This window comes from Ceratotherium simum, chromosome 37, assembly GCF_057802395.1.
Source record: "Ceratotherium simum simum isolate JZ-2026a chromosome 37, ASM5780239v1, whole genome shotgun sequence".
In the NCBI taxonomy this organism is placed as follows: domain Eukaryota; kingdom Metazoa; phylum Chordata; class Mammalia; order Perissodactyla; family Rhinocerotidae; genus Ceratotherium; species Ceratotherium simum.
This window is the reverse complement of record NC_141936.1, coordinates 10,094,873-10,166,085: the sequence shown is the minus strand read 5'-3', so window position 1 is coordinate 10,166,085 and position 71,213 is coordinate 10,094,873. Positions and strand designations below refer to the sequence as shown.

The following is a 71,213-nucleotide window of genomic DNA, read 5'->3' as shown; positions in this document are numbered from 1 at the left end:
TTTTCCCAGAGTCCTAATCACAGACTGGCTTTGTGCAAGACTGCAGGCAGCTATCAAGGACAAATGAGGCTGAGCCTTGGACCTCAAATTGTTTCCAAAGTAACAGCAAGACAAGGAAACACACAAGAAACAACTTTTGAGAAGAACAAGATAAGAAATGCTTGGTGGCAGAATAAGGGTGACCATCATCTGTGAAAGTCAGATTAGGAGAAGTTACAAGGCTTCAAGAAATTTCTAGAAGGGAATAAGAATTACAGACCAGAAAGACATTGCTCTGAGAGATTTTATAAGATTTTGGCCCTTGGTAACTTGCCCACATTTCTTATTTTTGTTACACCATGTCCGTTTCCCTATATTCTTCAGCAGAGGAAGGAAAAAAATGCCTTCAAAAGGGAAAAAGAAGAATTAGTAGGGAGATTGAATCACAGTAACAAAACCATACATAATTCTGATCAAAAATCAAAAAGCCAGGGCCGGCCTCATGGCCTAGTGGTTAGGTTCAGCACACTCCGCTTCAGCAGCCCAGGTTCGGTTCCTGGGTGTGGACCTACAGCACTCGTCAACGGCCATGCTGTGGCAGCAACCCACATACAAAATAGAGCAAGACTGGCACAGATGTTAGCTCAGGGCGAATCTTCCTCAAGCAAAATAGGAAGAGGACTCTTCCTCAAGCAAAAAGAGGAAGATTGGCAACAGATGTTAGTTCAGGGCAAATCTTCCTCAGCAAAAAAAAAATCAAAAAGCCACCATGAGACAGCTCCTACATATAAAGAGCTCAGAGGTCATTACTTCCATCCTCACAAGAAAAAAGCTGAGCAAACTGAAAATCAACAACTTTTCTTAAATCTATCGGAGATTTGAGGTCACAGGGCAAACTACCACCCTGAAATCTGGAGAGACAGGGGAACACAGAGAAATCACAACTCACCGGGAACAGAAGCCACCACTGGAGCCAGCAACTGATAGGAACACCAGAGTTTGGTGGATTGCTGGAGGCTGAGTGAAGACTAGCTTGACAGTTAAAAACTCCTGGGGTCTCAGTCTTAGGGATGCCTCACACTTTCCTGGAGTTTACCTCCTGGGGCCCCACCAGGTCCTCACCTTGAAGATGGAGAAAAAAATCCCGGAGCTTTAGGGAAGAGAAGGGGAAAAGTAACCAATTAAAAATACATTTGGGGGAATGTAACCATTTTGAAAGTCCAGAGCATTCTGTTCTCCTTAACAAAGGCCTGCCGTCCAGGGAAGCTGCTTTACCAGAGCCTTATCTGCCTTGGAGGAAGGGCAACTAGACAACTCCAACTCCTCCAGCCTTCTGGTCTCACATAGGCGAGAAGAAAGGCCAAGAAAGTTTCTGAAAGTCGGGCCCAGGGTCTCAGGCCCACTGAGATTTAATCATAAGATACAGAACACTTCCCCTCCCCAACACCTTACTGTATTAGTTTCCTAGGGTTATGTAATAGAGTACCACAAACTGGGTGGCTTAAACAACAGACATTTATTCTCTCACAGTTCTGGAGGAAAGAAGTCCAAAATCAAGGTGTTGGCAAGGCCATGCTCTCTCTGAAGGCACTAGGAAAGAATCATTCTGTTGGGGAAGAGGGAGAATCCCCCTCTGCCCTTTCCCTTAAGGTTCTTCTGGCTGGCCAAATAATTAACAAGACAGGTTAGCAGGAGAAAATAATACCAAGTTTAATAACATGTATACATGGGAGAAACCAAGGACACTGCGTTTCTCAACACAATAGCAGAAATTCTAATCTTAAATACCATCTTCAGCTAAAGACAATGGAGGATGTTGGGGGTGGGGGAAGTGTCAGTTACAGGAGATTATCACTAAAGCACAGTAAACAAGAGTAAGGTTATTATGCAGATTTAAGGCCCCACCTTCTACATTGATAAGTTGCTAGAAATGAGGTCATCCCCCCTCTTCCCAATACAGAGAGGGAGATACCTTTACAAATGGAGATTTCCCTTATAAATGTAAATGATTGTCTGGCAACTCCTCGCAGGGCCATCCAGAGAATGTGGCCAGAGAGACAGAACTTCCGATAAGATGGGCTTGTTGGTGCCTTTTCTATTGTAACATCTATTTTACATTATATTACAACCATCAGATGGAAGATCTGTTCCAGGAAGGAGCCACCATGTCAAATTCTTTAGGCAGTTAGTGGAGGAGGCCAAATGTCCATCAGAGAAAACAATCAAGGTAAAGAGATTTACTTTGATCAAGGTAAATATTTCAGGGTGGCCAAATCTTGATCTCCCACAATTCCTTCTCCTCCTCTTAATGTCTGGTAGTTGCTGGCAATCCTTGGCATTCCTTGGCTTGTAGCTGCACGGCTCCAACCTCTGCCTCAGTCATCACGTGGTCTTCTTTCTGTGTGTCTGAGTGTATCCCTGTATGTCCTCTCCTTTTCTGAGAAGGACATCAGTCATTGCACTTAGGGCCCACCCTAATCCAGTTTGACTTCATGTTAATGTAACTAATTACATCTGGAAAGACCCTATTTCCAAATAAGGTCACATTCCGAGGTTCCAGGTGGACATGAATTTTGGGGGGACATTATTCAACCCACTACACTTACCACCACATCAACAGACTCCATAAAAAGTTGATTACAGGGCTTGCCCCAGTGGCCTAGTGGTTAAGTTCGACATGCTCCACTTCAGTAGCCTGGGTTCAATTTCCAGGCATGGACCTACATCACTCATCAGCAGCCATGATGTGGCAGCAGGTCACATACAAAAAGAGGAAGACTGGCAGCAGATATTAGCTCAGGGCGAATCTTCCTCAGCAAAAAAAAAAAAAAAAAAGTAGATTACAATTGAGAGAGCTTTAAGACACAGACTCTATTTAAGATGGAGTTCTTAAGAAAACCCAAAAGTAACCAAGGAGAGAAAACAAAATGAGGAAACTGAAGTTTCTGGCACCTACAGCTACAGCAAACACAGCCCAGATCCTAATCAGATTAACATAAAACCTCACACTAAAAGTCTGATTAGCTCAGGTCCTATTATCACATACGTCATATCCAGCCTTCAACAAAAAATTATGAGGCATGCTAAAAGGCAACCAAAGTTTCAGTCTGAAGAGATAAAGCAAGCTTCAGAGCCAGACTCAGATACAACACAGATTTTTGAATTATCAGATAGGGAATTTAAAATAACTATGATTAATTTGTTAAGGGCTCTAATGGAAAGAGTGGATACGTGCAAGAACAGATGGGTAATGAAAGCAGAGAGATGAAAACTCTAAGAAAGGATCAAAAGGAAATACTAGAAATCAAAACTGAAATGCAAAGAGAAAAGAGCATGAAGAAAACGGTACAGAATATCCAAGAACAAAGGGATAATTGCAAAAAGTGTACCATATGTATAATGGGACTATCAGAAAGAGAAGGAAAAGAGAAAGGAGCAGAAGAAATATTGGAAGTAATGGTGATTGAGAATTTTCCAGAATTAGTGATAGGCACCAAACCACAGATCCAGGAAGCTCAGAGAACAAGCTGGATAAATACCAAATAATCTACACCTAGGCATATGGCATTCAAGCCACTGAAAACCAAAGAAAAAGAGAAAATCTTGAGAAAAAAGCCAGAGGGAAAAATACCTTAACTATGGAAAGGAACAAGACTAAGAGCTACATTGGACTTCTGGTCAGAAACTAAGCAAACAAGAAGAGAGTGGAATGAAATATTTAAGGTGTTGAAAGAAAAAAACCCACCAATCTAGAGTTCTGTATGCAGTGAAATTATCCTTCAAAAGTGAAGGAGAAATAACAAGTTTCTCAGACAAAGAAAAACTGAGGAAATTTGTTGCCAGGAGACATGCCTTGCAAGAAATGTTACAAGGGGTTCTTCAGAGAGAAGGAAAATGATAACAGGTCAAAAACTCAGACTTACATAAAGAAGGGAAGAGAGTTAGAGACAGAATGAATGACAGAAAAATAAAACCTTTTATTTTTCGTGTTCTAAATTGATCTAATAGATCATTGTTCAAAGTAATAAACAATGTATTGATTGGTTGTAGCTTATGGGTAAGTGAAACGAATGACAGCAATGTTATAAGGGACAGGAGGGAGGAATTGGGAATACAGTCACGCATGGCATATCGACGTTTCAGTCAACAATGGACCACATATATGAGGGTGGTCCCATAAGATTAGTACCATATAGCCTAGGTATGTAGTAGGCTGTACCATCTAGGTTTGTGTAAGCACACTCTATGATGTTTGCACAATGACGAGATCACCTAACAATGCATTTCTAGAACATATCCCCGTCGTTAAGCAACGCATGACTGTACTCTGTTATAAGGCATCTGCACTACCAGTGAAGCGGTATAGCACTATTTGAAAGTGAACTTAGATTAGTTGTAAATGTCTATTGAAAACTCTAGGGCACCACTAAAAGAAGTATAATTGACAACACTGAGAGAGGAGAGAAAGTGAAACCATTTAAAACGCTCAATTAAAACCAGAGGAGGTAGGAAAAAAACGGAAAATTTTAAAAAGAAACAAAGAACAAGTGTAATGAACAGAAAACAATTACAAACATGGCAGATATTGATCCAACTGAATCAATAACTATTTTAAATGTGCGTGGTCTAAAAACACCAATTAAAAGATAGAGACTGTCATAGTGGATGCAAAAACAAGACCCAGCTATATATTATCTGCAAGAAAACCACTCTAACTATAAAGATACAGATAGATTAAAGGGATGGCAGCCATAAAAAGGATGGAAATTCTGACACATGCTACAATGTGGATGAACCTTGAGGACGTTATGCTAAGTGAAATAGGCCAGTCACAAAAAGACAAATACTATATGATTCCACTTATATGAGGTACCTAGAGTAGTCAAATTCATAGAGACAGAAAGTAGAATGGTGGTTGCCAGGGGCTGGGAGGGAGAGGGGAATGGGGAGTTAATGTTTAATGAGCACTGAGTTTCAGTTTTGCAAGACGCAAAAAGTTCTGAAGATGCATGGTTGTGATGATTGCACAACAATGAGAATGTTTGTAACGCCATTGAACTGTACACTTAAAAATGGTTAAAATAGGGGCCGGCCCGGTGGCGCAAGCGGTTAAGTGCGTGCACTCCGCTGTGGTGGCCCGGGGTTCGCCGGTTTGGATCCTGGGCGCGCACCGACACACTGCTTGGCAAGCCATGCTGTGGCGGCGTCCCATATAAAGTGGAGGAAGATGGGCACGGATGTTAGCCCAGGGCCAGTCTTCCTCGGCAAAACAAAAAGAGGAGGATTGGCAGATGTTAGCACAGGGCTGATCTCCTCACAAAAAAAAAAAAAAAAAATGGTTAAAATAGTAAATTTTGTTATGTATATTTTACCATAATTTTTAAAAATAAATAATAATAAAAATCCATGATAAAGGCAGTGACCATATAATTTATTGTCCAAACCGGGACACCTTGGGGAATGAAAGTGGATGCTTTTAATAACTACACCCGAACCCCAGGAGGATATGTGACTGTCCTGGGTAGCCCAGTGTCCCCAAAATATCCTGCCCCTCCATGTACCTCCAGTTGAAAGTGTCTTTTTAGTCTGGCAAATGTTCAGTACAGTAACTATGGAAGAAATCTTACAGCAGTGCCCAGCGGGAAATAATTATTCCCGTTCCATAGTGACAAACTTTTAAAACTTGGCCGCTAAACTTTTTTTTAATGTAATTTTTATTTAATTAATTTTTGAGGTAACATTAGTTCATAACATTATATAAATTTCAGGTGTACATCATTATATTTCAACTGCTGTGTAGACTACATCATGTTCACCACCCAAAGTCTAATTGCCATCTGTCACTGTACCCATGTGCCCTTTTACCCCTCCCAGCTCCCTCCTTTCCCTCTGGTAACCACCAATCTATTCTGTGTCTATGTGCTTGTTTGCTGTTGTTTTGTTTTTTATCTTCCATATATGAATGAAATCATACAGTATTTGGCTTTCTCCATCCAACTTATTTTGTTTAGTATAATGCCCTTGAGGTCCATCCATGTTGTTGCAAATGGCAAGATTTCATCTTTTTTTAATGGCTAATATTCCATTGTGTATATATACCACATTTTCTTTACCCATTCATCCACGGATGGGCACTTAGGTTGTTTCCAAGTCTCGGCTATTGTGAATAATGCTGCAGTGAACACAGGGGTGCATAGATCTTTTCAAATTAGTGTTTTCATGCTCTTTGGATAAATACCCAGAAGTGGAATAGCTAGATTGTATGGTACTTCTATTTTTAATTTTTTCCTTTTTTTTTTTCATTTTTTTCCCCAAAACCGCAGTAAATAGTTGTATCTCATAGTTGCACAGCTTTCTAGCTGCTGTATGTGGGACGCGGCCTCAGCATGGCCGGACAAGCAGTGCGTCGGTGCGCACCCAGGAGCCAAACCTGGGCCACCAGTAGCAGAGTGCGTGCACTTAACCGCTAAGCCACAGGGCCAGCCCTCTATTTTTAATTTTTTGAGGAATCTCTATACTGTTTTCCATAATGGCTGCACCAGTTTACACTCCCACCAGTAGTGTATGAGGGCTCCCTTCTCTCCACTCGCCAATGTTTGTTATTTCTTGTCTTGTTAATTATAGCCATTCTGACGGGTGTGAGGTGATATCTCATTGTTTTGATTTGCATTTCCCTAATAATTAGTGATATTGAACATCTTCTCATGTGCCTGGTGGCTATCTGTATATCTTCTTTGGAAAAATGCCTGTTCATATCGTCTGCCCATTTTTTAATCTGGTTGTTTATTTTTTTGTTGTTGAGTTGTGTGAGTTCTTTACATATTTTGGATATTAACCCCTTATAAGATATATGATTTGCAAATATCTTCTCCCAATTGTTAGGTTGTCTTTTTGTTTTGTTGATGGTTTAAACTTTTAAAATAAAACTGTCACGATAATTTTTGGATACTTTTCAGATTTATGGTTTTATCTCAGAAGTCCATTCTACGCCAGGACACTCACCTTTGGTTTCCGGGCTCAGCCGTCCGTATGTGTATGTGGGATGCGTCTTTACCTCCCTGCCCCTGTCCCTGTCCTTCCCCATCCTCTTCCATCTCAATCCCATCCATCCTTTAAGGTAGGTCTCCTACAAATGCCCCCTCATCTGTGCAGCCTTTCCTGATCCACCAAGTGGAATTCCTCCACTTCCAAACTTCAGTGGTACTTTACTTGCTGTGAGGATAACATGAGATAAGACCTAGATCATTGAATGAATGTTATTGACATCTGCTTGGCTGCCGACCCTGAAAAATAACCATAATTAAAATCATTAATCAGCCGTAAAAAAAACTCCCTCAGACTGCCCCATGTAAACTCCATGGGCAATGTCTTGGGTTTTTCAGGAGTTTCTGCGGGGCTTAAGGCTGAGACATGGAGAAAGAATCAGATTTGATTCTTGGCCGTGGTGGGAATCGACATTCCTCTGAATGTTTTTCATATACAGGAAGTGGTAATTCTCACCCTCCCTGGTCTCAGGTTTTGACTCACTGGGGTCCCCCCACCCCAGGCCTGGCCTCCAGGCCACTAAGGCCCTGAGCAACACAGTAAGGTGCCTGGCTGGAAAATTCCCCTGGGGGGCTAGTCGTGAGAAGGACTACTCTCTCCATTCATGTGGTTTTGTCAGGATGCCTGAATGCCACAGACCTGGGCCAGGTCATCTTGATCACACACACCGCCGTAGATTTGAAAAGAGTCCTAAAGGTCGCCTGGCTCATTAAGTATTTCACACTCCTCCCCCAGTTAATAATATCACCTGTTTTTCTGAACTCCCGTAGTACATTGCGAACGTGGCTATATGCTATAAGAAGTTGGTCTTTTTGATGTTTTTTGCAAATATTCAGCTAACATCATGCTTAGTATATACCAAGATTCCCCTCCTATAGCCATGAATCCCTGGGGTCACCAGCTTAATGTAAAGATAACAAAGACTAATCTTATTTACAGGAAAATGGAAGCTTTAAGTAGTAGTCTCATAAAACCAAAGGGCAACATGAGAGCATATGATGTGACATCTCAAGCTTGTGTCGAAAGGTATAAACTTTGGCCACTTCACCCTTACTAGGATGGCTATAATCAAAACACAGAAAATAACAAGTGTTGGTGAGGATGTGGAGAAATTGGAACCCTCACACATTGCTGATGAGAATGTAAAATGGTGCAGCTGATATGGAAAACAGTCTGGTGGTTCTTCAAAGGGTTAAACGTAGAGTTGCCATATGGCCCAGCAAGTCCACTCCTAGGTATATGCCCAAAAGAGTAGAAAACAGGTGCTCAAACAAAGACTTATGTACGAATGTTTGCAGCAGCACTATTCACAGTGGCAAATGGATAGAAGCAGCCCAGCTGTCCATCAGCTGACCAATGGTTACGTGAGCTGTAGCATATCCATCCACTGGAACATTTAGTCATAAAAAGGAATGAAATATTGATACCTCTGCAACACGGGTAAACTTAGAAAACATACGCAAAGTGAAAGAAGCCAGACACAAAGGGCACATATTGTATGATTCCATTTACCTGAAATGTCAAGAATAGGCAAATCCACAGAGATGGAAAGCAGATTATTGATTGCCAGGGGTTGGGGGGCAGGGAAATGGAGAGTGACTGCTTAATGCACATGAGGTTTTCTTTTGAGGTGTTGAAAATGTGGTTACACAGCATTGCGAAGGTGCTAAAAGCCGCTATATACGCACTTTAAAATGGTTAAAGTGTTAAACTTTATGTTATGTGAATTTTACCTCAATTTTTTTGTGTGTGTACTCTGACTGAGGCAAGTATTTGTCACAGAAACTGCTTCTCTCCTTGCAACATTTCATAACCCTCCAGTATCAAAGCCCCTCCACCAAAACCCATCTCCAAAGCCACCCACATCCCAGGAGATGCCCAAGGACTAGAAGCTAGACACGAGAGGTCAGCCTGCAGTGCGACCTTTGTCCTAATTTGGACCTTCATCCCTTTGCCTTCCCATCACTCTCAGCATCGGGAAGTCATGCCAGCCCCAGAAGGACCTAGGTATTCCCGATGCCCTGGCATCAAGGGTGTCACATGGTCCCCCCACATACCCAACATCCAGAGATTAGAGAAAAGCCAACACTGAATGGATTCCACGTGAAGGCAGAATGTTCTAAAACAGGAAGAAATGAAAGTGAGCACCAGAGCTCTGTTTAAACGGGTAATAAAGCTCAGGGTAACATGAAAAGGAGGATATATATTATATTGTCTTTTGTATAAGGAAGAAGAGAAAACGAGAATATGTTTTTATTTTCATGAAAAGAAATATCAGGAAGGATAACAAAAATTAACCAAAGGGGTTAATTATGAAGGTGAGAGGGACAGCATAGACGGAATGGGGTGCCAACGAGACTTGTCATGTATACCTTTTATATCATTTTAACTTTGAACCACACAAATGTTTTATGTATTCAAAAAACAAAATTAGGGGCCGGCCCTGTGGCCTTGTGGTTAAGTTGGGTGCTCTCTACTTCGGCAGCCTGGGTTCGGTTTCCAGGCACAGACCTACACCACTCGTTGGCCACCATCCCATGGCGGCGACCCACATACAGAGTAGAGGTACATTAGCACAGATGGTAGCTCAGGGCAAACCTTCCTCAGCAAAAACATTAAATTAAATTAAGTTTTAAAAGAATGGGATAAAGCAAACCCTACAATAAAGTACAAACAGGAGCAAAACAAACTGATTACATATCAAACTGATTACATAGCCACACAGAGCAAGGAATTAATCTGAGTGTTCTGATTACACATCTGTAATGGGATCTGTTCTGAGAACAAAAACAACTCCAAAAAAATCTTATACTTTAATTAGTAGGCGTACTGTTAGTAGTAATATTGGTCTTGTAATTCTGAAACTCTTTTATGCATAATAGAGAATTAAGAAAATATATATCTTACCGTAAAAGAGAAACAATACTTGTAATATGTAAGAGAATTTGAGATGGAAATATCAGTTTGAATGCATGATTTTTTAAAAAATGAGTTTTCTAGTTCTGTTCCCTGAAGGGCCTAGAAGCAACCACACCCCAGTAGCAATGAGCACACATAGCCCTAAGTTCTTGTTTTCTATATATCATTCACCACTAAGGGAAGCAGGACTCCTTGGAGAAACGGTTCATTCTCGGTCTGGGCCTGAAAATATACAATGTGAGCCTGGACTATCTTGTCACGCCAGAAAGCAACCAGGTACACAAAGACAAATGTGATCATGTCAAAAGGATTCAGGAGGTGACCTAAGGGGCTCCCACTGCTCCATGTGGGACAATGTGAACATCAAAATGAGTAATGATAGTATTATATTATGACACATTTTTTAAAAATTCCATCAATCCACAGTAATTTTTAGAAAGAAAAAAGAAGATGCGAGTGGGGGAAATTCTTACAGAAAAACGCCAGCTAGTAAATGTGGAAGAAATAAAAGAACGAAAAACTACCACTTTGCAACCCCAATGTAGTTCTTGATTCAGACAAATGATTGCTAAAACTATTGGGTGAGCTGGATATTCAGCTGGTCCTGTGCATGTGACAATCCTACAAATTACTTACTAATTACAAAGGGGAAAATGGAGAGAGGCTTGGGGATCAAACTCTGCGTCACCAAGAGTGGACGACCTGGCATCATTTGCCCCCTGATGGGACGCAGTGAAAAGTACGCAATTTCACCAGGTAGCCCTCTTGCCAAAAACATTAAACCTGAATCTAATCATGAGTGAATAACCAGATTAATCCAGCATGTGTGACACCCTACAAGACAACCAGCCTGGACTCCTCAAAAAGGCCAATGTCATGAAAACAAACAAATAGCAATAAAAACAACTAAAAGGTGAGAGACTGTTTTAAGTTAAGAGAGGCTAAAGAGACATAACCAACAATCATACACGAAGCTTGACTGGATCCCGGATAGGAAAAAAAAATCCAGCTATAAGAGACATTTGGGGGACAACCGAGAGATTTGAATGCAGCTGGTCTGCTGGATGCTGTTATGGTTATGATAACGGCCTTGTGGTTTTGTGGGAGAACATCTTTATCAGGAGGTGCTGAGATATTTAGAAATGAAGCTTCAAGATGTCAGCAACTTGCTTTCCAATCGTTCAGCAAAACAAAAGTATGTAAAATATACAGAAAGAGGGAGAGAGAAAGAGAAAGCAAATATGGCAAAATGGTAACAGAGAATCTAGGGGAAGGTAGAGGGGTGTTTATTGTACTCTTTTTCAACTTCTCTGTAGGTTTGACAATTTCAAAATGAAACGTGGGGAGGGGGGAATTGCAGGGTGGACAGAGAAGGCTGTGATAGAGCTTGCTGCCAGGCCCGAGGCACAGGAAGTTTAGAATGGCTCCCTGAATTATGCTGGACTAACCTCCTTTGATTCTTCCTAAAAGAGGGAAGGGTCTACATTTCACATTCCTTGAATCCTTTTGCCCCCACTCAGCACCTGGTAAAACTCCCATCACTTGCAGACGCTCTGAACCCAACGTCCATTGGAAAAGGTTTAATGAATGAGAAACACGCCTGGCAAACACTATACGGGTGGAGAGGAAGAGTCTTCTAAGCTCTGGGATGGGGATCCCCAACCCCTCGCCAGGTTCCAGGCTGGTAAAGCCTCTGGCTGATCTCAGCCCTGTGCTCAGCTGGGAGGAGGGGTCCACCTACCATGCCAAGGTTTCTCCTTTCTCATCCTCTAGGACACTAGGGGCTATTTCTAAGTGGACCTCGGGCCCTGGCAAGGAAGGCTCCCTATTCCTTTCCAGCACTATTCTGGCTCAAAATTGCATTCATTCATTCATTAGCTCATTTATTCAACAATTTGACAAGTAATTCTTGAGCACCAGGCACTGTTTTGGGCACTAGGGGCACCTGGATGAACAAGCAGCTATTGCTTTTGCCCTCACAGAGCTCACAGGCAAATTGCAACCGTGACAAGTGCCACGAAGGGGAGGAACAAGGTGCCAACAGAGCTGGTAGTAGAGGAAACTGCTGAGGTGACATTTGAGTGACAAGCAGGAAATGCAATTGACAGGCTTCAGGGATGGGGTGGATTAGGCGGACAATGAGAAGGAGGGTGTCAAGGGATGCTCCCAGGGTCTGGTTTGTATAACTGGGTAGATGGTGGTGGCCTTTACCAGGACATCCTGGAAGAAGCCTGCAGTGGAGGGGGGTGACAGACATCCATCCAGGCCACTGCATGACAGCCAGGCACACAGAGGAGAGGCTTGCGCTGTGCTGTGGGTCGTCACGGAGGCTATGTGTGGCCAGAGCCCACCCGTCTTCTCTGCAAACCTCCACCACTCTCCGAAGGACACCCATAAAGAGGTCCTCAATCCTGTGCAGTCTCCTTTGAGTTTGCTATTCTTTGTTCTCAGAAGCAGTTTCTAGGCAGCATCTCCTGTCGCAGGTAACAAGGCTCCTCTGGCTTGCTGGCCCAGAGGGTGCATTTCCTTTCGTCCCTGAAAGCAAGGGTGGCGGGCTGTGGAGGAAGGGAACAGCTCAGAGTCACACTTGCAAACACGAACACTCTCTTTCTCACACACACGTACACACACACACAAACTCATAAGCACAATTCTGTCTCTCAGGATTTGCTACCCCAGATTAGCTGATTAGCTGTGTAGCTAATCTGACTAGCTCTGTAAAGGTTGGAGATCATCAGCCCAAGTTTGGTTAAGGGAAAACCCAGTATTTGCACTGGAGAACGGAACCCTTCTCTGCTACACTCCTTCCCCCAACCCCCTTCACCCACGATTTCCTAAAAACAACAAAGTCTTGGTGCAAGTGCATTTGACATGGAATGAGACGAGGGGACTACATCTCACTACCAGGTGGACATGGAGCAAAATGGGGCAAAACAGGGCATGTGTGGAAGAAGAGTCATAGGAGTGCAAGCCCTCAGGAATTAGCAAAAATTGGGTTAGATGTGTATTCTTTCCTTGGCACTCCTGCAACAAATTACCACAAACTTGGTGGCTCAAAACAACAGAAACTTACTCTCTCACCATTCAGAAGACCAGAAGTCCAAGGTCAAGGTGTCAGCAGGGCCACACTCCCTCCGGAAGCTCTCGGGGAGAGTCTATTCCTCGCATCCTCCAGCGTCTGGGGGCTCCAGGTGTTCCCTGGCTCGTGGCTGCTTCACTCCAATCTCTGCCTCTGTCTTCACATGGCTTTCTCCTCTTCCGTCTGTGTATCTCTTTTAAGGACACTTGTCATTGGATTTAGGGTCCATCCAGATAATGATCCCACAAATCTCTTCATCTCAAGATTCTCAGCTATGTCTACAAAGGCCCTTTTTCTAAATAAGGCACATTCACAGGTCCCAAGAATTATTATGTGGACATATCTTTTGGGGTGCCACCTTTCAACCCATTACAGGATGAGACTTTCACAGAACATGGGGGATGGAGGCAGTGGTTAAGCTTTCTTTCTTTCTGACTTGGTGCTGGCTCCTTGTGGTGAGGGCCACTCATACCAGAACCGCGCTGAGAAACCCATCACTCCCGCAGGCCCTTGCCGCTTCTCGAGAAGAAAACAGAGAGAATTCTGGGAAATGCTGGTGGGCCCCAAACTCCTTCCCAGCTATGCAAATGATTCCCCCTCTTCATGGCCCAGTTCCAAGCCCCCTGCTTTGAGGTCCCTTTGCTGGCCACCCCAGGCCCCCGCTGTCTCACTGTCCATCGGACTCTATGACCTTGGACATTGATCTTGTTTGAACCCCTTGACAAGCATTTGCCAGCTGCCCACTCTATGCCAGACCCCAGGCTTATGAGAAAACTCATTTGGCAATTAATCCTGCTGATCGCTTTGGCATGCTAGTCTTGGACTTGTTCTTCGACGTCCCGGATTCCTGGGGGGTGAGTGCGAGGGTCAAAAGTCAGTAAAGAAGCTAAAATCCCTCTAGCCAACATCGCCCTCAAGGATCCTCTTTAAACCACCAAGAGGACCAGCCCCGGTGGCCTAGTGGTTAAGTGTGGCACACTCTGCATCAGTAGCCTGGGTTCGGTTCCCGGGTGTGGACCTACACCACTCATCTGTCAGTGGCCATGCTGTGGTGGTGGCTCACATACAAAAAAGAGGAAGATTGGCAGCAGATGTTAGCTCAGGGTGAATCTTCCTCAGCAAAAAAAAAAATAAGTAAATAAAAAATAAACCACCAAGAGCCAGACCTCGAAGCTCAAAAGCACAAGTCCACTTGCTCCCTTGCACTGTAGGGAGGGGCTCCCTTGCCCTGGGGCAGATCTAGTTTAAAAATGGGAGTGGGGGGAGGTTATGAGTTAATGAGATTTTCCTCTTTTATTCCTTGATCTCCAGATTGTATAGTTGGCTTTCCTAAGCTATAGGCACGTATGTGCCAGCTCATTGTGTGTTATTCTTCGCATGGAGGAGCCACCCTGACAACAAGCCACCTGATGGCAGAAAGAAATCCCCTCATCTCCTCTTGAGTGGGCCAGAGAGCAGGCTATGCGAGGCCGGGCAGAGCAGGTGCCAAATAAAGTCACTGAGGGAAAGTAGGGCAGCAGGGGGAGTGATGCCATCACTGGAATAGTGACATGGGTCTCACTACTCCCAGCAACTCTAAGGTATTTTCCCAAACAGAGATTGTTCCCGCCAAGAGGAATTCTGGAGTGAGCTGTTAAGAGAGGGCTTTCTCACCTCATTGCCCAGGTCCAGGGACTTCCTGTGAGCCAAATATCCATCCAAAGCCACGACAGGGACAAAGGCCCACACTTCCGGAGTCTCAGGTGGCAGCCGTGTGCAGAGTCACTGTCCCCAGTGCCTGACTCAGAGCTCGACACATGGTAGATGTTCATTCAACGTTGACTGTCTCAGAGAATTCTCACATCTGCCAATCTCAGTCAGGGCCCTGGAGCTCCCTGTATTAGTCAGAGTACTCCAGAGAAACAGAACCAATAGGATGTGTGTACATAGAGAGAGAGAGATTTATTTTAGCTCATATGATTCCAGAGGCTGGCAAGTCCAAAATCTGCAGGGTAAGCTGGAGACCCAAGAAAGAGCTGATGCTGCAGTTGGAGTCCAAAGGCAGTCTGCTGACAAATTCCCCCTCTCTTGAGGGAGGTCAGTCTTTTTTCTTAAGGTCTTCAACTGATTGGATGAGGCCCACCCACATTGTGGAAAGCAATGTGCTTGACTCACAGTTTACTGACTTAAACGTTGAGCTCATCCAAAAAATACTTTCACAGAAGCATCTAGAATAATATTTGACTAAATATCTGGGTACCATGGCCCAGCCAAGTTGACACATAAAATTAGCCATCACATTCCCCCACCCCTGCCCCGCCGAGGCCCCCTGGGGTTCTTTGAGGAGTCTGGTTCTCCGTCTCATTCTGTCTGCCGGCTCCCTTCCAGGCTGGGCTGAACCTGAGGCTCTCCCCTGCCCTGTTCTACCCAAAGAGGCCACAGGGACCTGAACTCCTCTTTCCTGTACCTTTCTCTTTCGAGCCAGGCAGATCCCATAACTTTGGCAGCTCCCAGAATATTTTCCCCAAGAGTCCCTCTAGATGGAATCAAGGGTTGTTGGCTGTGCCCAGAGGGTGGGAGTGGCTCTCTGTGTCCCCTTCCTCCTGTTCCTCTCTCCCCCTGCATCACTGCCAGCCTGGACTGGCAGGAAACAATATTAGGAGCCCAATACCTTGTTTTATTTTCTTCTAGAGTTTCACAGCATGTGAAATTATAGCATTATTCTACCTGTTTATTGTTTGTTTCTCTACTACCAAAACAAGCTCCGGGAGGGCAGGGACTTCATCCCCAGAGCCTGGCCCAGCGTCTCGCACGGAGGGGCTCAGAGTATTTGTTGATCAGATGAAAAACATTTACCGAACTTCTCCTTTGCTCAGCACATGCTGTGCCAAGCAGTGGACACAAGCTCAAGGAGTCGGCAATTTACAGTTTCTGAGCGTCTCCACACACATGCCTAGTACCTTTCTTTTCTCTCTCCTTGGGAGCTAGACCCTACCCTTCCAGAGGATCCGAGTCATCTTCTCTCTTCTCTCAGGGAGTCTGCCCACAGTTGAGTGTCCCAGGGCAGGGACTGAGTCCCTTTCAGTCCCCAGAGGAATATGAGCTGAGTCAAAAACCAGGCGCCTGGGATGTAGTTGGAGGAAAGGGATCAGGGCACGAGGTTCCGTCCCGCGGACTCATCCATAGTCCTAGCAGTTCCAGGGCTTGGCAGAGAAGATGGGCGCAGGATGGGCTTTAGAGATCGAGTTCCAACTCTGCACCCAGCTGTTCCTGCACCCCTGGCCCTGCCCCTGGGGACTCCTCAGGGCTGCCTGGATCCGAGAGGAGGCACAGGTGTCCCTCTCCCCGACGCTGCGGTCCTTGGCGACCGGGACCTGCGGCCAGGCAGCGCCACCTGGTGGTCACTGTCTCTCAGCCAGTGCCGGGAATCGCCGCCCTGGCCAGGACCCCAGTGGGAGAACAGATTTATTTTCTACTCTGGCTGACTTGGCGCCTGGGAATCCAGGAATCCACCGTGCACACCGATAACTAATCCTTCTTACACAAGGCAGGGCTCTGGTTGGTTCCCCTTTTTGTTTCAAAAGTAACGTACATTTATTATAAAAAAACACAAGTAAACAAAAAATTCCCCCTTACTGGTTGCCAGATAAAATACAGGACATCCAGTTAAATTAGGATTTCAGATAAACAAAGAATAATTGCGTGAGACGTGCTTGTTCTAAAAAATTATTCGCAGTTTATCTGAATTCAAAGTTAGCTGGACGTCCTGTATTTTTATTTGCTAAATCTAGCAACTCTATACCCATAACCTAGTTATACTCTAGTTAACACGTTGAAGTGTATTTATGCAGAGGGGTTTTTTTAATCCGTATGTGTATATTTTTACCCAAAAAGGTGGGGGAAGGGGGCTCATAAGGTAGACTCCTTCGCAACCTAATTTCTCCATTTAACAGCATCCCATGAACATCTTTTCATGGCATCAAATGTTCTTTTATAGCCTCATTTTCCACACCGACATAATGTAAGACGCTTAGACATCTGGAGATAATTACAGCTTCCTCATCCCCTATTCTTTTTTTCCAGGCTCGAACTGCCCTGATCCTTCCCTGGCTTCCAGCACATCACCACTGGATAGGCCATCCGTAGACCGCTGAGCGAGTACCAGTCTGAATTCTGCAACACAGGCAAACCCAAGTGGGACTTTCCTCAGAGAAGCGCTATGGATCCGGCTCAGGAATTAGACTGTGGGGTCAAATCGCTTCCCTGCTACTCCTCACTCCCTAGCTCCGTGGCCTGGGACATGGCCTGTAACTGCTCAGCCCGTAGCCTTCTTGATTGCAAAATGGGGCTGGAGATCATGGTAGGGATATTGTGAGGATTAGCCTCTCTCGTCCCCACTAGATGGCAACCTCCACGTGGGCAAGAAACTTCCATGTCTATCACGGTCACCATTATCCTTATAGAAGATGCTCAATGCTTGTACATCACAACCACTCAAAAATATATGTTGACGAAATGACGGAGGCTTTTCCATGGAAGGAAGGGGTGCGACTGTCCACTTTGGCGGAGATAGTGCAGCACTGTTAGGATCTGTTAAAAGGTAAATTGGGAGAGCCGGCCCGGTAGCGCAAGCATTAAGTGCGCGCGCTGGGCTGCGACGCCTGCAGTTCGGATCCGGGGGAAGCTGTTCGCCCGCTCTCGGCTGCGGCGAACTTGGATCCCAGGCGCGCACTGACGCCTCACTTGGCAAGCCATGCTGTGGCGGCGTCCCATACAAAGTAGAGGAAATGGGCACAGATGTTAGCCCAGGGCCAGTCTTCCTCAACAAAAAAAAAAGAGAGAGGAGGATTGCCAGATGTTGGCACAGGGCTGATCTTCCTCTCACACACACACAAAAAAACGGTAAACGGGGGCATATTAAAAATTTTAAGAGTTTATTTGAGCAAAAATGGACTTGAATTGGGCAGCACCAAACTGGAAGTGGTTAGGGGCGCTCAGCCAATAGGAGCCAGGGGAAAGACACGTGGAGGAAGTGTGGAAGCAGAGAAAGGAAATTATTGGTTGACTGTAGCTTAAAGCCCAGTTGGCTCTTTGTGACTGGTTGTCCTTAGCGTTTTGATTCTGTAACCCGTGAGGCATTTGCGGGCTTAGATTTTGGTTTGCTGACGTTGGCCGCCACCGTATTAGAGCCACCTCGGTCTAATGGCTTCCTTCTTGCATTAACTTACCAGATCTGATCTGTGTTCTAACCACAGGCTCCTGAGCAGCCAGATTAGCCTAGCTGCCCTCTCCCCACAGTAACACAGCTCCCCACACTTCCTGCTCAAGTAATTAGTCATTAGTGTCTTGAGCAGCAACAAACACATAAGTTTCTCCAATATCTGGGAGCCAGGGTGGGATGGGAGGAAGGTTGGGCTTTGGGTCAGACAGACCAGACTTGAATCCCTGTTTTGCCACTTTCTGGCTTATGACCTTGTATTAGTTTCTTGTTGCTGCAAATTAAAACAACACAAATTTGTTATCTCACAGTTCTGTAGGTTGGAAGACCGACAGCTCTCACTGGGCTAAAATTAAGGTGTTGGCAGAGCCGTTTTCCTTTCTGAAGGCTTGAGGGGAAATCCATTTCTGCTATAGACTGAATGTTTGTGTCCCCCAGAATTCACATGTTGAAACCTAAAACCCAAGGTGATGGTATTAGGAGGTGGGGCCTTTGGAGGCAATTAGGTTTGAAGGGTGGACCACTCATGAATGGGATTAGTGCCCTTACAAGAGAGACCCCAGAGAGATCCCCATCCTCTTCCACCACCATGTGAGGACACAGCGAGAAGATGGCCATCTGTGAACCAGGAAGTGAGGTGTCACCAGACACCAAATCAACCAGCACCCTGATCTTGGACTTCCCAGCCTCCAGAACTGTGAGAAATAAATGTCTATCATTTATAAGCCCTCTAGTCTATGCTGTTTTGTTATCACCGCCCAAGCTGACTAAAACAGTTCCCTTACCTTTTCCAGGTTCTGGAGGCTGCCCACATTCCCTCGGCTCATGGCCCCTTTCCTCCATCCTTAAAGCCAACAGTCTGACATCCTCCTATAGTCACATCTCCCTCTGACTCACCCGTTCTGCCTCCCTTTTAAGGACCTTGTTATTATATTGGGTTTACCTGGATAATCCAGGATAATCTCCATATTTTAAAGTCAGGGATTAGCAACCATAATTCCATCTGAAACCTTCATTCACCTTTACCAGGTAACCTAACAAAGTTGCAGGTTGCAAGGATTAGGACGGGCACCTTTGGGGGGCCATTATGCTGCCTATCGCAGACATAGAGTAATTACATAACCTCCGAGAGTCCATTTCTTTATAAAGTGGAATTCCTACAATGGTTGGAGCAGGGATCAGGGACAGCGATTATATTAGTCATCTATTGTGGTGTAACAAATTAGCCCAAAACTTGGTGGCATAAAACAATATTATCTCACACTCCTTCCGAGGGTCAGAAATTAGTGAGCAGCTTAGCAGAGTAGTCCAGTGTGGAGTCTTTCATAAGGTTGCAGTCAAGATACCAGGCAAGGCTCCAGTCATCAGAAAGACTGGCCAGGGCTGAAAGCTTCCAAGATGGCGCCCTCAGTGGCTGTTGGCAGGATGCCTCAGTTCCTTGCATCTGGATCCCTCCATAGGGCTCCTTGAGCGTCCTCCAATGCAGCAGCTGGCGCCCCCTAGCAAGAGTGATCCACGAGAGCAAAACAGAAGCCACAGTGTCTTTTTTTCCTGTTACCTATTTCGAATAATTAATTTTTCAAAATAAATAAAAATTACACATAACATTACTCAATTTGGTCTAGTTCAGAATTTTCCAAGCGGTATCAGCAGAATCCTTTCCTCAAAGGAAATTTTACACGGAAGCCCAATATGGCATCCAGATATGAGGGCAAGTCGCTCAAATGGGCACAAGGCCTGGGGCCCAGCTATGCGCCTCTCACTCCTCGGTTTACAAACCTCTGGATTCAAGCTTTTCTCTGAGCAGGACCTTGCTGACTTTTCAAAGCTGGAAATCAGAGCTTTCACAAGATTTGAAATGGTAAAAAGACTGTTCTCTCCTCTGCCTGGAGTCTTTTCTTCTCAATGTCCCTTTATTATGAAAACATTGTATTTTATAAATTTTTTAGTCAGAAAGTTACCAACCTTCAAAGGAAGGAAGGAAGGATTAGTCATGTGGTTAGACCAGAAATTGTCAACTTTTTCTCACTGTGCCCTTAAAACTGTGTACCCAGGAAGCTTTGCAACCCAAGAGCCTAAAATGAGTGAGGGGCTTGTCCCAGGTACTCCCCTCACCCCCCTTTCCCCTTCCCTCCTCACTCCCCGCCCCCCATCCCAAGTCAGGATTACCCTCCAGAAGCAGGTATGACTGGGCCCACCCCCCCCCAGCCTCAGGATCTGGTGGTACTTACTGTGTCCTACAATTTGTAGCCAGTTAGGCCTGAGTTTAGATCCTAGACCACCACTCACTAGCTGATTGAATTTGGACAAGTTACTTAACCTCTCTGAGCCTCAGTTTCTGCATCTATAACTTGGGGATGGTGCCCTCTCCATTGCAGTGAAGATGACATATGTACATACCCAGCACACAGAAGGACCCCAATTAATGGGAGCAATTATTATGAGACACAAAAGTGAGTCTGTTAAATGTTCCTCAATATCTGCTCACCTCTTCTTCCTTTTTGTAATAGAAGGATTAACTGGGTGCCTGGCCACCCAAGCAGAGGCCACATTTCCCAGCCTCTCCTGCAGCCAACATCGTCACGTGTTCTGGCCAATGGAATGTGAGTGGAAATGATGCGCCCAACTTCCAAGTCATGCCCCAGCAAGGAAGCTGCCTTCCACTTCCTCCTGCCTTTCCATCCTCCCACTGGCTGGGAGATGAAGGGTCCTGGGCCAGCTGCCCTGGAGGCAGGAAAGGAAGCCACCTATTGAGGGTGGCAGAGCCTCCCCACCAACCTGGATCACTGACCTCAGAACAAATAAATGTCATTTCTAAGCCAGTGTATCTTTGGATCTCTTTGTTAAATCAGCTTAGATGAACCATAAAGGAGTTTAAAGTTTTCAAGGAGGAAAAATTTTCCCTTCTTCCTTTCTAGGTTCTTTGGTTGGTCTAATACTTAAATTGACATAAGACAAATTCACAGGAGGAAAACAAATTTAATTTCATATATACGGGAGCCCCATAAAAACATGAGACTCTAAGGCAGTCAGGCAATTGAGGCTTATATCTCATCCTGAGCTAGGGAAAGGGATAGAGGTCTGAGGCTTCTAAGGGGAGGAGGGCCACCCACAGGAAGAGGAGAAGAGCAGATGTTTGACAATCAGATGTTTTCCCTGACTTGCAGACAAGTCTCTCAGATTAAAAAAAAAAAAAAAGGTTATCTCTGGTAATAGCTCTCTTTCTGGTACAGCCTCCCCATCTAAATTCTTTAAGGCAGTTGAGAGAGAGGAAAACTATTTTCCTGAGTCTATTGGGTCTTGATTGACTTGAGCTCAAAATAATCCACATACCAAAGTGGCACATTTTTGGATGACATATTCTGCTTCACTACAAGGTGTATGCTCAGGAGTCTTATTCACTTTTTAATACCAGCTCCTAGAGCTCCTAACTTTAGGGCCACTTCTTGTCTTAAGCGTCTCTGCCCCCACAAAAAGGCTGGGCCCAAAGAACCCTGGAGATGGCTAGACTCCAGCCTCCAGCCTCCCGCTGTGTAAGGTCCCACTGAAGCTGGTAGCCCTGCCACCTCCCTGCTCCTCTCCCCATGCTGTGGCTTCACTGTGCCCAGGGGTGTGGCCTAGTTGGGACCCTTTGTCGATGGCAGTTGAGTCATCCTTCTGATGAAGAGCAGTCCACCATGTCAGACAGTTAAATATGAGGGTCCTCTGAGGCTCTGTCCAACTCAGGCTGAACTGTCAATGAAGAGCACAGTGCTGACCAATGACAGGCCTTGAGCTCTTTTTGCCGCCTGTCAGTGGGGACACAGCAGGAGAGGGAAGCACCCTTCCCTGCTTACAGTTCAGTTCAAGTCTATGTTTGGGGAGTCTGGAACCTCTAGTCCTCCCTAAACTGGTGCTCCACAGTTCAGGACTTGTTGATAAAGCTGGGTTAGAAAGTGCAGGTCCAGCCCAGGCCCAGGGAGGGCCCCCTACCTCCCACGCTAATCTAAATCTGGAGACTCCCACACTGGGGTCGCCTGTGTGCTGGGGTTGGCAGATCTGATTCGCCCTGGATGAAATCAGCATCATTTTTTAATACAGTGACCCAGTGTCCAAGAGAAAGGCCACCCAATGAATTCCTGACTCTGAACTTTCAGATTTGCTGAGGAGAGGGGAGAGGGCTGGAAGTGTTCTCAGCAACACCCTCCAGATGAAGGGTGAACTGAGTCTCTTTGGGCCAAGGCTGAAAAACCAGGGCGGGGGAAGAAAGAGTCCCCACCACTGTCCGTCCTGGTTCTGCAAAGCTGCTGGGGCCTTCTGCCTTTACCTGGTCTCCCTTAGCCTCCATGGCCTGGGGCTCCTGGAGACGTTAGCAGGATTCCAGCTCAGGGATTTCTGGTTGACAGCTTGCTTTCCAGAGTCGTTAAATTTCGTACTTTTCAATATAATTTAAAACAAACTGCTAAAGCTTATTTAAAAACAAAAACAAAACCAAAAATAAATAACAAGGAGCCACCCTGGTGGCATAGTAGTTAAGTTCATGCACTTTGCTTCGGTGGCCCGGGGTTTGCGGGTTTGGATCCCAGGTGCAGACCTATGCACCGCTTATCAAGCCATGCTGTGGCAGGCGTCCCATATACAAAATACAGGAAGATGGGCACAGATGTTAGCTCAGGGCTGATCTTCCTCACGAAAAAAAAACACAAATAACAAAGGGAAAAACGTTGCCCACCATTGAGTTCCCAGTCACTGTGGCTGTCCTGGGTACCTCTGTCCCACCTCCCCAGGGCTCTCTTTGCTCACCTCATGTGCTGGGCAGATAAGGAGTTTTTCTGCTTTTTGTTTTGTTTTGTTTTCCTGAAGATCTTTTTGGCACTTTGACAGGCCTCTGGTACCCTATGAGATAATAGAAAATATACATACTGGTGTCTGCCTCCAGTTCCCGGCACAGAGCTCCTGAAACCCTCGTAATTTCCTAAGTGATAAGAGCGCTGGGAGCATCTTTTGTTCTAATATTTGGCCTCTGTCCCCGGTTCCTGACATCAAGCTCCTAAATCCTTTGGAATTTCCCAGGTGATAAGAATATCTTTTGTTTTACTGAGGCAATTCTGGGTGGGCTCCTGGAAGGGGGCTGGTCACCAGAAAGACCAAGCCATGATTAGAAGCTTGGAATTTTCAGCCGCATTCCCCCACTCTCCAGAGAGGGGAGAGGGGCTGGAAATGGAGTTAATAATTGATCATGCCTACGTGAGGAAGCCTCCATAAAATCCCAATAGTATGGGGTTCCAGGAGCTTCCAGGTTTGTGAACACATGGAGGTTGGGGGAGAGTGGTATGCCCGGAGAGGGCATGAAAGCTCCGTGTCCCTTCCCACACGCCTTGCCCTATGCATCTCTTCCATCTGGATGTTCATCTATATCTTTGATCATATCCTTTTATAATAAACTAATAAACAGTAAGTAAACTGTTTTCCTGAGTTCTGTGAGCCGCTCTTACAAATTAATCAAACCCTAGGAGGGGGTCGTGGGAATCTCAGATTTATGGCCAATTGATCAAAAGCACAGGTAAAACCTGGACTTGTGATTGGCATCTGAAGCGGTGGGGCGGGGGGCAGTTTTGTGGGACACCGCCCTTAACCTGTGGAATCTGACACTATCTCCAGGTAGATAGTGTCAGAATTGAGTTAAATTGTAGGACAGCACGCTGGTGTCACAGCATTTCTTGGTGGGGGAAAACCCCACACATTTGGTGACCAGAAGTGTCAGAAGTGAAGCGTTCCGTTTGAGCAGTAAAGGAGAAACACAGGAAGGAAAGACTGGCTTTTTCACATCCATACCCATAAAAGACTGGAACTGAAGGCACCCGGAACCATCTCCTGCAGCCCCATCAGTTTACAATAGCCCAGGACTCTGGCTCCCAGACCACCCAGAGAGCAGCGGGCTGAACCTGGGTAGAGCCTGCCTCCTGGGCTGCAGCCATCTAGAACTATCTCTGTTCCTCACCGCTTTTCAAATGTTCCAGGTGCAGTGAGCAACCAGGCCCACTGCTTTTTAAATGCCCTGGGGGCACAAAAATCCGTTTTACTTGGAGGCTTGGGCATAACGGTCCATCCATGGGATAAAAGGATTTGTCCTTTTGACACCACAGACATTCAAAACCATAGAGAAACTAAACACAGCCGGCGTTACACCAGCGCCCACAGCAACTTTCCCAGGTTGGAAGAGTTCCAAGGACTAGCGGGCGGAGGCACTCGGTCACGGCGGGAAGAGGTAGGGCGCAGGGGTATTGTGACATGCTCCAGGAAAGGGCAGCTTTTCCCTTGGCCAACGGAGGCCGGGGCCCAGAGGGGCAAGGGAGCGGGACCGGGCATGGAGCCTGGGGCCCAGCCCTCCGGGGCCCCGCAGGACGGGAAGGTCGAGCCGCAGCAACAGGCTCCGGCCCAGTCCACCGAAGGCCACGGCCAGGTGCTGCTGCTGGGCGAGCTCTGGAAGCAGGATGAGTGCTGCCTGACCCTGGAGAACATCTTGGAGCAGGCCCCGACCGATCAGCCCGCCGGGCCCTCGTCCATCCGAGCCACGAGCGGCCACAGCAGCTCCAGCAACTGCGCCAGGCGGCGGCCCAAGCGCTCCGGCGACAGCTCATGGAAGGGTGCCGACTGTCCAGCCGCCAAATCCAAGCGCTCCACCCAGAAGCAGCAGTGCGACAGGGACAAGGCTGCGGACGCGCACGAGCGCGAGGTGGCTCCGGCTCCGGCCGGGACCCCCGGCTCCGGGGCAGCGGAGGACCCGGCATCGGGATGTGCGGACCCGCGGCCACGGCCGGCGCCGCCCGAGCAGGGCGCACGGCTGCTCCTGGTGCTGTGCCGCGCGTCGGCGCTGCGCTCCCAGCTGCCGCGGCTGCAGCTGCTCCTGCAGCAGGTGCACGCCCGGGGCCCGCGCCCGCCCGCCGCGCTGGTCGGGATCATCGTGCAGCCGCGGCGCGACGAGGAGGCCGAGGCGCGCCGCCGCATGGAGACCCTGCTCTGCAGCGCCTTCGCGCCGCACAGCCCCGCCGTGGAGGTGCACACGGCCGTGTTCTGCCCCAGCCGCCCCGAGGGCACCCTGGACGTCCAGTGCGCCACTAGCCGAGCGCACACTGGCGCGGCGCGGGGCTGCGTCCACCTCGTTGATCGGGAGACCCAGACGGATGGTGAGGGGCCCGAGGGCGGGGAGTGGGAACGCCAGGCGGCCGGGGGCGTCCCCGGGTGGGCAACGTTAAATACGGAGGGAGTTCTGTGCCCTGACCCTGATGGTCCCTAGTGGTGGACAAATCCCCAGTGTCACGGTCCCTCTCCTAGCGCCTCCAATTACACCGTTTTGGGTGAGAATGAACTAGATTCCTCACCCCAGGAGTGCTCACTGGGGCAATCTCGGGTCAAAAGTGTTCGAATTGACTTAATTCGGAGGGTTACACTTCCCACCCATCCACCCACCTCCTTCCCCCTTGCCAATTACTCCTAATCAGGCTTTTGTAAGGTACAGATTTGGGAGTTTGTAGGAGCTGGGCCCACCCCCTCCTCTCCTCACCCACTTATTCCTTGTTTGGTCTTCGCCTCCAAGGGAATCATAATTGCAATAAAAACTTGCCTACCGTGAGCCAGGCGCTGTTCTAAGGGCTTTTCACGTCTAATCCTCACAACAACCCTCTGAGGGAGGTACTGTGTTTGAGCAGCTGACTGATGCAGAATTCTTATTCACAGCCCTTGAGACCCTTCCTGTCAAGGAATCCAGGCCTGTGGCCCCAGAGGGTTAATCTGTGGGTCTTAAGGCCGGGGGCAGTGGGCTCTTAAGGCCGGGGGCAGTGGGCTCTTAAGGCCTTCTGTCTCCAGAGCCCCCTCCTGGGGCAGCAGTGAAGAAGAAGGAAGTGCTCTGGGCCGGGTAGTCCAAAGCATGGTAACTTGGGGCTCTGCCACCCTCCTGCTGGTGACCAGAACAAGTTGTCCCCTCTGTGGACTAGTTGCCCTCCTGACATGTGGGGACCAAGGTCCAGTTGGTGTCTGAGGTGCCATCCAGCTCTAAGATGCTACTAGCTTCAGGACAAAGGTTGATAAACTTGTTCTGGGTGCCCAGGACGCGTCCAGAGGGCCAGAACCACCAGCGACCTTCTGGGTGTGGATATTAACACCCTCAGGACCTTATCCTGACTACTTGACTTTGCAGCCCCTTAGACTCATTCTTCTCGCTCTCCTAAATAGTCCACGAGATTTACCCAGGGCTGGCGTGCCTGGTTAGGAAAGCCTCGACTATGGACTGTGCCAACCGTGATCCTCAGCCAAGGCCAGAAAATCCCAGTCCCTCTGAAAACAGCCCCTTAGTGAGCGGTCTCCCAGGTGCCTTGTCCCCCATCATCCACGTCCCCCTGCCTTCACCAGTTTCCTGCTGTCCTTGTCCTCCTGCCCTCCCCTTCAGGCAGCCCCTGTGGAGCCCCTTCTCTGCACTTGGCCCTCCGCGGTCTGCACGGTCTGGGAGTGGGAAACTGAAAGAAGACAAGGATAGACATCATTCTAACGCCACACAGAGTGTGATCTGGGGCTCAGAGAGGGAGAGATGGCTTCCAGTTGGGGGTCTCAAGACAGGCGTTATGAGGAGATGGCTCCACTTGAGATGGATCTTGATGAGGGATGTGTTTTGACAGGAGGGAGAGGGGCTTGATGGAGGGGGACGGGCTTCCACAAAGGCAGGAAAATGAGACATGTTCACCAGACCTCTGGTGTTCACGGTTGGCTGGAGCTGGACACGCGGAGCAGTGAGGTGGCCGATAAGCCTGGGACGTTGGGCTGTGACCGTGTTATAGAGGAGTCTAACTTCCAGGCTAGGAACTTGTGCTCAAGCCGGAAGGCAGAGGGAGGACATTCTAGCAAAGAACTATTGCAGTCCATTCTTCCTCATTTTTCAGGGCCAACCTCTCACTCCATGAGTGACCCCACTGCTTCTTGGGACCATCCTTACTAAGGAACCCACACATATTTTCTTCACTGCCATAGAAAAACCCCACTCCTTCCGAAGCCTGACCATCTGTGTTCCCTCCATCACTCTCCCGGGGAACAGGGACCTGTTTTCTATGCCTTGTTTGGCTTCTTGGTGTGAAATGGAATGTTTCCTTCATTGCTACTAGGAAATCCTACCCATGTGTGGCTGCTCCTATCTAATTCATTTAAACCAGTGGTTCTTGACCAGGGGCAATTTTCACACACACACACCCCCAAGGACATTTAGCAATGACTGTAGATATTTTTGGTTGTCGCAACTTGAGGGGAGGGGTAGTTGCTACTGGCATCTAGTGGGCAGAGGCCAGAGATGCTGTCAAACTTCCCACAAGGCACAGGACAGCCCCACGACAAATAATTATCTGGCCCAAAATGTCAATAGGGCTGAGGTTGAGAAACCCTGATTTAAATCAGGTTGAGGCCCTCAGTCAAAAGCCCATTGGTGCATGAAAATCTGATTTTGCAGAGATAAACGCCTTAGGCGTTCCTGCCCTGACTGCTAACTCTGGACAGAGTTCCTGATCCGGTTTCCAGTCTCTGATTCTAAATCGAATCCCCCGAGGGACCCATTGGTCTTGACTTCATGGAATAACCACCTTCTTCTAGACCCACCTTCTCCCTGATCTCCTCACTCCGAGGCTCAACCGAATTCAATCCAACTTTATTATCTGAACTGCCGATCCTTCGTGCCTTTTTTTCCTACAATCCTCTCACTCGAGGGATTTTTTTAATTCATTGATTTTAAGGCTTGTATATATCTGACTCCCAATTGCCTTCTGGAGTCATGAAAAGAAAGAGCCCTGAACAGGAATTTAGTCCTGTCGATGGCTCCAACCAGCTGTGTGACCTTGGAAAAGTGATTTAACTTCTCTGAACCTCAGTTTCTCCTCTGCAAAAAGAGAATCATTTAGGTCTTTTCAGGCTCTAGAATCCCTAAAATATTTCCTGACATTTCACAATTCACATCGGGTCTGGCCTAGCATGGGGGTTCCTTCCAGCTAGGTCTGCCCTAAACCTTATCCTGGGGAAGGAATATCACACACACACACACACACACGCACACACACACAGAGACACCTGGGCACATGGGGTTAACACTCAATACTCACCCACCTAGTGACACATTAATGGCGGAAGTAGAGTCTTCTAATGTAAGTACACATCCAAGAGTGAAGTTTAAGGTTAAGGTTGAAGTTAAGGTTGTCCTTTAAAAATGTTTTTTCCTCTTCCATCCTAAAAGGAAAATCACATTGTTAACTTCGAGAAAGATTCGTAGTCCTGATTGACCCAATGAGTTTGGGATTTGGTCTGTTGTTGCGGGTGTAATGAATTTGAGAAAAGTATAGTTTTGCAAACAGCTGTTTTTAGGGGAAGTTCTTTTGCAAGGATTCTTATCAAAGGGACCCCCAGCCCCTTCCCACAGTGGGGAAGGCAGGCTTTGGAAGAAGGGGGAAGCTACTCTGTATAAGATAATCAGGGTTGGGGGGTGGGGGGCAACAGCTGAGATAGTAGAATGCTGCGGGCCTTCCATAGACCCCCAAATCTTCAGTAAAGTTACCTAAAACTCATAGAATGCACGGTGAAGGAGTTTTTTTGTATCTGTATGTGGAAACCGGTGACAGAGCTGCGTGTCACCACCAGGGTGTCTTAGAGTTAAACGGGATGGCGCACAGGGACCCAGGAACACACCAGCGGAGAGGTGCCTGGAGGGGGCGCTCCAGTCGCAGGATCATGGGGGTCCAGGTTGTCACAGGCTCCGTGGCCAGCCTTAACCAGGTCCGTGAGGGGCCAGCAGCTGCCCTCTGCCCATCCCGGTCTCTGGGGAGGAGGGAGGACAGCAGGTGGTGTTGGCAGAGAAGACTGTCCCCAGAGCCCTGCCATAGGAGCCACCTGGCTTTTGTGACCTCACAGGGGGGTGGGAGTGACTGTTCTCTGTGGGGCCCGGGTCCAGCCAGAGGCCAGAGCCTTCCCCAGGCCAAGGGCAGACGGCCCCTCCAGGAGGGAGCCGGGAGATTAGGCAGCTCCATGGAGGTCCAGGTTTAGTTTGGGAGGGTCCACCATGAAGAAGGGCAAGAGGAAGAAGCCGGAGGCCAGACGCCGCGGCTCCTCCTCCCAGCACACCAGCTCTGAGTCCACCTCGCAGCAGCTGAGCTCCGAGCCCAGCCCGCAGCAGCCGGGCTCCGGCTCCGCCCCGCAGCAGCCCATCAATGGACCAGCCCCTCAGCCCGGCCCTGAATCCACCCCACAGCAGCCTGCGCCCCAGGCTCTCCCAGCTCCTGAAGTCAGCCACTCGGCTCAGGGCCCACTGCCTCCAGACACGGACACAAAAGCAGCCCCTCAATCCAGGAAAACAGGTGGGGTGGCTTCTCCTAGCTCTGGCCGTTCCAGCTCTCCTGCTGATGGAGTCCCAGGGCTACCTCAGAGGCTAGTCCTTATTGGGTAGCGATGCGTGGTTAACGTGTGTTCTGGAAGTGTGCTTGTGACCTGGGAGAGTTTTTGAGTTTGTTTTTACCCAAGAGACCAGGATTCCTGGGTTTTGTTACCATTTCTTACCATCCTGAGTCTCACTGAAGAAGACAGCCATGCATACACATTAACGTTTAACTTCACTCAGTGGTAATACTAGCCCATTAGGAGTCAGAAGTGCCATGTGGCTGCTAAAAAAATCAAATAAGGATGCATTAATAGAAGAATATGGTTTAGGACAAGGGAGGTGATCATACTGCTGTACTCTGTCCTCATCAGGCCATCCTTGTGTGCTGTGAAAGATGCCTAACAATGTAGTCCAAAGAAGATAGTGCAGGTTAATGGGGGATAAGAGGGTTGGGAAAGGCAAGAACCATCTGGTGTATGAAAATTGGTCAAGGGAATTGAAGGATGTCTGTCTGTCAGCTGGAAGATGTGAGTAGATTTATTGTCCTCAGATGTCTGACTAAGGGCCCATGGATACAGTTGCCAGGTAAAATGCAGGACACCCAGTTAAATTTGAATCTCAGATAAACAACAAATAATTTTTTAGTTTAAGTGTGTCCTGAATATTGCATGGGCGTCCTGTATTTTTATTTGCTAAATCTGGCAACCTTACCCATGGAAGACTCTATAGACAGGCAGATTTGTGCTCAACGTTAAAAAATTGCCAACAATTAGCTCTGTCTGAAAATGGAATGCTGTCCGGGAAAAATGTTCCTCCGTCTCCTTGGGTAGCAAGAGTCTAAATGAGCATTGGGTTGTGTAGAGGGAACTCAGGGGGAATTCAGGAGCAGCCAGCTCTACCATCTAGATTAACCTTCTCATTTAATAATCCTATAAAGGAGGTACTAGTATCATCATCTCCATTTTATAGATGGGGAAACTGAGTCTCAAAGAAGTGAAACAGCTCCCTCTCAGGCAGGCACTGGAAGCATTAAGAGGGGAACTTCAGTCTATTCTGACTCCAGAATCCTCGCTCTTAACTGCAGCACTGACCTTTCAATCCCAAGAGGTCTGGTGGTCTCCCCAGGAGGAGAACACCCTTCTCTGAGCTTCTTCTGGATCCACTGTGAGCCAGTGCCCATGGCTCTGTGGTCCCAAGCAGGCCACACTCCCTAGGCCACGGTTTATCCCTCTGGGATGGGTGGACATAAAATAAATGAGAGGTGTGAATGCAAGTGTCAAATCCAAGCTATCACTGTGACAACGGTATTTCTGTGGCTAGGGATCAATCTGTTCTTAACATGCGGAAATGGTTTTGAGTGTTTTACTATATATCATATGTATTATGATCATCAACCACTGCGATAAACATTTCTGGATTATGACCTTCAGAACTGACATCTGTAGAAGGCAGAACTTTCCATTCCCAAATCTTTTAATGAACGCATGCAGCTCCCCCTATGGGCAGAAGTTCTGCTTATTGAGGAGACAAAACAAGAAACAGTGGTGGCTCGTCAATGGTGACCCTACTCTTCTTCTGCTAAAGGACCTTTATTTCTTTGAACCAGAATGGGAAAGAATGTTGGAGATAAGGGATGTGGGCCTATAAATAAAGGATGCCATGTTCTAAAATCCAAACCTTTTTGTATGCAGAAAATATTGTAGCTCAAGAAAATACATGTCTTCCACTAGAATGGCTATAATCAAAAAGATGGATGATAACAAGTGTTGGTGAGGCTATGGAGAAATCGGAACATCATAGACTCCTGCTGGGAATGTAAGATGGTGCAGCTGCTGTGGAAAACAGTCTGGCAGTTCCTAAAGGGTTAAACATGAAAGTACCATATGACCTGGCAATTCTTCACTTGGGTATATACCCAAGAGAATTAAAAACATACGTCCACACAGAAACTTGTACACAAATGTTCACAGCAGCATTATTCATCATAGCCAAAAAATGGAAACAACTCAATGTCCATCAACTCATGAATCGATAAACAACATGTGGTACATCCGTACAACGAAATACTGTTTGGCAATAAAAAGAGATGATACAACATGGATGAACCTCAAAAACCTTAGGCTAAGTGAAATAAGCCGGTTCCCAAAAAGACCACATATTGTATGATTCCATTTATGAAATGTCCAGAATAGGCAAATCTATTGCCAGGAACTGGGAAGCGTGGGGAATAGACAGCCACTCTAACGGGTATGGAGTTTCTTTTGGGGGGAGATGAAAGGGTTCTGGAATTAGATAGTGATGATGGTTGCACACCTTTGAGAATATACTATAAACCACTGAACACTTTAAAGAGGTGAATTTTATAGTATTGGAATTTTATGTCCATTTTTAAAAATTTTTTTAATTAAAAAAAAGTCTTGCCTTTAGAATCCCCTCCTTCCCCATTTCAGGAAGAATATTTGTCGTGGGCAGGTCTAAACAGGAAGTGTGCTGAGTCTGCCAAGGTTGGTCACTGGCTTCATGGAGCTCTGGCTAAAGAATCTACAGCTCTGTCAAGTAGCCAGGACAGAACACGCTGCCTGAGGAGGGGATTATCCAGCCAGACGGCCTCTTGTGTAACAGCAGAGGGCGCCATCTGCGAGTTCTGCTGGGATCCGCAGCACAGGAGCACAGAAATGGGAGATCAGTCTAGCATATTTCAAGGATCGTAAACTGGAGCAGCAGTTGTCTTCTGGATGAATCAATGAACCCCAGAAAAATGGAAATGGAACGTGGCAGCTCCAGTAGCAGGAATCTCAATGTCGCCTCTCATAGGGTGGGAAGTCACCTGCTGCCATCACTTCCTGTGAATTCTGTGGAAAGAGCACCGAATGAGAGTTAGAAAGCCTGAGTTGAAGCCCACTTCTTCAGTCTACTTGGATCAGGGAACATCCCTTGTATTCTTTGAGCCTCAGTTTCCTTGTTTGTAAACTGAAAATAACAACATTCCACTTCACAGGATTGTTCTGACAGTTAAATGAGATGGATAACGATGTGACGGATGGAGCACTGCACAGGTGTCAGCTATGACATCATTATGATTTCTATTATTCTCAGGTAGCCTCAGCCTGTAAACCAACTAGTTTCCCATGCAGTTAGTTGTCTCCCCTGTAGACACGCCTCCTGTCCTGTAGACACCTCCTGGAGGAGGTGGGTCCCTGATCCTCTCCTTTTCTCTTCACCCAGGGCCTCTGACTTGTGCGGGCCCGCGCCCCTTCTGTTCCTGTTCTGCTTGCCCTGGCAGCTCTGCTTGCTGGCGTCGTCTGGGCCTGTGCCACAGCCACATCTTCGATGTCCTTCTGCCTCGGGCCTGGCCCACCATGCCAGGGAGAGGACTCCCAAACCTCCTCACCTTCTACAGGTTCTGGAGCGCGTGGAGGGCTGGACCCTCAGGGCACATGATTCTCAGGGCCAGGCTCTGCCCGGGACCGCATTAGCAGTTGTGTGTAACTTCCTCTCCTGTGTCACTTCCTCTCTTTGGGGAATCCTGGGCTGAGAGGAAAGCCTCTCCCTTGGGTGGCCACTTCCTGGGGGTTGGCGCCTGGCCACACCACCCCCAGGGTCCCCCACTTGCACAGAAAGGTGCCGATTTTCTTCCTTTCTGAGAATTGCTTCTTCAGGGGTTCCATTTTTCTTTTCTCCATAGGCACCCTCCTTCCTCAGAGCACACTCCCTCACAGCCTTCAGAAATTCTGTGTCCCTTGGAAGCTTTGTGATGAAACGCTCCGTTTGGGCTCCTTCTGTGGCCCACACCATAGCTGAGAGCTTCACATTCTTGACCTGCATGTGAATTTCCCTGGAATTTACTGATAAATATGGTTGTAACTCACATGCCCCCTGGTGATAGCAAGACCTCCACCCGCATCAGAGGGTCTCAGGCTGTTTCTGGCAGTCCCCACAGGGGGTGTCCCCAAGCTGATCTGTCCATGGCAGGGCAGCCCCCCACAGCATCATCCCCAGTATCTGTCCTTCTTTTTGTCTTCCATGAAGCCACCAGGAGAAACCTGGTGGCTGCCTCTTCCCCACATAGGAAGACCTCTGTCCAGGGAACTGGGCTGAAGATGTTACTCCATTTTTCCAGGGGGGCAGGGCTATGGGCAAGGGATGGGAGAGGGGCCTCCACCCACCCCCAGCTCTGGGCCCCAGCTCCACCTCTACTCAAGGTCTCACAAATGTCCACGGAAGAGGTTTTGCACTTGGGGATCTCATACCCCTAAGCCAGGAGCAGAGCCCACCCATCCCCCAACCCATCTTGCTCCTCTTCCCAGCCCCTCCCCCACCTAATCTCCTCTCCTGCCCGTCCTTGAAAAGCACCATCTCTCAGACATATGAAGAGAAACAGATACCCGGGTGTGTTGGGAGAACATGCCTAGAGCTAAAAATACTCCTTGGTAAGTCCCATCAAGGAAGGGCCTGCCCACTGCTCACCATTGTCGACTGTCCTCCCACACGCTTGGTATTTCCATCCATCTGTGCCAAATTGTGCCACGGATTCGTGTTACTTTAAAACCAACAAGTAGGGCCGGCCCCGTGGCTTGGCGGTTAAGTGTGCGCGCTCTGCTGCGGGCGGCCCGGGTTCGGATCCCGGGCGCGCACCGACGCACCGCTTCTCCGGCCATGCTGAGGCCGCATCCCACATACAGCAACTAGAAGGATGTGCAGCTATGACATACAACTATCTACTGGGGCTTTGGGGGAAAAAATAAATAAATAAAACCAACAAGTAGGAAAACCTACTCTGCCTAGGATACAATGAGGGAAACCACAATGAGGGAGACCAGAACAGGGAACTTTACCCTTAAAAACTGTACAGTCTACTCGGTAAGCTAAGACATGTACATTTAGAAACTAGGATGTAAGTCAAAATGTGATGTTCCTCTGGGAGATGCTCAAAGAGCTTCAAAAAAAGAGAGTGCTCACTCCTGAATTGGGGCCCAGGTAGCCTTTATAGTGTCAATGGTATCTGAGCTGAGTCTGAAAGGATCTCGGGACCCTCCATGGCTTAGCATGAGCAGAGAGAACATTCGAGGTGGAAGAGAAGGCAAAAGCAAGACTCAGAATTCAGAAAGTCAGGGGGAAGGTACAGAGACCCAGTCTGGCCAGGGTAAGACCTGTAGTCTTCCTTCTGTCCAAATCTTAGCACCTACTTCCGTAATCTTTACGTTTCTCAGAGGAGTGGAATGTGGCTCTTGGCTTTAAATACACATTCACATTAAATAAGAATCCCTACTTTAGTAGGATTTTTATCAAAATGGATATTGCATTTTGTGAAAGCGTTCTTCACAATTGTTAGCATAACCATATATTTTCCTTGCCTTTGCCGGGGGTGTAATGTGTCATTTCTTCAGATTCCTCGTCTCCAAATGGAGCTACATGATAGAACCTACTTCACAGGATTGTTATGAGGTTGAGGAAGACATTGGGCTGGAGGTGTTTAGCACAGAGCCTGGCTCACAGCAGCCTTGACCACCTTGGTAACCTGCTCCCTGAGTGTCCAGGGGAGCTGGTGTCCCAGGCCAGCCCATCCTCAGATCCCGGCGGGTCTTGTGGGAGGGCTTTACTGGAAGGGGTGGCAGTTGTGTTCCCTCGAGAGGAGGATCAGGAGGGGGAAATGGGTATTCCTGCAATCCTGGAGGACCCCATGATTTCTGCTTTCCCCTGCCTGTAGACAGGCACTGCAGCCCAGCTTCCCCCAACCTGTGGGCTTTCCGCTGCGCTTTACAGGAGACCTTCAAGAAAGCCCTCCGTTCATCGTAACGCGCGTGCTCCAAGTCCTCGGGACTGTTGCTGTGGCTCTGGGGGCCCTGGGAGCTGCCTACTACACCACTGAATACTTGTGATCAACCCCCAGGCCCGCGGCCCGGCAGGTATGTAGACCCCCTTCGTGCCCATGGCCCTTTGCAGAAGTCGTCCTCAAGCCCATTCACTTGGCATCCCTTCAGGGCAGGGCCGATGGAGTGTCTGCGCTTTCTCTGAACAGAGGAGGTCTTTGTGGGTGGACCAAGCCCCCCAGCCTCTCAGGGAAAGCTTGAGAACTGAGTGACTCCATCCTGGACTAGGGTTGTCTGGCATGGCTCTCTCAGGCCACCCTGGACGCTCTTGGACAATGCTAGACCCATTATTGGGGTTGTCAAAACAGAGCTCCCCAAACCTCCACTGACCTGGGACAGCTCCTCTAGTCACAGATATCAGACAGGAGGAAATGGGAGAGGTGGGGGCAGAGGTTCCTACTCATCTCAGGGCCGTTCCTCTGAACTTTCTCTCGCCTGGAAAGCTTTTTCCCTCTCCCACCATTTCAAGTCCTTCCATAATGCCTGTCTCCACCACTGCAGCTCCATGATTTCTCCCATCTTTTTCATCACTGTTTTCTCCAGCCTATTTCATTCTTTATTGTGGATGATTTTTTTTTTTTGTATGTGTGTGGCCTGTCTCCCCAACTATATTGCAAGATCCTTGAGGGCAGGGAGTATGGTTTATACAGCATCTTCAGTCCTCCCCGTCTCAGGCCAGGCTCCCTAGAAGCAAAGCCTGAGAGAGGGATTTGGGTGCACAGGACTTATTAAGGAAAGAGAGAGTGAAGAAGGCAACAGAGGGCAGGGCAAGGAGCGAAGCAAGGACGAGGTCTCAGCTGGAGTCCAGCCTCAGCCTGATCCCACGGGAGCTCTGGAATGTGAATTATACCACAGAGCTGGTCTCACCTTGCGGAAAGAGAGTTGGCCTTTCGTGCCCCTTTGTCAGTCAACATTGGCTAGAGGGGTGGGGTGGGGAGTGCATGTCTTTGTGACAAAGTGGCTCCCATTTGGCTGAGGACAAGTCTGTGGGGAAGGAGGTAGCTCTGAGCTGTTAGCAGCCACATTCCCAATTCATGGGAGCTGGGCAATGGATGCACCAGCCTGGAAAGGGGATCTGGGCAGGCACCAAGAGCACCCACGACTGTTCCCATTGTCAAGTCCACACGCAGTGAATGCCTAATAAGTGATGATGGCAGATAATGAGGGGGTAATGGGAATATTACAGCCACCCCCAGACCTCCTCCAGCCACAGGAGTGGACAGGGAATGGCCATAGTAGGGCGTGTGGTGGGAGCAGATGCTCCAAGTATCTCAAAAGCCCAACCCGGAAAATCAACTCCAGCAAGAGCTCACCATCGGCTCAAGGGCTCTGCTGCCTGATGGAGGGACATTCACAGAAGAGTAGAAGCAGGTGAAGCTTCATGAAACACCACAGCAGAGAGAGCCTCAGTTTCCTCATCTGTAAATAGGGGAAATCTTCTTCTTGAGATTGTTGGGAGCATGAAATGAGGTGCTTAGAGGACAGAGCTGGCCAGCTGGTAGGTCTTGTTACTGTTACCATCACGGTGGTGGTTGGAAAGATGCTGGCTTTGGAGCCAGAGCTGTAGGTTCCAGTCTTAACTCTGCTACCTGGTAGCTGGATGTTAGGGGCTGCGTTACTTAACTTCTCTGAGAGTCAGTGTCACCTCTAAAGTGGGGAGAATAATGACTACCTCCAAGGGCGATGGTTGTGAGGATTAAATGAGGGGATGTGCAGACCTACAGCACCTGGTCACAGGGGTTGGGTAGATGGTCGTGACAGGTAGGGTGACAGACACACCAGAATTAAAGTGTTTTGTCCTAGAGCCTCCTTACAGCAGAGCCCACTGGCATGAGTTGGGTTCTGGAAACAGGCAGGCTTGGGGTCAGGTCCCTCTTCAACACCCAATATCTCTGGGGCCTGGGGCAAGTTTCTTAACTCCTGACACCTCATTTTCTTCTTGTTAAATGGAGGTATTAATAGTACAGCTCTCATTGGATTGTTCGGGGAGAGGGCTGGGTGAAAAATATACCTGTAAAACTTAGCACATGGCCTAGCACAGAACAGGATTCAACATGGTAGCCTCATCACCATCATCGCCATTATTTCTTAGCTCAGTGTTCCCCAAACTTTAGTGACCTTTGACACCTGTGACATCACTTATTTTTCTTTAAATTAGCTTACTTTTTAACGTAAATGCACTTATTTTAAAAGGAAATGTAAGTTTGGCAATAAATGGAAAATCCTAGCGCTTGCCATAAAAAGACTCATGGTGAATATAAATACAAAATGTCATGGAATTCTGGCTGATGGGGTGCCTGAAAAAGTCTCAGCTTTGAAGGCAGTGCCCTGTGTGTTCAAAGGATATTTGACAGGTGCTAGATGTGAAGACAGGCCAGCTCCATGCTGAGACACTCTCCTCCACATTAAGCAGGGATTTGAAAGATAACGGGAATGGGCAGTGATCCACGTTACTTAGTGTGGTGTCCAGTGCCCCCTGAAGTGTCTCAGTAGTGTCCATCACCCACACTTTAGGTCACACAGCCCTGAGCCCTGGGGGGGGCGGGGAGGGGTGGTAGGTGGAGAGGAGGAGAAGCGAAGGGAGGATGCGGAGGGGGAAATGGAGAGGAAGAGGAGTGGGAAGGAAGGGAGTGGAATGGAAACCCACTGTGGGTCTAGAGGAGGTCACTTCCCTGGGACTAGCTGAGAGTCTGAATCGGTGGCTAAGTCAACAAGGCCCCCCAGAGACTGAATCCAGTCTTCACTACATCCACCAAAGCTGTGTGCGTGTTGGGAGTAGGGGGTTCAAGTGGCCCGTGGGGCTTGTTCTGGGGCCTTGGCATCGCTGACGGCACTTAGGAACTTGCGCAGTGCGCAGACTTCACTCAGCTCCGCCCCTTTCTCCTGCTCTGGGGTGACTCCTTCTGTCTCCTTAGGGTGGGCCCCTTCCCTGATGCAGCGTTAGGGTGCAGCTTTCTCAGGGCCAGATGAAAGCCCCCAGGGACAGAATTTCATCCTGACAGGCGGGTCCTCCCAGGACAGACTTCTTCTCCACACAGAGCTGTCCCGTGACCGCTCTGGTTTCCCTGGAGGGAGAGGGAGACCGTGCCACCCACCCCACCCCCATGTAGTGGCCTGAGACAGGGTCCTTCCCAGGCCCCACCGTCTGTGCCCGGAGATTCTGATGAGGCAGCCTTTCCCCACGTGACCCACTGCTTTTGTCGAATTGCTGTTCTGGAAACTGTGTGGGAACCAGTGTTGGGATCAATGCTAGTTGGCATCCAGGTGCTTGAGATGTGTCTTAACCAACCTCAGCAAGCCCCACGTCTTCCAGACTTGCCTCTGCCAGAGCCTGGGCTGCAGTGTCATCTCCCCACGTCAGTCAGTGGACACTGTGGGCCTGAGGTCTGATTAAGGCACCACCAGCAGGGGTCAGGGAAGACCTTTCTGGAAGCCTGGAAGTTTTAGTCTCAGTTCTTGGACACTGGTCACTATAGTGTCTCCCACCTGACTCCCCAATCTCCACCGACACATACTCCTGTGTAACTGTGTGAAAAGACAGGTGGGTCACCACGGCTGTCACGTGTCAGTAGTGACCACACCACACTAGGCACTGTGAGACATGGTGACACAGTGGGGAGTGGACGGCACATCCACCAACAGGCCAAGGCTGGGCTGGGACTTGGAGGTCTGGTAAAGTCTGTGGATCTAGGCTGGCCAAGGCTCCCAGGCAAAGAGGTGGGGTAATAACAGATGGAGACACAAACGCTTACCTGACAGCAAAGCAGGAAGGCAGAGTCCAGATGGGAAAGAGTGTACGTTAATAAATTACGCATTCATTCATTCAATATTTCTTGGGCACCTCCCTTGTGCTACAGGAGTAAATCAAGACAGACAAGGGCCCTCCCCTGAGGGAGCCTACATTCTAGTGGGGACAGGCAGATACGGCAAGTCAAAGAATAAACAAGGTCACTTGATTTGGTGGTAAAAGTGATCAAGGAAATAAAGATATAAAGTTGATCTGACAAAGAGCAACCAGGCAGAGAGGGGTGGGGCGAGCAGGCGGGGACTCTGCTGGAGACAGGCTGGTCTGAATTGAGGCACGTGTGGTAGAAGGAGCCGGACGGCACAAATCTGGGGGAAGAGTGTTCTGTGCAGAGGGAACAGCAAATCCAATAGCCCTGAGGCAGGGAGGAGCCCGACGTGTTTGGGGGCCCGAGAAGAGGCCAATATGGGGGGAGCTGGGGGAGCAGGGTGTCACTGGAGGGGAAGGCAAGGTCAGGTCAGGCAGGGCCTTGGGATTTCCCTTGTGTTCTAGATGCAGTGGGAAGCCACTGAAGCAGGGCAATAGCAGTTTCTTACACAGCGCTCCCTGTGTGCGGGCACTGTTCTGGGTGCTTCACATAAATTAACTCGTTCATCCTCCCCGAGAGGGGAGTATCTCAAGCTGCTGGTTTAGATTTCAGAACAATCACAGGAGGTTGAGAATGGGAAGGTGGGAAGGACGACGGGGTGCGGAATGGTTTGCACTATCTAGGCAGGCAGAGATGGTGCTGGGATCAGGTGATGGCTATGGAGGGGAGAGTGAACAGGTATATTATGGGGTAGAAGCAGCAAGTCTTGCTGATAGATTGCATGAGACAACGAGCGAAAGGGAAGCCTCGAGGATGACTCCAAGGTCAGGGTGCCATTGCCAGAGGAGTGAGGGGCACAAAGGGATAGACATCAAGAGTTGTGTTTTGTTGTTAATCTTGGGATGTCAGACAGTCGAGTGGAGATCTCAAACAAGCAGGTGGATGTAAGGAGCTCACAGGGCTGGCTGGGTCTTAGCTGTAAACCTAGGAGTCATTAGCAAGAGCTGAGCTTTAAAGCCATAGGCAGTGGCTGAGGTGACGTAGGGAGAGAGCATGGATAGAGCAGAGGGCCAGGAACCGAGGCCTGGAAGGTGCCAACGTGGGGAAGTCTGGTAGTGGAGGAAGGTACCTACGGAGAAGACACCAGCTGTGGGTCTGCTCTGGGTCTAGGCAAGCACGCAGGGTCCCAGGAAGTTCCCAGAGGTGATGAGAACAGACAGGTTCAGGTCAATAAGTGGCGTCCACCGGTAGGGAAAGGCCACACAGTGACAAGTGCCTCGGTGGGAGGGGCGGGTGAGCAGGGCTGTGGCCTCTGATTGTAAGGATCCAGCTGCTTCCTTTCTGCTTGTTCTATTCCCTGCTGAGTGTGGGCAGACAGACGTGTCTTCCCCATCCTGATGCCAGGACCCATCCCCATCTGTAAAGTGAACAGAGGGAGGACCCTGCACCAGCACCCATGTTCACAGCCTCATGGCCGTCGAGACAGTGTTCACTGCTTCATGAGAAAAGTTCCTTAGCCCAACAGTTGAATGAAATTTACCTACCTGCCACGGTTACGGTGCTTTGTAAACTGGAAAGTGTTCCACTCTGATGTGTCTCTTTTTAAGTCCGTTGTAACAAGAAAGTGTGAATTGGTAGGTTCCCAAATGCCACAAGGCATTTTAAGACTTAATCTGAGAAGTGGATTATGAGTTAGATGACGTGGTGCTGCAAATTTCAGAAAACCTAATTCAAAATGGTAATAAGGAGATTATCTCACATAACAACAGAACCGTTGGGAAGTGTCGGGGCTGTTTAACTCAACGGTGTCATCAGCGATCGGGAACTTCTCCAACTTTCAGCCCTGCCACCCTCAGTAGAGCGGGGGCTAGTTCTCCTCAGGCAGATGGCTGCAGGAGCTCCCAGAATCACACCCTCAGACCCTGACAGCCAGAAGCGGGGAAAAGGCCACCTCCTCCTTGTGTCTCTTCTTGAGTTAAAAACTTTTCCCAGAAGCCCCCTCCCCTGGCATACCTGCCCTCTCATTGGGGTGAGATGCCCCTGCGTTGAGTCTCACGGCCCTTCTTAAACTAAATTCGTAGCATAAGGGGTTACGTTATCATGACTAGATCAGACCTATCTAGACCTACCCCTGTGTTCTACACCAGGGCCGGGGCTGAGGTTGCTTCCCTTTGCTGGGCAAAGGAACCGGGGCATCCAGACCAAATGGGGCCCCTGCAAGTAAGGAAGAAATGAAAGTGGACTTGGGGAGAGCAGTCAGCAACACCCTCTACAACGGGCAGGAGTGGTTTTAGATGGTGATATGGTAGCTACGTGCAGGATGAACTCCAATGTGGAGACCTGTTGGCTTGTGAAGTGCTTTAGCCACTGAAAGCCCCCCTGAGGGTGTGTGAGTTGAGAGTCAGCATGTGTGTGTTGGGGGGCACCTTGTGGGGGTACACTGAGTCATCCTGAGTTTTGTAGGCTCAGAAATTAGACCCTATGGAAGGGAAACGGACAGTTTGGTGTCCTCAGTCCAGAGAGTGAAGAACCATCTGATGACAGTGGCAAAGCCTCCTCTCTGGGAAAAGACGTTTCTAGAATTTTCTTTCCTAAAGCTTGGTGAACCTCTCAGCATCCTACCGGCAAATAATGAGACGTTAAAAGTGAGGGACTGCTTCCCCTCTCCTTTTGGGCACCGAACTAGTAAAACTCACCACCACAGCCTAGCTTTTGGGGAGCAAGGCTCCATCTTAGCTGCTGGGGTCCCTGAGGGAGGGAGAGGAAGCAGAAGATGCCAACACTGACTGAGCCAAGTACAAGCCAGGCACTTTGCATAAGTGTGTTATAGCCTGAAGGGAAAAAGCAGCCTCTGTATGGCTGTGTTGGGAAGAAAGGAAGAGTGGACGCAAGAATAGAAGAAATTTGAATCCTAAATCATTTATTTTTCCGCAGGAGGACCTTAGTTGCTGAAGCCTCACCTATGAGGCTGTAAAACTGGAAAGCCACCAGAATTCCGGGGTCCTGGAGTATTGTCTAAGCTAATGGCCCTGTCCTTATTTTTCTTACAGATCCAGTTTCCATCAAGGATCTCTCTTGTCACCAAAATAGAACAAAAAAAAAAAAGAAAGAAAAAGAATTCTGTTTCTTTAATGTGTTTTACCCAGAGACACAAAAGTTGGACTTGGAAATGGGTTGGGAGGTAAGTGTGGGAGACCTCAGTGACTTCGTGAGCCCCAGGTCAACAAGGGTGAGAGCTGCCATTCCTGATGGGGGCCACAGACCCAAGGTTGCGCAACTTTCTCTGCACACACTCATGGAACAAATTGTTTCAGGTTTTCCCACTCTAAAAGCAGGAATTATACAAGTTAATTCACTACCTAAAATAGCTAGTCAACTGTACTTCCGTTCAGCAGTAATCCCAGTTAGTGGGAACAGGAGGAATGTGCTGGCTCCTTTCCAGGCCTGCACCTTGGAGAACAGAGGCCCTGCTCCCAGAATACTCTGTCTCTGGGAAATGGCTTCATTTAGCTTCACCTGTAATGGAGGAGGTGCAGGGGCAGGGTGAGGCATGGTTTGCAGCCTTGTGGTCTCTCCCGATGACTTAGCTTCACCCAGCCAGAGCAGGGTGGGTTTTGACATCTCACTCCTGAGCAGCTGAGGTCAAAGTTCAAAGTGATTCCAGGAAACACCAGTAGAGGGACGAGGTATTAAACAGGGAAGAGAGGACAGTCAATACGGGTACAGTGGCCACTGAGGGCAACTGAAGTTTAATCCTGCTGGGATGACCCTGGGAAACAACACACCTCAGAGTAATCCCACCCGAAGGGGGAAAGCTGGGTGTTTATACACCCATGCCGTTAGTCATGGGTTAAGGGCTGCTGGGAGGGAGGTGGTTAATTCCCCTGCTCTTTTGTCCACTCTAGAGAGAAAGACCCCAAGCAAACAAATGCAGAGGGCAGAGGTTGGGAGTCCAGAAGGCACTGAAGCAGCAGTAATAGCCAGAGGATATGAGGGGGTGGTAACAGGAGCGTGAGGACAACCATGAACTCAAGTAATCCAGTGCACAGAGCCATGACCAGGAAACTTGTGGTGACTCCAAGAGCTGGTCAGGCTAGGACCCAGCAGGACAGCCCCTGGGGAGGCAGGGAGCTGGTCTACCTGCAGCACGGAAGGTAGGGTTGGGCAGGGTGGGCCAGATCAGTTACCAGAAACCCCGGAGCCCACCCAACAGCTCCCAATCCCAGAATTTCCTTTCCTTAACAGGCATTGGTAGATTGGGAGAGGGTACCCCTGGATTGACAGGAACCTTCTCTGGGAAGCCAGCCTCCCGAAGAAAAGTGCTGACTTCCAGGGTGGGATGGGGTCATGTTGCGGTCCTGTCTTGCAGGCAGGATGAAAGGGGCCAGGACATGGCGGACGGGACCGGGGGCCATGGCTGCTGCCGCCGGTCAGCCTGGCTTCTCTGACTGAAGACACTTAGCTGGCATATCAGTTAGGTCCCCTTTTGTTGTAAGTGTTGGACAGCCTAACCCAAACTGGCCTGAGCAAAATGAGAATGGATTGATTCCTGTAAAAGTCAAGAGAGAGTTCAGGTTCACATGTGGCTTGTTTGGGGAGCACAGGCCATGCCCCCAGAACCCGTTTCTCTCCCTTTGCTTTTGCAGCGTTGGTTTCTTTCTCACTCAGGCTCTTCCAACCAGGTGGTGGGATGGCTGCAACAGCAATAGCCCCCTAGCCTCTGAAGGTCAAGTCTGGCAGGGAGGGCAGCTTGTCTCCCAGCAGCAAAAGGCCTCTGATGGGGCTCTGATTATGTCCTGCGTCCCTCCCTGAACTCATGCTCTGCCCAGGGGAATCCAGTGCTCTGATTGGCCACACTGGGCCTGCACAATCATCTTTGGAATTGAGGGTCAAGTCCACAGAAGGTGTGAGGGCTGAGAGCAGGGAAGAGACAAAATAGTAATTTTGGTGAGCTGTTACCAGAAGAAATGGGAATGGATGCTAGGCAGCTAAATACAGCAGATGTCCACTCCAGGTGGGTTTGGGCCTGTGACCAGGGCCTGGGTGCTGCCCTCCACTTCTGCTCCCTTCTTCTTCACCCCCACCACTTCACCAGAATGAATGTCTGAATAGCTAGGAGCCAAGAATTCACAGCTGCCTTGAGCCACGGACCCCTGGTAGTTGGATTCCCCAGGGCAGTGGTGACCTGGGCAGTACTACCTTCCCACCCCCAGGGAGATGTATAGGCAGTGCTGGTTGTCACAGTGACTGGGGGTTATCACAGCCTGTTACTGGTAAAGGCCTAGAATGCAATTCACAGGATGGTCCCACACAATAAAGAATTATCCCACCCCACATGCCAGTAGCATCCTCATTGGCAACCACTGCCATTGGGTTTGTTTGTAGATACACTCCTACACTGGCCTTGCATCGAGTCTCACAATACTTGTCATGGACCACGGGCAGCCCTTTTGAAGAATGGAAACCATGCATGCTAACCTGTCACAGGCCGAGTGTCCCCCATCACTCTTCATCCTGCCGTGTGCGGTTCTGTTGGCATATCCCCATCTCCCCTCTTTTGTTAGGTCCTAGAGGCAGAGACCAGGTGTTTTTCTTCTCTCAAATCCTTCCCAGCACATAATAGAATCTCACAAATAAATAGGTCTGCCGCCATTGAGATGATTTTTGGACAAGTTGAGATTTGGGTTGGGCCATTGTATTCAGAGTGATTTATAAATGTGATCATTGGATTGAACTATTTTAATTACTACCAATTTCAAGCAATAGCCCAATAGGTGCTTTTGAGAGGAAAGTTTAGAGCTAGAAAGAAGTGTGACCAAGTATATTTCAGAACACAGTGCAATAGCTAAGGCTTCCATGGCTGTGAGTTTGGGGACAGCCTGGCTGAGGCTAGGCCTGCAGGTCTAGCATCTTCACCAGGCTGGGCTAAGACCTTGGCTTTGAATGTGGGCTCCAGACCACAGATTGGTTATTCTTGAGAGATTCAGGTCTTTCCCACTGAAGCGGTCCATCCATGGGTGGGAGAGGTACACAGGATGAGGGTACAAGAGGAGAAGGGCAGAGCTGAGTCCAGGATGCCCCATCATCCTGCAATTGCCTGTCTGGTCCTCCCAGCTCAATGGTGCCAGGAGCTTAGGACCAGCTGAAAGGTCCTGAGCTTTTCAGATATGACTCTGGTCTCCATCCTTCCCACCCCCACCTCCAAGGACAATTTGCTGTCCCACTGGCCATGAAGCCTGGTGGGTTACAAGTAGAACAAGTGAGTGACCAGGATTCAGGGAACTGAACTGACAAATCCAGTCATAAAACTCAGGTGGAACACCTAAATGCAGACTCTTCCGTCTCCCGCCTGGTCCCAGGTTCAGTGCCATGGTGGGCAGCGCAGTAAACCAGGCCTGCAGCCACTGGGAACCCACCAGAAGTAGGACAACTCCTCCTGCTGCTGTTGCAAGTTCTGGCTTCACCAGGAGACTCAGGAAGTCCCTCTGTCCCCAGGCAACTCCTCCTCTGTATATACAGGCACAGCATAACATTAATGATACGCAGATAATATACGTTACCACACCTCACACAGCTGGTCACAGAGACGAGGAGCAGCGATGTGAACTGGCAAAGTGCCCTTGTTGGCATCCCAGGATGCATTCCTGGCCAAAGCCAGGAGGAACCGAGCTGTGAGCTGGGAAAAGACTGGGACTGAGGAGCCTCGAGGCACCTCCTTGCTCGGAGTATAGCATCATTGGCTGCCAAGGAGGAAAATCTATGGAGACGCTAAATCCCTAAGACTGTTCTCCTTTATAGCTCTCACCTCCTCTGCCCTCCACTTTTTCCGCCCTTCTGTTGCCTGCCCGCCTCCAGTGGTCAAGAGTGAACTGCTTGTACCATGTTCTGGGGAATCTGATTATACCTGGGATGTTAGTGTCTGGATTGCAGTCAGCTGCAGAATGGCACTGGGGGTTTCATTTTATCTTACGGTGCTCTACTCTGTGGGTGTGGTAGGGGGTGCTTTTAATGCGCTGATAAGCCATCTTCAAGGAGGTAGTGTGCATGGAAGATTCCCGGAGGCTACTGTTGCTCAAAGAACCTGGGGCTCCCAGCAGACCTCCGGGTGAGCCCCTGGAGCTGGACAGAGCTGACTAGGAGAAGTGGGATGAAGGATCGTTTGGGGTCTATTAGTGTTTCATACATATTTGGTGATGTTGGTTTTTCTGTGGCAACAAGCAAAAGGAAAGTCTTTGTTCTGATGGGATTAGGAATTGATTTGGTGTAAGAAACTTCAACTCCCTTGCCCATCTCCCTTCATCTTACTCGCTTGGCAAAACCACACTCTAGCTATATCAGTTCTGTGTCTCCTATGCACGTGTACTTGGGCAGCTGAACTGGGGGAAGCACAGCCTTGCACACCACAGACTCACTCTAAATTCATGACCTTGAACTCCAAGAGGGCATCAATGCTGGCAGGAATCAAATCACCTTACATTCTCTAAGACCCATCTCTGTCCTCAAACCTCTCACACAGCTCCCAAGACTTCCAAGAGTCATCACCAAGTCTCCCCACCTACCAGACCCTCTCTAGTCAATATGCACACCCCCTTCATCCAAGACAACCACTGGTTTGATTTCCGTCACCATAGACCGATAGACACATAGTTTTGCCTGCTCTGGAAACTCATAGAAGTGGAATCAACCAGGATGCACTCTTGTATCTGGCTTCTTTTGCTCAACTTAATGTTTTGAACCTAATTCATATTCCTGTAAATGTCAATAGTTTACTCCTCTTTCTTTCTGAATAGTATTTCCTTGTGTGACTATGACTCAATGTGTTTATCTACTTGCCTGTTAATGGACATTCAGATTATTTCCAGTTTTGGAATTTTTAAATAAAGCTGCTATGAATATGTTTGCATAATTCTTTTTGTGGACTGAAGTTTTCAATTCTCTTTGGTAAATACCTAGGAATGGAATTGCTGGGTCATAAGGCATATGTGTAACTTGATAAGAAAGTGCCATGCTCATTTCCAAAGTAGTTATACCATCCGACCCTCCTGCACCAGAGTATGAGAGCTCCAGTACACCACACAATCTGACCATTTAAAAAACAAAATCAGAGCCTGTCACTCCTCTCCAAAAACCTGTTACCACACAAAATTGGGGTTCTCTTGCCCGATGCACATAAAAAGGCCAATTGATAGGGCCAGCCTGCTGGTGTAGTGGTTGAGTTCGTGTGCTCAGCTTCAGCGGCCTGGGGTTCACGAGTTCGGATCCCGGGCGTGGACCTGTGCACCACTCATCAAGCCGTGCTATGGAGGCATCCCATATACAAAATAGAGGAAGATGGGCACAGATTTTACTTCATGGCCAAGCTTCCTCACAAAAAAAGAAAAAAAAAACCCAATTAATTACGGCATCAGCTTTTGGGAAAAGAAATCAGCTTTATTTTGCAAGATCCATCTGTGCCCTCAGATCTGTTTCCCTAATCCAGGGCTTGGGGCACAATTTATGGGATGAAAGGCAGGGTGGTCTGAAGTGTGGAGATGGATGATTGGAGGTGAGGAGAAGTGAGATAACTGATGACCTGTGCAAGCGTAGTCAAGCTTCATGCCTCTTCATAGAATGCATGTTCACAGACTGGCGGTGTCACCATGATCTGAGGGTAGAGTTTTTAGCTCCTTGACGTCAAAAAGGTCACTTGTCGAGCATTTGCCCAGGCCCAATTGATAGATTGGCGGCCTCAACCGGCCTGAACTGGACAAGGGGTCTCAGTTCCGGAAAAACCACTGTGGGAGATCAAGATTTGGCCACCCTGAAATCTATCTCTTTACCTTGGTTGTTTTCTCTGAGGACATTTGACCTCCCCCACTAACTGCCTAAAGAATTTGACATAGTGGCTCCTTCCTGGAACAGATCTATCTTGATGGCTGTAAAGATAACGTATGGTAAATGTTACAATAGGAAAGGCACCAACAAGCCCCTCTTATCAGAAGTTCTGTCTCTCTGGCCACATTCTCTGGATGACCCTGCGAAGAGTTGCCAGACAATCATTTACATTTATAAGGGAAATCTCCATTTGTAAAGGTATCTCCCTCTCTGTATTGGGAAAAGGGGGGATGAGCTCATTTCTAGTAACTTATCAATGTGGAAGGTGAGGCCTTGGGGCTGCACGATAACCTTACTCTTGTTTACTGTGCTTTAGTGGTAATCTCCTGTAACTGACTCCCCCCACCCCCAAAATCCTCCTTTGTCATTGGCTGAACATGGTATTTAAAATGAGAATTTTTGCTATTGTGTTGAGAAATGCAGTGTCCCTGCTTTCTCCCATGTATACATGCTATTAAACTTGGTATTATTTTCTCCTGCTAACCTGTCTTGTTAATTATTTGGCCAGCCATAAGAACCTTAAGGAAAAGGGCAGAGGGAGATTCTCCCTCTTCCCCCGACACCACTCTTAATTACTCTGCTGATAAGGTGGGGTCAATTGATTTGGTCCTGGAGGGCCCGGGGTTACAAAACTCTCTAATGACCTAATGACTGGCTATTTGATTATATTAAGGAATTCTTGTAATTTTTAGGTGTGAAAATGATTTTATGTTAGGCTTAAAAGAAGTCCTTATCATTCAGAGATACATACAGAAATACTTGATGAAAAGATGTGATGTCAGGGAGGCAGGAGATGTGGGTACACATGAAACACCCCCATCTTTCTCACTGTGACCTCTAGGGGGAGCTCCCTGGAGTGAGCCGAGGAGCCACAATGGGCTCCTGTACTGGGGCCTGAAGCCTTTGGCCAACTCTTGGGGATTGGGGCTTTAAAGCTTCCTTCCTTCTCAAGGCTTTCTCTCTCAGCCTCGTCAAACCCTGAAGGCTAACAGAGATGACGCCAAAGGGAACCTTAGCAAACCACAAGGGTGTGGTCTCCTGACTGCTGTGGCCACTACAGGTCCCCACTGACGTGAGAAGGGATGGAAAAGGAGCCCATCTGAGTGTGGGGCTGAATCCCATATAAGTGCCATATAGCCAGGCTCCACACCCCACCCCACCCCACCCCCAGCGCTGCCCACTGGGCTGCCCTACTGCTGGCCTTAAGGCCATATCCTTGCGGCAAGAGGAGGCTGCAGAGCATGAACAGTGGCCCTTGGAATTGAGAATCAGGTCGCGTGTTTACCTCATGCAAACCAGCTCCCTGGAAACCTAGAGGGGAGAGGTGACTCAACACACACATTCCAGAATCCTCGCAGGCTCTTGGCAAATGCGCCTTCCCCCACCCCCTCAGCCGCAGCTGCCGGGGGAATGCCATGTGCCTCCTTTCTCTTACTCCTCCTGTACTGTGCGCATGGAGCCGCAAACACAGAAAGACTTTATTCACAGGGTCGTTTGCTTGGCCCTCTACTGAAAGCTTTCTGAAAATGCAAATTCCTCAGAAGTTGAGTCTTCTTTTCAAGCACTTTAAGGTTGCATAGTCCCATTGAGAGCAGTTAAGCAGACTTCCGTGTGGCAGGAGGCTCCTTAAAAATAATATTTGCATTTAAAGGAGAAACTTCTGAAACTGCCAGAAAGCAGAACTTCCATCTGTGAAGTCAGGCTTGACCACAAAAGGCAGGAGCCCAGTCACTTCATTGGGGGCGTGCGCAGGTGTGAAGACCCCCGCTTTGGCTGTCTGTGCCCCACCCCCGCCTTGGCGCTGCCTCCTCATTCAGCACTGCCCTGTGCCAGTGCCCACGTTAGTCCTGGGTGACTGGGGACTCAACAAGAGAGCTGTTGCCCGCCAGAGGCTCAAATCCAGTGACCAGCCTCTAAATGAGCCAGCTCTCCCCTCTCCAGCAGGGCCTGCCTGCTGCCTTCACCCCACAGAACCAGGAAGTTCTGGTCTCCACCCCTCCCCGAAGGAGCAGATCCCCACTGGGATGACTGTTGTGTCCATTGCTTTGGGCATTTTAAGCCTTGTATTTCTGTCTATGCTTCCCCCACCTTTGTAACGCTGGGCCCTCAAGGACCAGTTCAACTGACCACATCTTATCAACAGAGTGATTCAGAGTGGTTTTTCAGGAACTAAGACACCTTGTCCAGTTCAGGCCGGTTGAGATCACCAACCCATCAACTGGGCCTGCATAAATGCTTCACAAGTGACCTTTTTGACATCAAAGAGCTAAAAACTCCACCCTCAGATCATGGTAACGCCGCCATTTTGTAAACATGCATCCTATGAAAAGGCATGAAGCTTGACTATGCTTGTGCAGATCATCAGTTACCTCACTTCTCCTTACCTCCAATCATCTGTTCCCACACTCCAGACCACCCACCCCCTACCCCATAAATATCCCTGGTCCCCATTTTTGGGGAGGCGGATCTGAGATTGATTCTCCTGCCTCCTCACCTGGCCACCTTGTGATTAAATCCTTTCTCTTTGCAAACTTGTCTCAGTGATTGGTTCAATGGTGTGGCAGGCAAAAGGAACCTGGTTCAGTAACACCTTGGCATTTCAAAGACTAGGTCCCTTCCCCAGTGCTTCCGGCTCAACCTCCATTCAGGTTTCCCTGGAGGAGGGGGTGCCCTCTCCCCGAAGCGTCAGGTGGGATTCAAGCTGAAATAATTGAGGACAACAGGATTTCTTCTCTCCTCTCACTCCCTTTTCTACCCCCCCACCAAGAGATCACTTGGTTAAAATGGATATTTTTTCCCCTGATTACATAGGATTTCATGCCATGTATTTGTTACCTGCTCTTTTCACTTCTCATGGAAATATTTCCATGCAATATCTCATTTTTAACAGCTGCATATTGTCACATCACATGACTGTTAATTGATCAAATGAGTCTGCAGGGCTCACCATAGTGCTGGCTCATGGTCCTGCTCAATGAATACTGGCTATGAGATTAGTCAGACTCATTTCCTGGGAAGGGGGAACCTGGCTCCATCTGGCTTAGACGTTAGGGGAAACGATGGCTCATGACCTGTAAGGTCTATGGGTAGAGTAGGTTTTGGGGTGGGCTTAATCCAAAGATCCCATTTCTTTCTCCCCCTCACTCTGCCTTCCCTGAAGTCAACTTCATACTAAGACTGATTCTCCTTGTGGTTGTAAGATGGCTGCCAACAGCACCCAGGGCTATGAAGGGTAGCAGAATATGCCATCCCAAAATATGCTACTTTGGCCTAAAGATTATTTTGAGCTAATAGCACTTTAAAAACAACAGATGAGTAGAGGAAGATGGGCACAGATGTTAGCCCAAGGCCAGCCTTCCTCAGCAAAAAAAAAAAAAAAAAAAAAGAAAGAAGAGGATTGGCAACAGATGTTAGCTCAGGGCTAATCTTCCTCAAAAAAAAAAAATAGCAGACGAGGGGCCGACCCAATGGCGTAGTGGTTGGGTTCGTGCGCTCTGCTTTGGCGGCCCTGGGTTCATGGGTTCAAATCCCGGGCTTGAACCGACACACCGCTCATCAAGCCATGCTGTGGCGGCATCCCACATACAAAACAGAGGAAGATGGGCACAGATGTTAGCTCAGAGCAGGTCTTCCTCAGCAAAAAGAGGAGGATTGGCAACTGATGTTGGCTCAGGGCCAATCTTCCTCAAAAAAAAAAAAAAGAAAGAAAAAAAACCCAGCAGATGAAAGAAGGGCTTCTGATCTCCTCCTTTCTTCCTGAAAACAGATAATAAACACTCCCACATGGAAGAAGCCCTTCCTGTACCAGAAGAAAATTAACATTCTTATCATCAGGGGTGAGAAACTGAGACAGAGAGAATTCTATACAAACAGAGCTTGTTAAAATAATTCTTATCTTCCTTTAGCCTCCCCACATAGTTTAGTTACTTTTCCACAATTGCCTCTCTTTGTTCAACCTAATATAAAAGCACATAGGTTTTGCCATTCCTTGGGAGGTCTTCATTTCCTTATGAGGGCTCCTGTGTCACGTAAAATTGATATAAATTGGTGTGCTTTTCTCCTGTTAATCTGTCTTATGTCAGTTTAAGTCTCAATCCCAGCTGAAAAACTCTACAAGGACAGAGGGAAAATGTTGCCTTCCCTACAAGTGTGATGAGTCTTTGTCTAGAGAGAGTGCCCACATGCCTGTGCATTTCCCAGCATTCCAAGCAAGAGTCCTATGCTTCACTCTAATTGGACCACCTTGGGTCACATGACCACCAATGATTAGGACCAGGGGACTGGAGTGTGCTGGTTGGCTTACACCACCCAGCCACCCATGAGTGGGGTTGGGGTTAGCTTCCCCTGACTAGGATGCATGAGGGAAGGCAGAATGTCTAACTGAAAATTAGGTGATTTTAGTAAGGAAGCATGGAATGGTGAGAAGGCAATCAACACATGTGCCTTCTCAATATTGGTTATTCCTTTTTTAACAATTTGCCTACTGATGGATATATAAGTCTCTCCAATCTTTCACTTTTATAAACAGTGCTACAATGAACATCCTTATACATACCTTTTTGCATAGGATTCCTTCTCAATGCCACTCTCTGATTTCCAGGGCCCACAATACCCTCTTCAGACTTGCCCCACTCCTCTCTCTCCATGTTTGGGGCCTCAAGAACAAGCTGCCTGACATTGTCACTTTCCATTACCTCAATAGCCTAAGTAATGAAGACAGAAATGAGTCAGGATGGCCTTCTAGGGTTGGGAAATATGATGCTCAATTCTCACTACATGGCAGCCAATTATGGTCAGAGAATACTTCCCTAGGGCCAGAAATCCTGGTCAGATACCTTCACCGGCCCATCTACCATGCGTCTTTACACTAATTCTTTACTCCTTCTTTCAAGCCAGGCACAGCCTGCCAGGAGGTTGTCTTGGCATCAAATAAATTACCTGTAGCCCCCTTCCTGTATCCCACCAGTGGGAAAATAGTGGAAGTCTATAGAACTATGACTGTAGTGAACGCTATACTGTGCTACCCAGATCAAGACACTCATTTCCTCAGATACCAAAAATGTTGGCTGCTGACTGCTCACAGCTGTGTCCATCTCTGGGAATTGCCCTTGGCTAAAAAAATACTGCCTCACCCAAGATCATAGCACCTCCCAAGAGGCAACATAAATCTAACGCCAGATCTGTAGGGGCAGAAAAATTTTCCCTTCTTCCCTTCTAGGTTCTTTGGCTGGTCTAATCGTTAAACTGACATAAGACAGAATAACAGGAGAAAAACAAATTTAATTTCATACATAACAGATTCCCAGAAAAATATGAGACTCAAAGGCGGTCGGGCAATTGAGTATTATATACTATCCTGGGCTAAAGAAAGGGATAGAAGCCTGGGGCTTCAAAGGGGAGGAGGGCCATTCACAGGAAAATGAGAAGAGCAGATGTGTGACAATCAGATGTTTGCCCTGCCATGCAGAGAAGTCTCTCAGATTGAAAAACAAAAAACAAAAAACAAAAAAACCTTACCTCCGGTAATAGCTCTCTTTCTGGTACAGGCCCCTTATCTAAATTCTTGTAGGCAGTTAAGGGGGTGGTAAAAAGCTTCTCCTGAGTCCACTGGGTCTTGACTGCCTTCAGCTCAAAACAATCCACGTGCTCAAGTGGCGCCCTGTGGGGTGGCGTACTCTGTCCTCCTTCAGGCCCGTGTCGGGGTAGAAAGACCTGGACTCCTGTTTCATTTTAAGACAACTCTGAAAGACCACCACAGCTCCAAAGCTTCCTATGTGTTCTAGTCATCTATTGCCACATAACAAACCACCCCAAGTGTAGTGGCTTAAAACAATGGTTTGTTGTTTCTCATGATTCTCTGGGTTGACAGGCCTCGACTGGGTGGCTCGTTTGTAGCTGAGGTCGCTCGTGCACATACATTCATCTGGGGGCTTGGTGGCAGCTAGAGCACCAAGATTGTCTCTCACCCTCCAGGTCTCTCTCCACATTGCCTTCATCATTCAGGAGTCTAGTATGGGCCTCTTTACACATGACAGCTGAATTCCAAGGGGAGTTCCTAGAGGACAAGCCCCACTGTGCATTCACTCATCAAGCCTCTGTTTGCACCATTCTTGCTAATGTCACATTAGCTAAGCCCTGAGTCAGTATGGAACTTCACAAGGATGTGAATATGAGAGGCATGGTTCACTGGGGACCACCAATGTGACAATCTACCACAGTCTGCCCTCTACCTCCTAAGGATCTGTATCCACTTGCAAAATAGAGTCACCTCTCAAAACAAAACAAAACTTCCATTCCAGCATCACACTCAGGCTTGAAGTCCAGGATCTCACCATCAAAATCGGATCCAGGGGCCGGCCCTGTGACTTTGCGGTTAAGTGCACGCACTCCGCTACTGGCGGCCCGGGTTCGGATCCCAGGCGCACACCGACGCACCACTTGTCCGGCCATGCTGAGGCGGCGTCCCACATACAGCAACTAGAAGGATGTGCAACTATGACATACAGTTATCTACTGGGGCTTTGGGGAGAAAAAGGGGAAAAAAAAGGAGGAGGATTGGCAATAGATGTTAGCTCAGGGCCGGTCTTCCTCAGCAAAAAGAGGAGGATTGGCATGGATGTTAGCTCAGGACTGATCTTCCTCACAAAAAAAAAAAAATCAGATCCAGGTGGGCATGATACTCTCCAGGTATGGTTCCTCAAATGCAGCTCCTCAGGTCTGGTTCCATAGGTGCAGAGGCCTGTGAACTATGACAAATATTGGTGAGACAGAGACAGGAAAATGCAATCGACACTCTCTCATTCAAAGGGTTGAGGGCAAAGGGAGGCACATAATAATCACTAGTCCATAGCAATAACAAAAAAATCTTCCTACATCCTGAGTTAGTTGCATCTCACCAATTTTGGTGTTTTATTTTCACTTTTATTCAATTAAAAATATTTCCTAATTTCACTTGTGATGTTTTCATTTGTCCCACAGGTTATTCAGAAAGCCTGTTGCTCAATTCCCACATATTTGAGGAATTTCTAGATACCTTATTGTTACTGATTACTAATTTAACACCTCTGTGACCGATGACCAATTTAATACCTCAGATAATGCACCTGTATGTTTTCAATCCTTTGAAATTTATTCAGGCTTGTTTTATGGCCCAGCATATGGTCTATCTTGGTGAATGTTCTATATGCTTTTTTATACAATCTGACAATCTCTGCTTTTTACATAAAAGTATTTAGTTCATTGATATTAAATAGCTATTAACATGGTTAGGTTTAAGTCTGCTGTCTTCTTTAGTTTTCTATTTGTCGCATATGTTTTTGTTTTCCTCTGTTCATCCTTCTCTGCTGTATCTTGGGTGAATTGAGTATCATTTAGTATGCCATTTACTTCATCTGTTAACTTTTTAGCTAAGCTTCTTGGTGTTGTTTCTAGTGTGTTTTGTTTTTTTCTAGAAACCGAAACATGCATCTTTAACTTGTCCATGTTATTGAACTCAAGCCTGCCTACCATCCCCGGTGTGTCACCTCCTACCTGTGAACTGTCTGTCCCTCACCCACACCATTTCTCTGGTCCTGGACTCTGTGCATCCGTGCATTCATCTGTCACATACATGCTTAATGAGCACCAGGATAATGCAGGAAGAGGGTGCCAGGTCTCAAGCAAGGCATAAATAGAAAGGAAGGTGGCTTCTTCCACCACCAGAAGTGACGAGGCAATGCAATCATCAACTATAAGGCCAACTCGAGCTGATGCTGTCACTGTAGAAAGGAAGGCCATTGTACAGGTGAAGCCAGACACTCTCTCCCGTCATCTCACAATCAGTCCTGGTCAGCCAGACCTGAATGTGAGCAAGTCAGGCATCACGCACAAAAAGATTACCCAGGTACAGCTGAAGTCATTGAACTAGAAAATCTGGAAAGATTACAGGCAACTTGCAGTCAATTTTCCACACTGGTGCATCTGAGGATGATTTAAAAACATGTTAAAATCATAAGACCAGTGCACAGGTCTGTATGTGTAAGGTTGTGCACAGAAGTGCTTTTGATAATTGCGTAAGAGTTCACAACATTAAGGCATTGATTAAAATAAAGTATGGTTAATCATATACACAATACTATTTGGCCTTCTTTTTTTTTTTTTTTGAGGAAGATTGGCCCTGAGCTAACATCTGTTGCCAATCTTCCTCCTTTTTTCCTTTTTTCTCCCCAAAGCCCCAGTAGATAGTTGTATGTCACAGTTGTACATCCTTGTAGTTGCTCTACGTGGGATGCCACCACAGCATGGCTTGATGCGCGGTGCATAGGTCCACGCCGAGGATCCGAACCAGCAAACCCCGGGCCGCCGAAGCGGAGTGCGCGAACTTAACCACTGCACCACGGGGCTGGCCCCTATTTGGCCTTTTGAAATGACGATGTCAGTCTATAGGTGTTGACATGGAAAGATATCCAGAATATATGGACTGGAGAGAAAAGCAGGTATCAGAACACTATGCACTGAGTGATGGATGCCATTTGTAAATGTGTTGTGGGCTGTGAGATCTACGTAGGAGGCATAGAGTCGGCACCGTGTCTACTTTTGAACACTGCTATATTTCAGATATAACAGTGATTTTACACATCATAGGCTCTCGATAAATATTTGTTGAATATAATAAATGCTTTGTTTAAAACCTGGAAGATTAACTCCCTGGTGGCTAATAATAGGAAGACAGATAATACATTTTCTTTTTGGTGTTGTTTTTATTTTCTTTTTTGTCTGCAAGAAATATGCTGAAAAGAGGATTGTGATGCTGCCTTGAGAATTGTGCCACAACAAATGCATAAATTCTTCTGTAAGAAAACACTGACTTTTTAGGTCCCTATTGTATCTGTTGGTGGCTAAGGGAGCTGGGGGCCGATGGAGGCTCTATTGAGCTGCACTGACTATAGATTAGTCTTCTCAATTTTGCCTCTAAGACAAACTAGTGACTATTTGATGTTGATCTGCCCCAGATCCATGCCCAAAAGGGAAAAAAAAGCTTAAAAACTCAAAATTCTTAGAATTCTTCTTAGAGGATTCTTAAACTGCATGAGGATGTGAGTTCTGAATCCCATTCCACTGTCCAGAGAATAAATATAAGTTCATAATTATTGTGTCAAGTATCAAGGAACCATCAGACGGAAGAAGAGGAGTTTTGAAAGAATGTAAGTGGATGAAAATTCTTTCTACTACAGTAATCACAGGAGTGGTGACAAAATTATTATTCTCAAAGACTGAAATGAAAACTTTAAACCCAATAAAATCCTTGAGCTTCCCAGATTAGAGAATAGCACAGAGTTCAAGAGTCCAAGGGAAAATATAACATTTTAAATATTTTATGTATATCATTTTTTTATCTTGCCCTGCCTAAAAAAATAAAGAAAAAACTTTTAAGCTTGCTTACAAAATACATCAATAAAATACTTTTTAAAAAAGTCCCAGAGGACATTAGGAAGAAGGGAAAATTAAGTTAGGAGAAATAATGTGAGGCCAGGGTTAAGATTAATAAACAAAAAGCTTGCCATGAAAATGCTCTACACTTGCTAGATATAGGCCACAATTTGACACTGAGCTTCCTAGCAGCCCATGCAAAGAAAGAAACAAGACCAGCTGTATTATTCACAATGTCCATTAGATAAAAACAAATCAGGTGCTTAGTTCCAAGACCAGAAAGGAACTTCTTCCATGCGTTTTCATCCAAAGGGCCTGTGTAATATAATAAATAAGGCCCTAAAAACATTCTTATAGTAAATAAAATAATGAGTGCCAAAGGATTGGTGTTGATAATCTCCTTTCTTTAAGTCAATGGCATGACTCCATGTGGGTTCAAATAAAACAATCCTACCAGGGGCAGAAATCATGTGATCATCCAAGATGTAGTATTCAACCCCAAAATAAATGCTAATGGGGACTAGAGCTCTCATGCATGAATGAATGTGGGACTGCCATTCAGACAAGTCTTCCTAAATGTTTTTTAAATTTAACAGAACGTTTGCTAAGCATCAAACAAGAGTGAGTTTGAGGTTGTGGCTCTGATCTAACAAGAACCCACAGTATTCTATGTTGCTGGTTAAGTGCAGACCCCAAAGTTTGAACAGGCAGCTGAGCTGGGAGCAGAGTTAACAACCTCTTCTACTCTAGAAGCCTGAATAGAAGCCACCAGAATACCCCCAAAGAGGGGGGTCAGAGGCCACTTCAATTTTGCCCCCACACACAAATAACTGAGGCCCCAAATTCTTAGGCTAGTATTACTGACCTTTTCACATCCAAGAACCATTTTTAATGCCCCCTCCCCAAACACATATAATAATTGTAACTTTGGAACTGGTTGATTGAAAAATATACAAAATGACAGACTCCTTTTTAAAAATTACACGTCATAAGTGCTCATTGAATGAAAAAAATGTTTGTAACTGTGTGTGGTGACAGATCTTAACTAGACTTATTGTGGTGATCCTTTTGCAATATATGCAAATATCGAATCATTATGTTGTACACCTGAAGCTTACATAATGTTATGTGTCAATTATACCTCGATAAAAGAAAGAAAACCCAACCACGTAGATAAGCAAAAAGTGAAGATAAAAATCACCAACGTTTTGGCTGCCCAGCCTCTGGGGCAGGTGGAAGGCAAGTCTCATATCTATTTCTCTCTATGGAAGCCAAAGGAGAATCAAATATTCTCTTTCCCAGTTTCTTTATAACTAAAGAAGCTCGTGTGACCTAAACTTAGCTAATTAGGTGCTCCTGCCAAGGACTTCGAATTGTGAAGAAGTGATACAAAGGCCCTGTGGTCAATCAGAGAATATTCACAGGGGTGCAGCAGAGTCAAGAGTCCAAGAGCATAATCCCGAGGGGCCAGCAGCAACGATGCCAGGGCCAGCGTCCCAAGCAGAATGTTCCTGGGGAGATACTGCCACCAAAATGGTGTCTCTGATTTCAGCAGAAGATCCCAGAGTGGCAGAGTGGCTTCTCTGATGTGTCAGTTCGCAGCCCCTTCACTAAATGGAGACTGAGTCCCCTTAAGAAAAGACCATGTGATAACATCATATATTCTGTCTGTCTCACTCCTGCTTTTCCAGCAGGGGATGTGACTGTATATCAGAAAAACTGTGCCCTGGGGAAAGGGATGATCCAGATCTTTCAGAGGGTTTGGGACACTAGCTCGGAACTAACACTCATCCCTGGGGGACAGAACACCACGGGGTTGGGAGATAAATGGAGCTTTGTTTGGAGTCCTGCTCGTAGAAGGAGTGGCAGACTCCTGAACCCACTACTTCTCCAGTGCCTGAGTGTGGTTGGGATAGATACCCTAAACCTCAGACAGAATCCCCACATTGGCTCTGTGACCCCAAAAGGAAAGGCTGTTGGGACAGGAAGGGTGAAGGGAAAGCCCTCGGAACCCCATCCCCAACAAATAGCAAATCTAAAGGAAAACCGCATCCCAGGAGGGAACACAGATGTTAGCATCGCTGTGAGCGAGTTGAAGGTGTGTGTGTGTATATGGGGGATGATTCCTCTCACGGCCCTAGACAACTCTCCCATCTGCCCAGTGCAGAAGAAGGGTGGGGAAGGAAAAGACAGCAGCACATTTCCTCGGTTTTGCTTCTGAGCTCTGTGCTGGATGGACCTTGGCCACCTCAGGACATCATGCTGGTCCACTGCATTGATGGTATGGTGCCTAGACTTGGTGAGGTGCCTTAGATGCTCTAAAAGTACATGGATTCACTGAATTTTCCCAAATGTTGTCATCAACAGTTGACAACAATGTCGTCAATCATTAACAATTCATAGAAAGATCATCAACAATTCACAGAAAGGTATTGATTGTCTTGGCCTTTCCCTTGTGATGACAAAATGGCTGCCACAGCTCCAAATATCAAATCCACACAACAGTGTCCTAAGCAAGAAGGACTATTTACCTTCCAGATTCAGGGAAGAAAATCTTTCCCAGAAGTCTCCTCAGGGGACTTCCTCTTGTGTTGGATTGGCTAGAATTGAGTCACATTCCCACCCCAAGACCAATTACTGGCAAAGAGGAACAGGCATATCCCACATGGCTTAATCTACTTGTGAATCGACCCCTGATCCTGGGCCCATTGCCTTTGTAACAAAATCAGGGCTCAGGAAGCATGAGTAGGGAACCAACAGCATCTGTCACAGCCAGTACCCCAGTCACTGTCCAATGCTGAAAAACAATCTAAGTTCAGTTGTCAATAAAGCCACGGAAATCATCCTTGCAAGAAAGTGATGATAGCATATCTTCTGGACTTGTGCTGCCCAATATGGTAGCCACTAGCCACATGTGGCTATTTAGATTTAACTTAAAATTAATTAAAATTTAAAAAATTTTTAAATACAATTCCTCAGTCACACCAGCCACATTTCAAGTGCTCAACAGCCATATGTGGCTAGTGGCTAGTGGACTGGACAGCACAGACATAAAACATTTCCATCACCACAGAAAGTTCTATTGACATACACTGCTTCTCAGCTGCCACTACCAGTGAGAAGAACCTTCTCCTCAAGTTATGAGGTGAGGGTTTCACCAGCCCCCCAGTGCTATGCCACCATCACGTCCTCGGCAACACTGCCATTGCCTTCGCCCATTGCAACCTGAGATTGGTGAGCTGAGCAGCCTCCAAGCCAGTGATCACGGAAGCCTTCTGACCTGCGGGGTCCCATTGAACACACAGATCTGGCAATGAAACCCGTGTTTCCATGTTCTCACTGAGCCCATCCAGACTGAATCCTTGACCTATCCCTCTGGGCAGGAGAAGCACTGGCCAGGAGCTGGACTGAGCAAGAAATGTTATCATAAGACTAATATTTAATGGTCACCTTATCCTTCACCAGGCACTCTGCAAACAGCGATCGCGAAGTCACCCACTGTCCATATCTCCAAAACACACACACTTCCTACATCTCATCAACCAGGGACTAACGGGTGACAGAAAGTGCACAGAATGAGACATATAGGTACGGGGGCAGGGAGCCCACCATGCACGCTGGCTCCAGGTCCACTCCATGGACACAACCGACATGGTATTTGATAGTCTGTAAAGGGGTGCTTGCTCTCAGCCTTGGCCGAGGAATGGGGATGCATCCTGCGATAACTGCCCTTTGATCCACTCTAATCTCGAGGGATGTGACGGGTAAGGGTTCCTTGTTGGGTGAGGTTGGTACATTCACATCCTGGAGGAGGTAAAGGCACCATTCAGCTCTTAAGAGACCCCCGTTGCTTCCTGGCCACTCTTGGCCAGCGCCATTCTCCCGCAAGGCTGGATCTTGGGAGACTCATGCTCAAGCTTTAACTTGATCCGGCCAGGTGGATTTTAAAGGAGGACCAAGTTGAGTGGCTTCAAAGTCACCATATGTCCTTACAGCACGAGTCAGCTGCTGTTTCCCTCCCCGCCCTGCGGGAGCCTCAGTTGCTGACAGATCCTCATGAAGTCACCTTGAGGCGCTGGCCAGGGCAGCAGGTGTAGACACTCTCTCCGAGGTTGCGTACTGGGGCCGCATTTTGCCAACAGTGCACTAGGCTGAAGATGCAGACGTGCTGGTCCTACTCATGTGAGCTTGTCACCTGCTCCTGGACGCCAAGTAGAGCAGGCTGGTGCTCCCACTTCACACAGATGCTCTTTCAATTCTTACTCTCAGGTCCTCTCCTGTGTGGCCCTCAGTGGATGGGTGGGGGTGGGATGGGGTGGGATGGCTCATGCGCAATCTGAGTACAGGTTTCTGCTGACGGAGGATGCCCTCAGCCAGTGCAGGCGTGCCCTGGGGGGCCTGCCCACCTCTCTCCTGACACTGCTGACCCATCCTGGCCCAGCAGGGGTACAGTAGGGGCTTAAGCCAGCACCTCTGGCTCACAGCATTTCCTCCCAGCCTTCTTAACAAACCTTCATTAGACCCCTAAAATGCAGGTAAAACTGAGATGCTGGACCTTCATAAGAACACCAGCTGTCACAGAGATCTGCATTCCCAGTGCCCTGATGGGGACCAGCCCTGGCCAAGTAGATGATGGAGGGGAGCAGAACATGTCACCCCAGAATGTGCCACTTTGGCATGTGGATTATTTTGAGCTGAAGGCAGTCAAGATCTAGCAAATCTAGGAAAAGCTTTTCACCTCTCCCTTAACTGCCTAAAGGAATTTAGATAAGGGGCCCCTACCAGATAAGCGAGTATTACCAGAAATAACTTTTTTTATCTGAAAGACTTGTCTGCAAGGCAGGGTAAACATCTGATAACCAAACATCTGCTCTTCTCGCCTTCCTGTGAATGGCCCTCCTCCCCTTAGAAGCCCCAGGCCCCTATCCCTTCCCTTAGCTCAGGACGGCATATCATCCTCAACTGCCCACTGCCTTTGAGTCTCGTGTCTTTGTGGGGCTCCCATAGGTACATAATTAAATTTGTTTTTCTCCTGTGAATTTGTCTTATGTCAATTTAATTAGTAGACCAGCCAAAGAACCTAGAAGGGAAGAGGGAAAATTTTTCCGCCCCAACAACGAGATGAAGTCCTAGCACAGCGGCCTGTCTGGTCATCCAGCAGCCGGGACACAGCAGACGGACCTCTTCACAGCACCTTCTCAGACCCAGTCTTTTTTTTTTTTTTTTTTTTTTTTTTTAGATTTTATTTATTTATTTTCCCCCCAAAGCCCCAGTAGATAGTTGTATGTCATAGGTGCACATCCTTCTAGTTGCTGTATGTGGACGCGGCCTCAGCACGGCCGGAGAAGCGGTGCGCCGGTGCACGCCCGGGATCCGAACCCGGCCCGCCAGCAGCAGAGCGCGCGCACTTAACCGCTAAGCCACGGGGCCGGCCCTCAGACCCAGTCTTAAAACTTCTCCCACCCCAACCTCATTCCTCTGTGCGTCCTGGGGGCTCCGCCAATTTTCTTCCCCTCCATGGTCTTCCTCACATTTAAGGTCTTTTTCTCTCTATCTGGCTCCCCAGATCCCACCTTCCTTGTAGCTCCCAACTGTCTTAGGGGAGAAGAGAGAGTGTGGAGGGAGGAAAGAGAAGAAGGAAAGGAGGGAAGAAAGAGTGATAGAGGGGCCGGCCCCTGGCTTAGCGGTTAAGTGCGCGCGCTCTGCTGCTGGCAGCCCAGGTTCGGATCCCGGGCGCGCACCGACACACCGCTTCTCCGGCCATGCTGAGGCCGTGTCCCACATACAGCAACTAGAAGGATGTGCAGCTATGACATACAACTATCTACTGGGGCTTTGGGGGGAAAATAAATAAATAAATAAAATCTTTAAAAAAAAAAAGAGAGTGATAGAAAAGGAAAAAAGAACAACGTGGGGTCAGGGGGAGGGGAAGGGAAGGGAAGGGGGAGGGGAAGGGAAGGGGGGCGAAGAGGAAGGGAAGGGGGAGGGGGAGGGGGAAGAGGGAGGAGAGGGGAGAAGAGGAGAAAAAGAAAGGAGAATAGGATGAAAGAGGAGAAAGGAGGTACCTGCAACTAGACCAAGCTTACTCCTTGTTTTCCAAAATCAGCACTTTTTTGTCACTCTTCCTACCAAGAGCCAACATGAAGAAGCAAATAGTTTCAGAAATCCTATTTTCACTTTACATCTCCATTGAAAACCAGAGAAATAAGAAAAAGCCTGTACGTTTTATGATATTTTCTAGGGCGTGGACAGAGAAGAGGAAGAAAGATTCTTGACGTCCTGCCTTTTTTTTTATGGTCTTCCTAGTTTCCTGTTAATTTCATACCTGAACCTTTGCCATGTAAATAGCGCAGGTAGAGATAAAGTTCACTGGCCCTGGACTCTGGCCTTTGTCTAACACCCACCCCCTCTCTGATCCATCCTCCAGCCCATCACTGGAAAGTTTGGAACTGTTACCGGGAAATTTAGAGCCAGAGAATAAACAGGTCAAGAGGCAGAGCATACCGGCTTCAAACAAGCCTTGTAAGCAAGTACAAAAATACCAGCACATCTGAGGGTTCCTCTCTAGTTGGCTGCTATGTCTTCCTCAAAGAGATGACCTAGATGGGGTTAACTCCATTTCCATTAGTAGGACTCCCGCCGGCGCTGCCAGCCTCTCAGCTTACGCCCACCCTGGCTGTGATTTGCTGGCACTGCCCTGCACCATTCACTTAGACAAGAATAATTTACACAAATGACTTAATCTCTCTTACTAGCTATTGTTGAGCACACCTATGTTTATTTCTCTTCTTGTTGGAATGTCTCCTCTAACAGTGTTTTCAAAGAGCGCCTATATATGATAAACCCTCTGATCTCTTATATACCTGATAGTTTAGCTAGAAATCAAAATCTAGGTTCAAAGTTCTTTCTTTTTGATACTTAAAAATATTATTTAACTATCTTCTTAAATCCAGTGTTGCTGTTAAGAAATCTGAAGTCAATTTTATTTTTGTTCCTTCCTCAGCGCTCTGCTATCCAGTTGCCTGGAATATAGATGTGATGGCTGGAGCTTTAGCTGCCAGCTTGGATCACAAAGATGAGATGGGGGAATAGTGATTCCCCCTCACTGGTGATTCCCCCTTCCTCTTCCTCAGCCTGATGTTACCATCCTTGGCTAGCACAGCTGTTTTTTGCCTCCCAGCACCATAACAGTGGGCGTGGGGGTGGAGGGGGGATGGAGCTGGGGCTGGGCAAGGATCTATGGAGGCCAATGTGGGCAGAGAAAAGAGCACATGATAAGGTGTTTACTCAGTCTATCCCCATATACGGCACCCAGTCCTCATCTGCAAGGGACATCTGTTTCCTTCCCACACTCCACGACCCAACCCCCTGCTACCTCCAAGGGGGTAGGGTGGTGGGAGGATGCTTCTCATGGTTTTTACATTAGTTTCTTTATCCTCTTCAACCTTCCACTTGCTTCTGTGGCATCTTCAGGATTGTATTCACAGGAAGGGGCCAGCATCTCAAGTACAATATCATCTTGCCAGCCTTGCATTATTTTTTTCATAGCACCAATCACCATCTGAAGCTGTTATTTATGTGTTTCCTTGTTTATTGTCTCTTTCTCCCAGCCCCCACTAGAACATCAGCTCCATGAAGGTAGGAACTTGTCCCGTTCCCAGCTGTCTCCCCAGCACTGGGCACAGCACATGGTAGAGGCTGAATGACCAAGTTACTGAGCTGGTGCTGGAACCCAACCTGATTCCAGCCCAGGGCTTCTTGTTCCAAATCTTGGGCTTTTCCTACCCAAGCCCCTGGATCTCAGCCCTGGGCAAAGATGGTATCCAGAGGCAAGAGGTCATATTAACTAGGACCCCAACAAAGATATGGGACCCTTCCCCCAAACACTGGCTAAAACAACTGCTAGATGATCTGACTTAGGGCAGGGCTGCTTGCCCATATTTGAATCCCTGCTGCTTGCACACAGTAGGTGCTCAAAACAGGTTTGTTTTATTGAACGGACATACAATCCCTCCAGGAGGAGATGTTTCAGCATAATTATAAGAGGCAGGAAACAGAGTAACTAGAAGAGCAGATTGGGGGTTATATGGTGAAGGAGAGAGCTGAGTATTAACATGTTCTTGACCCAAAGGGGCCTTTGGTCTATAGCATGTAACAGAGAAGTAAAGAGCCTTGACCAGAGCTGTCCCATGCCACTAACCACATGAAGCTAGTTACATTTAATTAAACTTCAATAAAATGTAAAATTCAGTTCTTCAGTTGCACTAGGCAGATTTCAAGTGCTCGATAATAGCCACATGTGGCTAGTGGCTACCGCACTGGACAGGACAGATAACATAAAACATTTCCATCATCACAAAATGTTCTATTGGACAAGCTGACCTAGACCCTTAGAATAAAGGAAATGATTCCTGTTTCTGACTTGGCCTCCTGACACCCTCTTGTCCCCCTGCCCCACATAGATCCAAGCACCACCAGTGCCCCACATCTGCCTTCCTCCACTTTCTGCTCCCCAGGGAGCAGTGCCGTCTGCCTTCTAGGTTTTCACCCCCAGTGCGGAGGGCAGCGCCCTGCAGGTAATAAGCGTGTGTTGACATAATGAGGCCTCAATTAGTTTTTGTTAAACGCTGAAGGCCCAAAAGGTGAGTTAAGTGACAGAAGTAACAGAAGAAACCCCTGTTTCCCCTCTTTCCCCTACCCCCTTTTCTGCACCCCTTTCTCTGGTGCCCCCCTCTCACTCCAGAGCAGCACAGTTAAGGGCCGGCCCTGCCCCCAAAAGTTCCTGTCCCCGAACCACACGGACTCCTCAGAAACATCTGCTCCAGGTCTCAAATCGAGCTAACTTGTGAGGGTATATTTGTTCACACAATGATTTTGTCTTCCTCCACTTTCGGCTGCCCTGGACCTAGTAGGTGCTCAGTAAGTGCTTGTAGGATGGATGGATGGACGGACGGACGGACGGAGGGACGGACGAATGGCCATAGGGCAGTTTCCCCGCGTCTGCCACGGTACTGCGGGGGGCGCCACCATTGAGGACCCGGGGGTCGGGCGGGGCGCAGCCCTCGGGGGCGTGTCCTCCGGGACCCGGGCGCCGCCGTCCCGAGAGGCCAGCCCCTGGCGCGGCAGAGCGGCGGCGGCCGCAGAGGGCGGGCGGCGGCGAGCATGGAGCGCGAGCTGGAGGCGCTGGCGGCGCGGCCCGCGCGCCCGGCCGAGCCGCCCTTCCAGGCGCTGGTGGAGGCGGCGGGCGGCCGCGGGCAGGTGCTGCTGGTGGGCGAGCTGTGGGAGCGCGAGCAGAGCCGCGCGCAGCTGCGGGACTTCGCCCGGGCGCTGTTCCCGGCCGAGCCAGGCGCGGGCAAGCCGGGGGCGCGGCGGCCGAGGGCGCGGGGCCCGGGGCGCCGGGGGCGCAGGGGTCGCCCGGGACGGCGGAGGCGCGCGCCATCCGCTCGCCGCTCGTCTTCGTGCTGTGCCGCGCCGCGTCGCTGGCCGCCCGGGAGCCGCGGCGCCGCCTGCGGGAGATGCTGCGGGACGTGCGCGGCCGGCGGCGGGCCGGCGCGGCGCTGGTCGGGGTGCTGGTGGCCGAGGCCGGGCCCGAGGACGCGGTGGCGCCGGGCTTGCGGCTGCTGGAGGCGCTGCTGCGCGCCGTGTTCGGCCGCCAGGTGGGGGGCCCGGTGCAGGCGGCCGCCTACTGCCCCGGCCACCCCGCCTCCTGCCTGGCCGTCCAGGCGGCCGCCTGCAGGGCCCTGCAAGCCGCCGGGCCCGCGCGACCAGGTGAGGGGGCGCCAGGTCCGGGAGGGCGCGGGCGGGCGGCGGCAGGGGAAGGCCCCCAAGTTGGAACTCTTTAGGCCGGCGCCTCTCGTCGTGCACCGAGGTAAACTGAGGCCCAGAGAGGGGAGGTGCATAGCACTAGGCCTCCCAGCTAGCGCGCAGCGGGACCTGGGCAAGGGGTCGAGTCTGTTCTGGGAGGATCTGGAGTGCATGGGAGATGCAGAGGCTTAGGGAAGCCCAGGGGACAAGCAGAAGGCAGGGGAGGCTGGTGGAGAGAAGAGTTGGGCTGGGCTGGGCAAAGATCTGGGAGCCCGGAGGAGGGGCAGGAAGGGAAGGACATGTGCAAGTCTTGGGATGCGCAGGTTTCGAGGTGGGAGGGGGACAGAACTCGGACTAGGAGGGTTGGCGGTGCCAGGAGCTTCTAGAACGCTGTGCAGCTAGGGATGCCACGGTGAAGGCTCAGTGTGGAAGTGCCGAGGGGAGGAAGAAGTCTAGGAATAGATACCAGGGATTTGGAGGTGTAGGGAAAGGGTGTGAGGAACTGAGGGCACAGAACTTTCTAATCCTTCTTGGCTGCCCACCTGGTTGTGCACCCATTGCTGTGCCTCCCTCCCTCCCCCTAGGTCTGCTGAGACCACCTTTTCCCTTCACACTCTCCTAAAGTGCGGGGAGGGGAGTTTTTCCAACCCCGATGGACTGCTGCCATCAGCAGAAGGGTCAGAATCTCCTCCCTCCTGGTACACAGGTTTTACAGGAGCTTTGCAGTGTCCCAGGATTAAAATATGAACATCGAGTATAGCTGGATCTGGTAAAACTGGGAGATGCAGGAGCGTTCTTTGCACTCCTGACCCCCTCCCCACCCCGACCCTCAGCACCAGCCGCCCTCCAACCCTTCCTGCTGAAGAGTTAATGAAGACAGAGGCTGTCTTCTGCCTCCCTGGGCATTGGTGTGTTAACCAGCAAAGGAGAGTTGCCGGACTTGCAGGGGGGCCTTTTCCAGCAAGGAGACCTGGTACCTCTGTTGTCACAAATGTCACAGACCCACCTGCCAGTCTGGCCTGGTTCAGGGCAGGCCATCCCTATCAAGCTGTAGAGCCTGCCCTAACCTCCCCTCCATGCCCACAACCCTTTCTGTGGAGTCTGTGAGGAAGCTGGCTAAATTTGAAACTCAACCACCAGCATCCTGAAAGATATAGGGAATGTCCTGAGGTGGATTGTCATTCTGGCTGTTGATGCCAGCCCCATCACTGATCTAGCCCCAAGGGGGGAAACTTTCTGCCCCCTAATGAGCAGGTGCCTAGAAAATTCTCTGAGCCCTTAGTGTCCTAGTCCTCTCCCATTACCAAGGAGCAACTTTTAATTCCCCAGAGCCAAGCTTGCTCTGGCCTCCTAAGCTTTTGTACACATTGTGGTTGCTTCAGAATGAAAAGGCTTTTCCTCCATCCTCCTCTTCACCTGACCAATCCTGTCTCATTTCAGAAGTGGACTTCCTCCTCCAGGAAGCCTTTTCTCCAGGAACCCACTTCCACTCCCTAAGCTCTTACCACATGGTTTTGTGACTTTCCCTCGCAAGTTGAATCATCATTGTATAGTCATGCATCGCTTAATGACAGGGACACGGTCTGAGAAATGCGTCACTGGGCAATTTTGTCATTGTGTGCACATCGTAGAGTGTACTTACACAAGCCTAGATGGTATAGCCTATTACACACATAGGCTGTATGCTACTAATCTTATGGGACTGCCGTCGTATATGCGGTCCGTTGTTGACCGACATGTCGTCATGTGGTACATGACTGTATTCCCATTTCCCTGCCTGGCATGCAGAATCCTTGCCTCCTTTTAAACCCTAACACTTAAGAAATTTTACCATCTTGCAAGGGAATCATTCTCTACTGCGTTAAACTTGTTTCTACTTTTATAAAAGCATACTGAACAACATGAAATCTTTCATTCATGCCTAAAGGTCATGAGCGTAATTATAGCTCATTGTCCACTGATTTCTTCCAGGCTTTTGAGGCGGGCAGCACCACGACCCTCACGCCAAATGGATTCATGTTGCTAAGGTTTTGCTGGCAGTTGCGGCTGGTTTTTCCAATTTCCCAGTCTCTTTGCTCACGGCCTCATGGCTAGTCTTATATTTTAGGTTGTCTGCTTCGTGGCGGTGTCCTTTTTTTATCCAGTTTATGCCCAATCCAGCTGCCTTTGGGTTGAAAAACTAAGAATCCGATCTTGTTAGAAGTGGGTGCAAATTACGAGTAAATAAGCCCCGAGTAACGAATTATGAACAAGGATATCCTATGTTTTGGCTGCCTGGAGTCTTTTTTTTTTTAAACTTTGCTCTAGTAGACCTTATTCCAGATTTTGGGGGTCTTGGGCGATCTCCAGCTAACTGAGGTGGTACCATAATCAGGAAACCAGAATCAGTGTGAAATTGTTTTGTGTGTGATTATCAAAAAAGATTAAATCTGTTCCTATTAAGAAATAGTTTGAACTAAAAATCAGGGGGAAATTACTGCTCTCTGAGGATTTTCTTTGGTGCTATGTAATTGTAATTAATTTTATGTCCTTTTTGTTACTGTAGTTTTCCCAACATGGTACCTACATAGTAGGGTTTTTGTGAGGATGAAATAAGATAATATATATAAAGCAATCTTTTTTTTTCCGTTCTTTTTTTGAGTACAAAACCCCACCCCCTCTTGCTCGTCAGAATCTTTGTTTTTTTAATCAGACAGTTGAAAATAGGGCAGTTGACAGTTGAAGCTCTTGGTTTGCCAAACAGAAAATCTCTCAGTCGTGTCAAGCACTGTCTGACCCGCTGCCTCTGGGACTTTGTGTTCTTTCTAGCGGAAGGAGCCTGGGGGAGACCGGGCCTCCCGGCACTGCTGGCCTGCTTTTCCTGGGGTCCTCGGAGCCGGGGGAAGGACCCGGATGCCACCTCCCCCAGTGGCCCAACTCAGGGTGAGTGTGTTGTCTTCCTGGCCTCCTGGACCTTGTGCTTGGGATTATGGGAGGGGTCATGTGCGTGCAGGGACCTTAGGGATAGAGTAAACTAACATCCATGGAGCACTTGCCTTTTGTGGGGTGAGCAATGTGAGGTGCCCATGTCACCAGGCGGCTGGCACACAGGCTTGGTCAGCAGGGCTGTAGTCCCAGGAGTCTCTGATTAATGAAGGCGGTGTGGGCAGGGCTGTAAGGCAGGTGTCAGCTAGATGTGTGGTGGGACACATGGAGCCAAACACATTCCATCTCCCCCAGAGGATCCTGGGAGTATCACAGAGCAAATGACTTTTGAGCTGGGGGTTGGGGGATTTTCTGAGGCAGAAATGGGAAGATTAGGAGAGAGAACACCATGAACAAAGGTTTTCCCACATGGTGTCATGCTCAGAAAAGGGACCCCTGTCAAGAGTGTCCCAGTGAGGTCCCGAAGGAGGCTGGTAAGGGCTGAGACTGAAGGGGAGAGTTGGGACCAAATCAGGGCCCTGGACCTAAATCTCTCAGGAATACTTGTTATCAATTTCACCTCACTCTGGTGGGACTCTGACCCACACTCGGAGGAGCTTCAAGGAGGGGCCCACAAGTGGGCCTCATACCCACAATCCATCCCTTCCTCAGAGGGTTCTCTCCTGTTCAGTGTCGTGGATTTGAAATGAAACCAAAGCTGAGCATTCACCAGCACAAGCTTTATTCAATGGCCAAAGAATGGAGAAGTGGGAACTAAGTTCACAAATCAACTTCTCAGCTCCTGGGGTGATTAAGCAGCTATTATAAGGGGTCTAGGTAATGAAGAGGAGGGATATTCATAGTTCTTGGGGGAAATGGGCAGGATTTTCTGGGGAGCAAAGGTGCCACCTCTTTTCTTTCCTTA

At 48.3% G+C, this 71,213-nt stretch overlaps 2 protein-coding genes and 1 pseudogene across 2 annotated transcripts in view; all 3 read left to right on the top strand.

The window, feature by feature from the left end:
* The first annotated feature begins 23,924 nt into the window (after positions 1-23,924).
* LOC147912303 (uncharacterized) lies at positions 23,925-28,409 on the top strand (annotated as a pseudogene).
* An 871-nt stretch (positions 28,410-29,280) lies between these two features.
* Positions 29,281-35,495, top strand: SPATA3 (spermatogenesis associated 3). The gene is made up of 3 exons (XM_004427667.3): positions 29,281-29,575; positions 32,821-32,995; positions 35,359-35,495. Exons 1-3 carry the CDS (start codon positions 29,281-29,283, stop codon positions 35,462-35,464), a joined length of 576 nt encoding a protein of 191 aa, XP_004427724.2. The 3' UTR covers positions 35,465-35,495.
* Positions 35,496-66,727: 31,232 nt separating this feature from the next.
* C37H2orf72 (chromosome 37 C2orf72 homolog) overlaps positions 66,728-71,213 on the top strand; it is a 10,267-nt gene continuing 5,781 nt past the window's right edge. Inside the window, 3 exon segments of the mRNA XM_087424707.1 lie at positions 66,728-66,938; positions 66,941-67,348; positions 70,193-70,306. Coding sequence (XP_087280833.1) covers positions 66,743-66,938; positions 66,941-67,348; positions 70,193-70,306 — 718 coding nt within the window. The 5' untranslated portion in view covers positions 66,728-66,742.

What these genes read in the sequence shown, in the direction of transcription:
- SPATA3 (XM_004427667.3), top strand. Translation starts at nt 29,281, where the DNA reads ATGAAGAAGGGCAAGAGGAAGAAGCCGGAGGCCAGACGCCGCGGCTCC. An exon ending in CCCTCAATCCAGGAAAACAG is followed by an intron (nt 29,576 to 32,820) that starts GTGGGGTGGCTT and finishes CTCTTCACCCAG; the next exon opens with GGCCTCTGACTTGTGCGGGC. An exon ending in AACCTCCTCACCTTCTACAG is followed by an intron (nt 32,996 to 35,358) that starts GTTCTGGAGCGC and finishes TGCGCTTTACAG; the next exon opens with GAGACCTTCAAGAAAGCCCT.